Below are 72089 nucleotides of genomic sequence, written 5' to 3' on the forward strand. Positions count from 1 at the left end.
TAAAGTTCTAGATGCAGTTGTGGGCTTGTAGTAAATATTTAATTTTGGCACAGTCCCTAGTACATAGTTGGAGCTCTGTGAAAGTCATTAAATAAATGTATTCATTCACTGGATCCAGAAACATGAAAAGCAATCATGTATTAGACCATACCATAAGCAGTAAATGTAATTTCTGAAAGGTCTATCTCCTGGGACCCAGGATTTCTACAGGCTTTTTTTTATGGTGGAGTTTATGTGCATAAAACATAGCATGGGACATTAGAAAGTGATTACCTGGACTGGGTGTTTGAGAACTTGGGTTCTAGTCTCTCTTTAGTGTAACTACCTAGAGAGGGTGCCCCTCTTCCTTGGACCATAATTTCATAAACTTCATAAAGAATTTGAAATCAGTGGGATCACTGATCCTGTGATTAATCCCATAGATCCTCTGATCCTTGATTTGCTTTACCTAGTCCCTTGTATTAGTTCGCCATAACAAAGTACCACACCCTCTTTTCAGCTCTGCCCCTTTAAAGATGTAAAATCTTGAATAAGTAATTTCCCTTTTCTGGGCCTCAAAATTCTCACCTAGGCAATGGCCAAGTTGAACCAGATTGTCTTTTAAGTCCATTCCAACTCTGACATGTGGAAAGAGGAAACTAAATGTACACAGGTTCCAAGGAAGTGGTAGTTGAAACAAAGGAGTCATGAAACCACAGTGGGATCAAGGGTGAGACGAACTCGCGGTGCTCATACAGAACTATGAGTTCTCTCAGTGATTCTATATTGATAATACGATTCTGTTAATAAAATAGTATTGAAAACGCTAAGTTTCAGGTGAATCTTTTAAAGACTTTAAAACATTTATGAGTATACTAAAATAGACTCTTTCCAAATTACTGAAGGAAAAAAAAAAAAAAAACCATTATCCTCCCTTTTTCCCCTTGTAAAATAGTTTCCTATTACCTGCAGGCAAATTTAACCTCTGTTTTTTTTTTTTTTTTAATACACACACCATGGCTAAAAATAAATACTTGACTTTAAAGAAAATGTGGTTTTTAAAAGAAAGTACAACAAAATGCCAAGAACACTCCTATAGCCAACTTCATGCTTTGCCTGATTCAGGAAAAAGCTAGTAGGAAACAGGTGTCACTAATCACCATGCAATCTAGGATCTCCAGTTGGAGGTAGAGAGAACCTCAACCAGCTGCTTTCTCCTCTGATTAAAAATTCCTTCATATTAAAGTCCTAACCTTTTGCTCTTATACTCACACACGTTTTGTACCTTTTTTTTTTTTTCCTTCGTGGGCTTGGGGAAATGAATGGATTAGCAGCATCTTACCTCTGAGTCAGTAAGTTAATTAAAGAGTGTGTATATAAAATGGAATAATGAATTATTTAACTGATAACAAACATGATATAAAATTCCATTTATTGAATAGTCAATTCAATTTTATTAGTTTTAGAATTACATAAATTATTTTTAACACAATGAAAATTATTTAGTATTTGCAGATTTATTTTTTATGTGGTCTGTTTGTTGTTCTTACAACTTTTTTTTAGTACTTAATGGAATGTTTTAAATATCTGATTTAAGAATAGTGCAGTTTGATTAAGAGGGAAATTATACAGCTTCTGAATCAGGAAGACATAAAAGGCTGAATCGTTCCAGCATTTTATCTCCCCTTTTTTCTCTAACCTGGAATAGTCTCTAATCTTTTTTAAAGCATCCTTTTTCAAAGGTAATTAATTACATCAGATCACTGTATAAGTAGGGAGTAATAAATAGCATCAGACAAACCTTCCAAGCCCTTATTTGGCACACCTCTTCTAGAAAAAAAAAAATTTCGTAGGGTATATAAAATTACTTAATTCAAACCTTAGAGAAAAAGGTACTTCTGAGCAGAGTTCAGGTTAGTCTCAGCTCTCTTTCATTCACCAATTCAATTTTATCAACATTTATAACTTCCTGTGTATAGGGTGACCATACATTCCAGTTAGCCCAGGACAGTCCCAGTTAAAGTTTGCAGTCCCATCATCTGTCTGGTGTTTACTCCTTTTCGGTCTCAAAAGGGTCCTGCTTTAGAAAATAAAATATATAGTGTCTTTACCACTGTGCATATGCCATATAACCATTCCAGAAGTTAATTGCCCTAGCTAACGTTAAAATGAGGAAATTCCCTACCATTTCTTTCAAAATTAAATATTATATGCTGTCTTTTTTCTCAGAACTAGATTTTATTATATTATTGTGTAATTGTATAGTTACTGTGTAATTATGTATGACATTGTTATTCCTTTTCTTTACCTAAAGGAGTCTTAAGAGGTTTACAGATATGCTAAGATACGCTGTGATCCCCTGAAAGTGCAAATGTTATTTTATTCAAGTTGTGACTTTGTATAATGCAATAAGGCATCAGCATGGTAAAAAGAACACGGTATTTAAAATAGAGCCTGAGTCATAATCTTCGGCAAATTTAACTTCTTTAAGTTTCCATTTCCTCTTCTATAATTTGAGGATAATAACACTCTTTGGAAAGATGGCTGTAAGAATTGAGACATTGTGTATCAGGTGCCCAAGAGTGTCCTGTGCATAGGCAGTGTAGAAAATATGGGAGCAATTATAATTATAATTTTGTATTGGATAACCTCAGTGGACCCTTATGGGTATCAATGGAGTAAAACAGTTTCTTTTTCCTCTTCAGAGAAATCTCCCCAAACTAAGTAGTTTGGTAGAGTTCAACACAAGTTGAACTTCATAATGTGGTTGACTGTATTTGATTCCAGAGATTAGTATACAGTTCAGATGTTTAAAAAAAAATATGAACTTTTAAGCCTTTAGAGAATTAAAACTAAAGCTGGAACAGAAAACCTAATTATCCTTTAAATTAATTTTGTTTAATTGCTTTTGCTTATGGTGAATTTGAGAAGGTTTAGAATGAACAATAAATTGGGAGAATAAGATCATACTATGAATTTTTTTTAAAAAGTTCTTTGGTTTTTCATGTACAAAGTGTCTGTCCTCAACAACATAAAAAAGGTCTCAATATCTAAGAAAAAATTATTCACTTAGTTAAATACATAATCCAGTATACCTTTGTATGAATCAAATATTTATCCAACAAAATAAGTAATCATATGCTCTTGAATTACCTCTGTTTATTCTCTACAATGAGAAGTCCAGCTTTTACTTGTTCCTTTAACATGAGCAAACTGTTTTGAGGGGCAATTTAAGTTGAAAATGTGGTCCAGATTTACATGGACAGTCCCCAATAACTGCAAACAAACATCTCTTGGTCACATACACATTCAATAATATGTCTCAAACTTGAAATGAGGTTTACCATGGAGGAGTATTTTCTCAATTTTTAATTAGAAAGTGTGACTTCAAATCCTAGTCCCACCTGTGATTTTAAGAAGTTACTACTTCACTATACTTCAACATTCTCAATATTCTGTTTTCTATGCTTATGTTTAAGGTACCTAAATGGCCAAATGTTCTGCACCCAGGTGAAAGAGATGCAAAAGGTGGCCCTGGTTTCCAGAACCACCTACGACATTATATCTTTTTCAATTCCCTTTCAATAATGACGAAGTATGGTATGTCCCTAACCTATCTCCCGCATATATTTTAAATTACATTGTTCATGATGCCCTCTTTAAATCCTTGAAAGTAGCAAAGTAGGATACAAACTGGAAATTAATGAAACTGAGTAAATTCACTATTCAATGTTAGCATTTATATAGCAGTTAACTTTCTTAGTCTTTCTTAAACAAAGGCAGTAACATGTAAAAATTATCCTCCGTTGAAGACAATTGAAAATGCTATCATTAATGCATGAATATTCTTAACATCAATCATGCACTAAAAGGTTTTGTCATACCTGTTGATTTTAAGTTATTACAAAGTAGACAAGTTGAAAGCATTTGTCTAATGATGCCAAGTACCCATTCTACCTACTTCACCGGGATGTTGTGAGACTCAAAGTGCAATAATGTATGCAAAATCGCTTTACGTGGTACAGTGATATATGTACAGCTTTTCACTCAATTAATATTTGCATTGAATGTCTACCATGTGCCAACCAATGTCGTAGGCACTTGATAGCAGGCCATTCTAACTATTCGTAGTTAGACTACTTCTAACTCTCCATTATTTAATTGCACTCTTTATAAATTAACTATACATATGACTTTTACCCCTTTTTCATGACCCGTTCAATCACCACTGCTTTTGAATTTGTTTTCCCGTCTTTGTATGTTCCTTCGTGGGTTTTCTTCCCCTTCAAAACTTATTTCAATGAACTCACGTAAATAAATGCAAAAGGTCTATACTTCACCCTTCAGGGTTATCCTTAACCTACAGTGTCCTTTACCCATTATCTATGCTTCCCAAATTTTAACACCCATAGGAATCACCCGGGAATCTGGTTAAAAGGTGGATTCTGATTTGTTGGGACCTGAGATGCTGCATTTCTCACAAGCTCCCAAGTGATGTGTATGCTGCTGCTCTGCAAAACACACTCAGGGGAGCAAGCTTCTGTTCTACTGACTGAGCCTGTGCATCGAAGCCCCAGTTGCTCCTGTTAAATTATTGTCCTGCATCCCACTTACTTTCCACAGGCATTCTCCTTACAAATAATTAAATCTTTGGGCTGTAAACAATACCCTGCATATTTATCCTAACTTTAACACATTCCATGTGCAGAAAATTTTAAGCACAAAGGATCTTTGTTTTGTACCTGATCGAGGAAACTCTCAGTCACTTCAATTAGCCAGCTCACATACAGTAAAAATCACAGGAGCCAACTGATGTGAGGACCATGTGTTTTGTCCCTGGAGAATTAAAATGTAGAATCTGTTCTCCTTGTTGCTTGCTCTGTCTTGATTAGTGTACGTAAATGCAAATACTAGGTGATTTGAACATAACCCAACACATACCATGGCAAAGTTAAATTAAGTCAACACCTGATTTCTATCCAGTTTCATTTATGCTTCATGTAGGCTTTTCTATGGTTTGTTTAAATATGCTTCCTCCTCGTTCCAAAGTTGGTTGTAACCTCATGCAGTTTTCACTACTTTGAAATATTTTAATCACGCTGTTTCCATTGTTTGAAAGTATCCCCAAAGGAATCTAATAATGCTAACCCACTTTTCAGTTGTTTGAGTTACATTATTAATATTAAATGAGCATCTATATCTTTTATATATAAACTCCTGACCATGATAGAAGAGACTTCTGTTTCTGGTTCTTTCTTAATTTCCCAGACTCATCTTCTTTAATGACCGCATTTTTGTCTTACACCAAAGCCGTATCAAATTTAACTTGAATTTTCTGTTCATACTTTTTGGCTTCTCAAATGTATGTGTATCTGGAATGCCATGTCTGTGCGCAGGGAGAGGTCTGGCCATCTTGTTGGTCAAGGATCTCTCCAGATGCTCCTCTAATCCCAGTCTTCTGCAACAGTTTCTTTAACTTCCTGAGCAATAAAGCCCTTGCAGAGCCCAAACTGTGCATAGTTCTGTTGTAGCAACTTAACAACCTTATTTTTAATTCATGTTTACTTTTCTTCCTTTCCTGACTTGAGGGCATTTTGCTTCAATAGTTGTATTTCTAGTACCTACATTTCAAGTCTTAGCAGCTGTACTAGGTTGCATTTTGTTGATTTTCTGTTGAATCATATGCTGCTAAATTTTAAATGTATGAAATATTACACTTTTCTTATTTTCAGGTCCACTGTACTTCTACCATGAGAATTATGTATCTGGCCATTTATAGAGATATGGGAAATGATAACTTTTCATTAAGTTTCTCAGTAGGAATGACAGAATAGGACAGTGCACAGCAGGCCCAAACCAGAATATGGTAGGTTGTTAAAATGATCACACATTCTTTGTCCTTCCTGCCACTGATATCTGGGATTTTTGTCACTTCCCTTTGAATCTGAGTGGGATTGTGAATGCTCTGACCAATAAAGTATGGTAGCAATGATGCTGGGTGCTTCCAAGCTAGTCCATAAAAAGTCATGTAACTTCCCCCTGGTTTTCTTGATGTGTTCACTCTGAGGGGAGCCATACACCATGTTACAAGTCTAAGTAGCCTGAGACCCTCACACTGGAGAGGCCATTCTGCTTCTGTGGACGGATCCAGGTGAAATCCTAGCCAAGAGCCATCATCACTGCTGTCCATCAGTGGGCCATCTCAGATGTCCTATTCAGGTCATATTTCCAGTGACTGAGCCTTGTTCCAACTGACATCTGATTACAACTACAGAAGAGGCTGTAAGGGCAAACCACCTAGCCAAGTTCTCCTTTAATTCCTACATTGCAAACTGGGGAGCAAAATAAAATTGTTTTAAGTCACTCACTTTTGGGGTAGTTTGTTACACAGCACTAGTCACCAGAACCAGTCGTCTTCCCAAACGGGACTTTGGTCCCAACTCTATACTTTCAGGAAAGTTTTTCTTTCTCTTTAGGTCTCATTTAATCTCTTTGTAGCTATCAACAGTAATAACGTGTATTTTCAAGATACCTTTATCTACATTGTCATATTTCTAAATGCACAGATGGAATGGCTACCATTATCATCTCTACAACGTGATCTGAAGTCTCAAGGGTGGCTTTTGCCACATAAGAACTTGAACCTAAGACTTACTCCAAGTTCTTCGTCAGCCAAGGAAACTGTGACCTGCACATTTGCATATACCCCAACCTCTGCCGCACTTCACCTGTAAATGAGAATTACTGGCTCAATGAATGACCTCTAACATCAGATGTAGTTCTATTTTTCCAAGATTCTATAATATTCTAATAATAATCTTTTTTTTTTTTCATTTTAACCTATGAACTCAGAGGAGATGGTAACAATGTGAGCATTGAGGCTAGCAGCTTTTTAAACTGGAGTGTTGCTGTGAAGTATAGGGAAGAAAACAGCAGAAAAGAAATTTAAGCAATGATTTACTTGAGAAATGAAAAAATGAGCAATGATTCTGATGGGAACACCCACTGAAAAGGTGAACATAGGAAAGCCGTAGCATTTTCTCTGGTTGTTATTTTTATAATGGGAAATATGACATGCATTCCTCTACTTTGGACAATGTGCTTCCCCAAAACCCTGAATTGTCATGATTTTACTAATATCCCCAATAGATCTTTTCCTTAAAAATAAAGTGGGGGTGGAGGTGCAGTAATTTCTAAATAGGCAAAGCTCTCATTGGGATAAATGGATAATGGAACAATAGCTAACGATTTACCATAAATCACTGTTAATATTTGCCATCGCTCTCTAGTGTGTAATTGAATACTCTGAGGACATATATAGGACTAGGGAACTATTTAGGCCATGTATCTTGACTCTGATATTGACTTGCAGAGTGACAATAGGAGAGCAACTGAGCATACATAGCTTGAGAAATAGAAGGGTTTCTACAAGGTGAAAATTATTCACATTTCCCATTGTTCACAGAATTTATAAGGAGATGAATCAATGCATAGAAATAAAGCTAAGTTACCTATGAATGATAAATATAGGACAATAAATTATATTAACCTAACCTTAAAACAAAAGTGCTTAAAGACACCTAAAGTAGTTGGCATCATTAGACTTTTGCTTTCAGCTTATCTTCTTTGTATTAACTCTTATCAATCAACAAGTATGACAAAAACCTTTTAGTAAGTGATTGAAGTTCAGAATATTCATGCATTAAAGATGATATTTTCAATTATCTTCTAAGAATGGATGGCTTTTACACTTTACTGCCTTTGTTATTTAAAAAAAACAAAATATTTAACTCCTACATAAAAACTTATTAAGGTTTGTAGATTAGTGCAGTTAGCCAGTCGGGATCTATAAAATAATTAGCTAGCAATTAATTGATTTAATCATACATCTTCATGTTCCAAGACTGATTTAAAGTAGGCATTATGACATTGTAATTTATGGTATATCAGCGACATAGATTCATAAAATGCTAAACATCCATAATTAAGGATATAAAAGTGGCATTAAAAATTTGCTGTAAGTTTTACAAAGAATAAACAAATCCTCTGTCTCTCTTTTGTGTGCTAATTTGGACCGTTTTAGTTCAGAGAAATCTTCATAAAGAAAAGTGCACGCAAAGTTGATTTTTAAAAAAATTTAGGTATAACACAGGTAATTTTTGTTTTTCTGAATTAAGTTTTTCATTGTTCTACTTTATTTTATTTTTTTTAAGATTTTATTTATTTATTTGACAGACAGAGATCACAAGTAGGCAGAGAGGCAGGCAGAGAGAGAGAGGAGGAAGCAGGCTCCCCACCAAGCAGAGAGCCCGATGCAGGGCTCGGTCCCAGGACCCTGAGACCGTGACCTGAGCTGAAGGCAGAGGCTTTAACCCACTGAGCCACCCAGGCGCCCCTGTTCTACTTTTAAAGCAACGTATCATATTGGCATGTATATATGATAAGTATAGAAAAAGCACATCACATAGATATTTTAGCCTCCGATTCAACATATATGTATGTCCACTCATATATACAAAATGCCAGTGAATTGTTCACATTATCAAAGAACATTAATTACCTTGTAATTATGAATGTGGAATCTACTTTTATGGATTTTCACTGAACATAGGCAAAAGGGACAGTATATTTTGGGAGCAAGTAAATAAATACCTCTTTAATTTGGCATATTAATATAATTTTTGTGTGTGTGTGAGTAAAGCAATAGAAGTTTATTAAGTGAAGATACAGAAAAAGCTCCCAAGAGTGAGAGGGGTCCTGACAGGGTTGTCTAATTTGGCATATTAGTATAACATTAAATTTGCTTTTATCTCAATGGAACTGATATAGTGGGCATTGATAACTTCTTTGACCTCACCAACACTTACTTCTTGAGTTTTTGATTTTAGCTATCTGGCAGGTGTGAGTTGATATCTCATTGTGGTTTTGATTTGCATCCCCCTGATGAGTGATGTAGAGCCTCTTTTCACATCTCTGTTGGCCATCTATATGTCTACTTTAGGGAAATATCTGTTCATATCTTTTGCCCATTTTTTAATAGGAATACTTGTTTTTTTTGGTGTTGAGTTGTATAAGTCCTTTATATGTTATAGATGCTTACCCTTTATCAAATATGTCATTTGCAAATATCTTCTCCCATTTAGCAGGTTAACTTTTAGTTTTGTTGATTGTTTCCTTTGCTGGTTAGAAGCTTTTTATTTTGATGCAGTCCCAATAGTTCAGTTTATTTTATTTATAGTTGCTTTTGTTTCCCTTACCTCAGGAGATATATTTAGAAAGATGTTGATTTAATCAGTGTCGGAGAAATTATTGCCCCTGCTCTCTTCTAGGATTTTTATGGTTCCAGGTTTCACGTACAGGTTCTTACTCCATTTTGAGTTTATTTTTGTGTAAGGTGTGAGAAAGCGGTCCAGTTTCTTTCTTTTCATGTAGTTGTCCAGTTTTCCTAACACTATTTGCTGAAGAGACTGTGTTTTTCCCATTGTATATTCTTGCATCCTTTCTTGAAGATTAACTGACCATATAATTGTAGGGGTTTTTTTCCCCTCAGCTTTCTATTTCGATCCATTGATTTTTTTTTTTTTTTTAAGATTTTATTCAGTTTGACAGACAGAGATCACAGGTAGGCAGAGAGGCAGGCAGAGAGAGAGGAAGGGAAGCAGGCTCGCGGCTGGGTAGAGAGCCCGATGTGGGACTCGATCCCAGGACCCTGGGATCATGACCTGAGCTGAAGGCAGAGGCTTTAACCCACTGAGCCACCCAGGCGCCCCATTGATTTTTTAAAAAATCTATTTATGTGCAAGTACTATTATGGTTTGATTACTTCCGCTTTGTAACATAACTTGAAGTCTGGAATTGTGATACCTCCAGTTTTGTTTTCCTTTTTCAAGATTGCTTTGGCTATTCAGGGTGTTTTGTGATTCCACACACATTTTAGGATTGTTTGTTCTAGTTCTCTGAAAAATGTTGTTGGTATTCTCATAGAGACTGCATTCAATCTGTAGATTCCTGGGGCACCTCGGTTGTTCAGTCGTTTAAGCATTCAACTCTTGATTTCAGCTCAGGTTATGATCTCAGGGTTATGAGATGGAGCCTGCTTGAGATACTCTCTCCTTCTTTTTCTCCATTAAAAAAAAAATATTTGGGGCACCTGGGTGGCTCAGTGGGTTAGAGCCTCTGCCTTCGGCTCAGGTCATGATCCCAGGGTCCTGGGATCGAGCCCCGCATCGGGCTCTCTGCTCGGTGGGGAGCCTGCTTCCCCCTCTCTCTCTGCCTGCTTCTCTGCCTACTTGTGATCTCTGTCTGTCAAATAAATAAATTAAATTAAAAAAAGATTTAAAAATCTGCAGATTGCTTTGGGTAATACGGGCATTTTAACAATTTTTTCCATTTTTTGTGTGTTCTCTTCAGTTTCTTTCATTGGTGTCTTCTAGTTTTCAAAATACAGGTCTTTCACCTCTTTGGTTAAGTTTATTCCTAGGTATTTTATTATTTTTGGTGCAATTTTAAATGGGACTGTTTTCTTAATTTCTCTTTGTGCTGCTTCATTATTAGTATACAGAAATGCAGTGGATTCCTGTAGTTGGATTTTTGTATCCTATGACCTTTTTGAATTCATTTATCAGTCCTAGTCGTTTTGTTGGTGGACTCTTTTAAATTTTCTATGTATAGTATCATGTCATCTGCAAATATTGAGGATTTTACTTCTTCCTCACCAATCTGGATGCCTTTTATTCCTTTATCTTGTCTGATTGCTGTGACTAGGATTCTAGTACTATGTTGAATAAAAGTGGTAAGTGTGGACATCATTGTCTTATTCCTGACCTGATATTTTTTTCCCATTGAGTAGGATGTTACCTGTAGGTTTTTATTATGTTGAGGTAAGTTTCCTCTAAATCTGTTTTGTTGAAGGTTTTGTTTTGTTGTTGTTGTTGTTTTTTTTATCATGAATGGATCTAGTACTTGGTCAATGCTTTTTCTGCATCTGTTGGTATGATCATGTTTCTTATCCTTTCTCTTATTGATGTGATATATCACATTGATTGATTTACGAATATTGAACCACACTTGCATCCTGGAATAAATCCCACTTAATTGTGGTGAAGGATTTTTTAAAGGTGTTATTGGATTCTGTTTGCTAATGTTTGGCAAGGATTTTTCCTTCTATGTTCACCAGAGATACTGGCCTGTAGTTCTCTCTCTTTCTCTTTTTGGTGTCTTCATCTGGTTTTAGTATAGGGTAATTTGATCTCAAACAATGAATTTGGAAGTTTTCCTTCATCTTCTATTTTTTTGAAATAGTTCAAGAATAATAGGTTTTAACTATTATCTAAATATTATTTAAATATTAAAATTAAATAAAATTATTTAAATGTTTATTTAAATTTAATTTAATTTAAATAAATATTATTTAAATATTAAAATTAAATAAAAATTATTTAAATGTTTAGTAGAACTCACCTGTGAAGTTGCCTAGCCCCAGACTTTCTGTTTGTTGGGAGTTTTTTTGGTTATGGATTCAATTTAATTTTTGGTAATTGGCCTGCTCAATTTTTTTTATTTCTTCCTGCTTCAGGTTTGATAGGTTTTATGTTTCTAGGAATTTATCAATTCCTTTAGGTTGTCCAATTTGTTGCCATATAATTTTTCATAATATTCTTACAGTCATTTGTATTTCAGTGGCGTCAATTGTTATTTCTTCTCTTTCATTTCTGTTTTATTTTTTATTTGAGTCCCATCTCTATCTCTCTTTTTGTTTCTGTTGTTGTTGTTATTTGTGGTGCTGGTGATGAATAATCTGGCTAGAAGTTTATCAATTTCATTCATCTTTTCAAAGAACCACCTCCTGGTCATTGATCTGTTCCCTTGTTTTTTAGTTTTTATATCATTTGTTTCTGCTCTAATCTTTATTATTTCCTTCTTTCTGCCAGTGTGGGGCTTTGTTTGTTCTTTTTCTAGCTCCTGTAAGTGTAAGTTTAGGGTATTTGAGACTTTTCTTGCTTCCTGAGGTAGACCTGTATTGCTATAAACTTCTTTCTTAGAAGAACCATTATTGCTGCATCCCAGATTTTGAAACATGGTGTTTTCATTTTCATTTCTTTTCATTTAATTTTTGATTTATTTTTTAAAATTTCTTCATTGATCCATTCATTGTTTAGTAGCATGTTATTTAAGCTCCATGTATATTTGCTCTTCCCAGATTTTTTCTTGTGGTTGATTTCTAGTTTCATAGTTTTGTGGTCAGAAAAGATGTATTATATGACTTCAATTTTTTAAAATATGTTGAGGCTTGTTTTATAGGCTATATGAGATCTATTGTGAAGAATGTCCCATGTGCACTTGAAAAGAATCTTTATTTTCCTGTTTTAGGATGGAATATTCTGAATATGTCTGTGAAATCCTTCTGGTCCAGTTTGCCATTAAAAACCACTGTTTCCTTATTGATGTTCTATTTGGATAATATTTCCATTGATATAAGTGGGGTGTTAAAGTCCCCCCCACTATTATTGTACTACTATCAATTAGTTCCTTTTTGTTTGTAATTAACTGTTTTATGTATTTGGGTGCTCCCATGTTGTGTGCATAAATATTTGCAATTGTTACATCTTCTTGTTGGATTTTCCACTTTATTATTATATAATGTCCTTTGTCTCTTGTTACAGTCTTTATTTTAGTCTATTTTGTCCAATGTAAGTATTGCTACCCTGGCTTTCATTTGACATCAATTTGTGTGATAACTGTTTCCTTCTCCCCTCACTTTCAATCTGCATGTCTCTTTAGGTGTAAAATGAAACTCTTGTAGGTGGCATATAGCTGGGTCTTGTTTTTAATCCATTTGGTCACACTATGTCTTTTAACTGGAGCATTTACTCTATTTAAATTCAAAGACGTTTTTGGCAGATATATATTTATTTTGTTACTTGATTTGTGGTTGTTTTTGTAGTTTTTTCTCTGATCCTTTCTTTTCTTGCTCACTTCCATGGGTTGCTAACTTTCCTTAGTGATATACTTGAGTTCCTATCTCCTTATTCTTTGCATACCTGCTATTGTTTTTTATATATGGTTACCATTAGGTTTGTATATACCATCTTCTGCATAGAGCAGTCTATATTAAGTAGATGGCCATTTGTATTTGAACCCATTTTTGTTTCCCTGCTCCTACATATTTTTAGGCATATGGTATCATATTTTGTCCTTTTATTGTGTGAACACCTTGACTGATTTTTACAGACATATTTATTTTTACCGCTTTTGTGTTTCCTACTTTTCATACTCTTGTGTATGGTCTTTCCTTTCCACTCAGTCTCCTTTAGTATTTCTTAATAGGGGCTGGTGTAGTGGTCATGAACTCCTTTAATTTTTGTTTGTCTGAGAAAATCTTAAATCTCCTTCTATCTTGAATGACAGCCTTGCTGGATAGAGGATTCTAGGCTACAGATTTTTTTTTTTTTTCCTTTCAGCACTTTGGACGTATCTGCCACTTTCTTCTGGCCTGTAAAGTTTCTGCTGAAAATTTTGCTGATAGAGTTATAGGGTTGCCCTTGTATGTAACCATATGCCCTTGACTATATCTTTTCCCTGCTGCTTTTAAATTCTTTCTTCATCCCTACTTTTTACCATTTTATTTACTATGTGTCTTAATGTGGACTTCCTTGGATTCATTTTGCTGGAGGATCTCTGTGCCTCCTGGATCTGGATATCTGTTTCCTTCCCCAGAGTGGGTAAGTTTTCACCTACTTTTCATCAGATAACTTTTCTGTCCTTTTCTCCCTCTTCTTCTTCTGGGATTTGTATAATGAGAGTGTTATTACACTTGATGGAGTCACTGAGTTCCCTACGTCATTCTCATTTTCCATAATTTTTTTTTTTCTCTCACTTGCTCAGCTTGATCATTTCCTACTACCCTGTCTTCTAGGTTGCTAATTCATTCCTTTGCTTCTTCTAGTCTGTTATTCATTCCATCGAGTGTATTTTTAATCTCATTTATTATGTTCTTCACATTTGATTGGTTCTCTTTTTATCTCTTTGTTAATGGTCCCACTGATGTCCTCCACTATTTTCCCAAGTCCAGTAAGTATCTTTATGATCATTACTTTAAATTCCCTATCAAGCATATTACTTATACCTGTTTCACTTAGGTCTCTTGCTGTAATTTTGTCCCGTTCTTTGATCTGGGTCATATTCCTCTGTCTCCGTCTAACTCATCTGTGTCTGTTTCTGTGTATTAGGAAAGTCAGCTACTTCTGCTCTTGAAAGTAATGCCCTTATGAAAAAGAGGCCCTATAGTACCCCACAGTACAATGTCCCCTATTCCCCAGAACCTGGCATTTCAGGGGTTGTCTCCTATGTGTGTTGATTGTGCCCTGCTATCCAGTCCTGACTGCTTTTCCCTTCAGTCCAGTTGTCTGCAGATGCTCTCTTTGCCTGATATAGGCAGTGTTTGTTCCCAGACTGGGGTGGGCAAGCAGTTTTAACAAGGTGTGGGCAAGTGTGCTTCCAAAATGAGACCTGTAGTTGCTGCTACAGGGACAGGGCTGCACAGGTGGGGTGCACAGTTTTAACAGTGTATGTCTTAGGCTTCTACAGGGTCCACCGCCACTGCCACCACTGAGAGCAAGGCCCTGCAAAGCACACTGGTCAGGAGATGAGGTGTTGGCAAGGGTTTTGCTGGTTTTCAAGTGGGGGAGAACCACAGAACTTGGATTGAGGCCAATGTGACTGAAAAGGCAGATCTGTCAAAGTGCTGGGGGTGGGCCTTGGTGTAAGGTAAGTTAAGGAGTGAGTGTTAGCTCTGTGCTGGTTCCTGCAGGTGGCTGTGTGTTAATGTTGCTCCATGTGCTGGGTGCAGTGCTCTCTCTTAAAGGGTGGAGACTTAGCTTCCTATTGCCTTCTCCCAGAACCCAGCTGGCTGATTCTTAAAATTCCAAGATTTAAGTCTCTTTGGTTGTAAGAACTCACAAAATCTGGCCCCTCTTGCTTTTAAAGCCAAATGCTAAGGGAATTTGTCTTCCTCATACAGGCTCCCCAGTGTGAAAGTCTGGTTTTCCCCCTTCTCTATGCCCAGGGCTCCCCCGGCTCCTCCCCCTCTACAGAAGGCTGTGGTCCATTTTCGCTATTCACTGCATCTCCAATCTTCCTACCCTCTTCAGTGTGGCCTCTTTACTGCTTTTAGTTGTGGAGTTTGTTATGCCAGTCTTTGGGTTGTTTTCTGTGTTATTTATACTGATGTGAGTGTTATCTAGTCATATTCTTGGGACAAAGTAAGCTTAGGGTCCTCTTGCTCTGTCATCTTCCCAGCCTCTGGGATCAAGAAAAGAGCTTTTTGGGCATCTGGGTGGCTCAGTGGGTTAAGCCTCTGCCTTCAACTCGGGTCATGGTCTCAGAGTCCTGGGACCGAGCCCCACATCGGGCATTCTACTCCGCAGGGGGCCTGCTTCCCCCTCCCCCTCTGCCTCCCTCTCTGCCTACTTGTGATCTCTCTCTCTCTCTGTCAAATAAATGAATAAAATCTTTAAAAAAAGAAAAGAAAAGAAAAGAGCTTTTTAACTGGGGTTTCAGAAACTCCAGTATTTAATAACAAGATAGAGGAGCATACTACTCTAGAACAGTACTTCTCAGCACTTAATACACTTTCAAATAATTTGGGAATCTTATTGAAATTCAGGTCATGACTCTGTAGGTCTAGAGTTGAACCTGGGATTATGCATTTCTAACTAACTCTCAGTTGCTGCTTGATGATGATGGTGATGATCATGATGATGATGATGATGATGACTGTGATGGTGACGATGATACTCCATGAACCACATTTTGAGCAGTACCAACATACAGGTACTTTGGTTTGTCTAGTTGGTCAGTTGTACAACTTAGGATTCTAGCTATGATCTACATTGATATAGTGATCTACATTGGACTATACTGTCGCTATTCCAAAATAGATTGTTTATCTGTAAATCATAATTCAGAACAAAGCCCACATAAAACTACAGTGTAAGACAAGAAGACAGTGGGCATTTCTTTTTAACTAGCAATCATTTGCAGTTATATTTCAAGTATACTTTTGATATATACTTTGTATTCTTCAAAATGTGATGTTTCCAAAGAGCTCTCCATCTGTAATTCCTTTCTTGCCTCTTGCCATAGAGCCCAGACCCTACTAAAATTCATTCCTGATGTTTCAGTGCACAGCAGATTGGTAAATTATTCTCCCTTACTGTCCATTACAAGCACAAGTTCTTGCTTTAGAAAAGATCTGTTTTATAACTTACTATGGTTGTTCACCTCTCCCATGGTTTGGGTTAGTGTCCTAGCTCTTATTGTTCTCTCCATTCCTGTCATCTCTCTTAAGTGACCGTTTTCCATTTTTAAATAAATTTTGGAAGCTTCCATGGGAGAATATCGCCATTCACAAATATATGTTTTTCACTTAATGTCAGCATTCTCTTTTATTCACAACTAATTTTAATAAAACATTATCTGATATTATATAAATATACCCATTTTTTAAATGATGATCGATCATGCAACATTATACTTCCTTGTTTTGGACTAAATATTATTCTGAAAAAATAACTAAATCAGGCATAACTCTAAAATAAAATTTTCACAGACTTTGTCAATTTGCAGGTTTTTAACAAGTGGGTGTAACATTTGAATCTTTTGGGATTATATGGTTAAAGTATAAAGCCACATGTCTAACTTTGTGTTCCTATTTTCCCTCTTCTCCTTTCCCTCCTTATCTTTTCATCATTTCTCATTCAAAATACTCTATTTATTTAATGTACAGATGAAAACACAGTCTTTCATCATGGTGTTGCCCTTTTTCCTAGATGATGATGATTAATCAATTACAAATTTATGAAAAAGAAACACCTGGCACACTTCCATAAACAAATAGGTTTCCTGTGGTTTTAAGAACAGCTGAGGGTATTTCAAAGGGTCAGGGGGCTCTGTGAGCAAAGCTCTCTTCACAGTTTGACTTCCCACATGCCTGTTTCTCATAAATATGCACCCTTACACCCAACATACATGTATTTATTTATTTATTTAGCAGGCACATGTTGCAAAGGCCACAGAGGAACAAAGAATACAAGGAAGAGAGGGGAAATATTAACTTTAAAACACATGAGTATTAAAAAATCATCCTTCTAAAAATATAGATATTTTTTAAATAGCCATATGTCTAAACCAAAGAAACTAAAAATAGAAACTATATGAGTAAGAGCTATATGGCTCGGTACCACCCACTGGGGTGATTTTGTCTTACAAGTTAATGGCAGCAGTTGTCATTGGATATAAGGCATCGATAAAAGAAGCATGCTTCGACACTTCCTTCAGCTGTTCTTCCAGACCTACTTTCTTGCCCTTGACTACACGCCTATGGAGAATTCTACTGGTATGTTTTCACATTCAAGGGGGAAAATATTAAGCTTATTATACTGTGATATTTTCTGTTTTTTGATATTTCCTATGCTTTTTTATCCTCACTTTTCTTAAATGCAGATTTCTTGTAAAAGGCAAGGTTCGTGAGGTTTACAAACCAGTCTTCCAAGACTTTGTGTTCAGTACAGTGACTACCACTTATGTGTCCAAACTGAGATATGCTGCTCATGTAAAACATAGGCAGCTTTTAAGGACTTCAGATACAAAAAAGAGTAGAAATATGCCATTGATAATTTGTTTAGGTTGATTATATTTGAAATGAAAATATTTTTAATATATTGGATTAAATAAGGTATATTTTTAAAAGTGTTCAAATCATTTGTTTCATTTTGCTCTTTTTAATATGGCTACCAGAAAATTTTCAACTACATATGTGGCTCACATGATATTTCTTTTAGAGAGCACAGCTCTAAGGTGTTTCCCCCCCCCTTATTTCTTTTATTCTGTAACATACAATATCATTTTCTCCCTTGAAATCTTTGTTCCCAATTAATCTGAATGCTAAAGTAACTCAACATGGAACCTTAAAAAAAAAACTCAAAATAATAGTTTCCCCAGACTATATATTTGAGTCAGATTCAAAGTTAACACCTACTTTTTGTTTTAAATACTTTAGTATCATGAAGTGTTCAAATATAAAGAAGTGGGTTTTTTTTTCTTTCCTTACCTTAAATATTAATCAATATTGTGCAAAATAACTATATACTTTCTATAAATTTTTAAAAATTTGTTTGAAAATAAGTATAAAATTGAGGGGGAAAAGTGCTATAAAAATAAAAATACTAAAGAGAAAAACTTAAAAGGTATTTCCTACTTATAGTTGAGTATTGTTTTACTCATAAAATGGTTAGTATAACACTAATTCTTACTCTTACTTTAAAAATATTTTTTAATGCTGATTTAAAAATTGCAGAATGGAAATGTTGAAGATATTCATAGACATTGCATATTGCCCCTAAAATATTAACACATTCCCTTAACCATAGTAGAAAGAAGAGCTTTTCCAGTGTTATTTAGTAAACAGAAATCAGCGTAAGGCAAGTCCGTTCTGGGCCTTCTCCAGGGGTCCTGGTGTTTGATACAGCAAAACTGCTTTACATAATGTGGGCTTTGTTTATGAGATAGACTTATTCCATGATTTCAGGTTATATTTTTATGAGTTCTTTCTATTTAATTTAAATTATTTTTCTACAGGATCTATATTAGCCATATCTAGGGACTAAGGTAAAGTGCTTTCTCAAGATTATATTTTACTAGTCACTGGACAATGATGAACAATAAAGAAAACTCATATTGTATATATATGTATATACACGTAAGTACACACATATTAAAAACACTTGGTAGGTAAATATTTTCATAATTAATGTAGTCCCCTGCCTCACATTATAACTTATATTTCTCTAAGTTATTTTGGGGGATCCAAGTTGAGCAAGTAGAACTTGATTTTTCTATTTACTCTAATTTTTTAAAGACTTAGCTTAGTTGACGTTGTTATTAGTGGGACATATTGAATTAGCGGGGAAGTGAAGATAGCACAAAGTGGTGCATGCATTACAATTTACTACCTTTTAAGGGGTGCTGTAATCATCATGTCATAGTGATTTGCCAGAGTGGACTATCACTGAATCATGTGAATGATTTGTACCAGTTCCAGAGAATTCAATTGGTTTCCATTTTCATTAGTGGGAATCTATGTCCTTAACAGTCAATGATTTATATTTATGTCAACAACTGAGACAAAGAAATCTGAATTAATGCAGTAATGGGATGAAGTCGAAATTTTTCTGTTTGCACACTCCATTTCACAATAGTTTTTTGAAGACCTTTGGAATAGGCTGAAAATCTGAAGGACTGTGATGATGAGAGCCTGCAATTCTGATAAAAGTCATAATAAATACTATGACCAACAGAAGTGAAGGCAAAGAGAGAATTCAAAGAAAACATAAATGTGAGAAGCTACACATAAACTTGATAAACGTGCATTGTCGTCATATAATGAGAAATGGAATCTGATGAATGAAATGTCATGGTCAAATCCTTTTAATCAATAATAAAATGCAACATTATTCATACCATGATTATATCTGCCTTGAAGGTTTCTTTTATTGTGATGCATGTTTTATTCTTTTTAAAAAAAATTTTAAGTCTGATTAGATTATTAGACTATTAAATTTATTCTGCCTTTTTTTTTTTAAATGAAATTGTGATTTCATAAGTAACCTGTTCTTGAAATCTTCCAAGCTCAGGTCAGTCAACTGTATTAGACGAGTAAGTTTTATTCTTTCTTCACATACATTAGCTTTTGCCTGCACCTAATGATGATGTTTTCATATGTATATGCTTACCTTTCTGCTTTGGTCTTGACTGCGTCTTCATCAGCAAAAGACATTCTTGAGTCACTATTCAGATCTTATCATCTGATGAGCTTCAAATTTGAGGTTTTTCTCTTTTCAAGATGAATTTTTCAAAATCTTGTAGCACAGTGAACTTTCATATATAAATACACACACACACACACCTACGCACCCCTATATATGTGTCTAGCTATCTATAGTTGTATTCTCACATATATGTCACATATAGTCTTAGTATATCATACATAGTCTTAATTGAATACTTTTTGAATACTGAGATCATATTTAGACCCTCTGTTTAAATAGCAGTATTTAAAAAGCATTCAGAAAAGAATGGGGTGAAAAGGCTTACAAAATAACCAGGGGGAGAATATAAACATACTGAATTTATTTTGTCTTCAAACAAATCAAAGATGGGGAAGCATAACAACAGGAGTAATGAATTACAAATTGAGTCATTGAAACTGAAATTTGTTCCACTGGTTATTTTGTATGGTAAGTATGAACCAATGGGGATTACTTTTTCTAGTTTGGTATATAGATGTGCTCCTTTTTAAGAGACAAGTGACTGATATAGTTTTTCTTTCCATGGCCCTCCAAGGCATCGAATACGTGAGAAAGCTGTAAACTTGTTCAGATGCTAAAACATAAACACTATTTAGATTATTGTATCTTCTTTGAAATGAATGAATCTTCATCCAATAAATATGTTATATAGCTTATGATATAATTTTGGAATTCATGAGACAACTTTGTATTTCCAGTGCAGTTATGAATAATCAATTTAAAATACTGTTAAATTTAATGCTCTAATTCACAAGGTCTGATTCCTTGGTCCTGGAGTAACAATGAAATTATTATCTCTTCGGTGTTTGACTGCAAAAACAATTTTAGAATCACAGAATATCAGAGGTGAAAGAAAGATTCCATCTGATACACCCTTTCTTATTTTTTTGAAAGGTCGAGTTGTATAGGAATAATTTTATTTCTTGATTTAATTCATAGCATATCTTAGCTTAAATCTGTTTCTGGGCAAGTCACAGTTTTAAAAAATAGACCTGATATATACCATGATTTGTATTAATTTCTTTAAATTGGCGCTTGTGTCCCCCCTCTAACAGACAGGCTATAAAATTGCCAGGCACCTTCGGTTAACAGGAATAAGGGGAGAGAGAAGGAAAGTCAAGGCCAATGGCAAATAGAAAGTAGGTTTTATTTTTGGTTATGAAGACAAGGTGTAATTATTATGATTTGAAAGAGACGTCCTATATTCTCAACAGACAGTATTTCTGGTGGCTTGAATTCCATACTTTTGCATTCAACGAGAAATTTAAAAATTTTGGAAATTAGAATATTTTTTTTCTCTGAGAGGTAGTAATTGGAAATTTAAATATTTCTTTCATTATGAGTTAAAAATTTTCTGAAATAATTGACAGAAAATTTTTGATGCAAAATTTGGCATAAAGACTCAGAATACAAAGGATGTGATTTATCCAAAGGAGTTTGGGGATGAATTGGATTCACTGGGGTCTTTCTTCATGATCAAGATCCAATTTATGGAACAAGTGGAATTGATATAAAAAGTATCTAGAATAAAAACACAGGGGATCCAGAGTTTTCTTAGAACAGTTTTTTTTTTCCCTAAAAGTACTCTAAAATATTTTCTCTAAATTGAAAACAAAATTTAAATTTTATGGTTATTAGATTAGGAAACAAATTTTCCCACTTCATGTAACTATGTATATGATTCTGTTTGATACCTAGTACTTAACCCAGCATATATGAAAAGAGAACAAGTTTTATGGTTTTATCTGGTTTATTACTCTTCTGCAAGGTGTATATATATATATATATATATATCTGTTCATAAAGACTGCAAGAAACATCATTTGTTTTTGAACTCTTCAGAACAAGTGCCCACTAATTTGCAGAATATGACGTATAAATTAAGATAAGCCTATAGCTGTGAATTTTAAAGAAGCTATTGTTGTTGAATTTATTTTATCCAGAATTTTAAGTAACTGACAAAAAATGGCGGACAGAAGAAAATGTGAAATGAAATCTAAAAATTAATTTGTTATATAGTTCAGTCTTTTGTTGTTTATTTTCAGTAACTTATTGTACTTAGCAATGAATAAGTTGGTTTTATGACAGTTGCACAGAAAATACTAAATATAGAAATTATGAATATCCTAGGTTTTTTTTCTTTAGAATCAATTGAACCTAATTTCATCCATAGCATTAACATCTTTTCAGAAAGGAGTATCGATGAAAATATTGATCTCTTGACAAAATCCATTTCATGGAGTATGTTGATGCTATTTAATTGTTCAGTCATATTAACTAGGCCTTCAAATTATTTTATGTAGCTTAAGAATTTAAGCCTAAGTGAAATATAAAATTGAAACAGGATTTTTAGTTATCACTATTGTGTATTAATGGAAAAATGTATTTATTTCCATACACCTAGAAAACAGGGATGCAGTACATATGCTCTATTTGTGCATTTAAGCATGTCTTATATGCAGCTCTTCTCTACTGTCCCAGTCCACAGCATTATTGCCTTTTCTGAACTTTTGCCCTCCATCTCTGTGTAATTCATGAAATCCAATGTAATACTTAGTGTGAACTCTTCTATACATAGCTTCCCCCTCTATCCATAAGAATACCTCGGGCTTATCAGAACACACATTTCAAGATTGTGACCAAAGCTATGAATATCTCCCCAAAAGAAAAGCATAGATGGGCACAGGCAAAAATGTTCAAAATTTTGGACTATGCAGTAATAAATTATCTTGAATAAACTCACAACTGAAGCATAATAATTATAACTAACTAATTTTATATTTTATATTAGTGTTAGCCCCCACTACGAATGTAGTGAGTTTTCGAGTAATGCTTGATGATGAGTGATTGATTAATAAAAAGTAAGCCAATGGCACCAAAAAAAGCAAAACAACAAAAACAACAAAACAAAACAAAACAAAAAAACACATGTAAAGCACTTGTGTTGGTATCTGTATTTTAAAAATCCTAGGACACCTGGATGGCTCAATCAGCTGAGCCACTGACTCTGGATTTCAGCTCAAGGCATGATCTTAGGGTTTTGAGGTCTAGCCCCTTAGGCTCCACACTAAGGGAGGAGTGTGCTTAATATTCTCTCTCTGCCCCTCCCCCCATACCTGTGTGCACATGCGCTCTCTCCTTCTCTCTTAAAAAAAAAAAAAAAAGTCCTTAAGTGAGAACTAAAATTTATCTATTATAGAAATATCAATGTGATTATTTCACATAAACAGCTATTGGTGTTCTGTTTTGTTTTTGTTTCTTTAAGGTTTATTTATTTGAGAGAGAGTGCGGGGGTGGGGGCAGGGAGAGGTAGAGGGAGAGAGATGATCTCAAGCGGATTCCCTACTGAACTCAGAGCTCGACTTGGGGCTCCATCTCATGACCCTGAGATCATGTGCTGAGCAGAAACCAATTCAGCTGCTTAAGCAACTGAGCCACCTAGGCGCCCCAAGATGTGTTGGTTTCGATCTTCAAGCCAAGTAAAAAGGAAGTTGGTATCAATCATGAAAAAATAGAACAAACAAAGGAAACATTCTTGCTACTTACTAGAAAGAGTCCTGGGTGCTTCCACCCTTTGGGAGCTGATGAAGATCTGCCATTTCACTCTGTCATGGTTCATTTCCCACATGACTCAGTTATCTATCTGCCATCACGTAGTGATGATGATTCTTTGCACACCGTGGGTTTATGATAAGCATTATTTACCAACCAAAAGAGGGGTTATAAAACCACATAATGAATTATTAATGTGTGGCATCTTTAAACGAGCATATATAGCAGAGGTGTAAATCTCAAGGGGGATAATAATATTAAATTTGGCTGCACTGCTGCTTCCAACATTCCCAGTAACCCTAGTGAGATTTTCATTTTCAATGGCATATTATAATATTACCATAAAATTATAGCACATAGGGCAGACTCCTAACTGCCTTTTCCCAGCTGCCTTTTTTCTGTGGGTTTAAGTATTCTGTTGATGTATTTATTACAAGGTAACTGTTTTGCAGTTAACTCATGTTCTGAATATCCTGTTAAAATTGAGTAACTTACTCAATGCTAGAGTAGTTAGAGAGCTACCCTAGCATTCCTTCAGTTCTGCAGCATAATCCTTAATTTGAAATGAAGTTTGATTGTTTTAACTACAAAACATAAAGGAGCCTGCACTACATCAAGATCTTTAATGGAAACTAATGGAATTTTTGGCATAAAATAGTAGAATTAATTAGATCCAGCAATGCACACTGTTTAACTGCTAGACTGCCATTTTACACTGATTTGAAGTCATACATACTTAACAAAAGACATTGGGTTGATTGCACAAAGGAGTTGAACACTCTTTTCACATTCACTGTGTAAGTTATTATCCACTGTGAAAAGATTATTGACTTTTCTAAAGGAGATATTATGGAGAGAAATGATTGCTACCAGGATGACTGGTAGAATTATGTATGAGATAAGTAATAACTCTAATTTCTCATCTGCTGAATAAATGACTTTAATTTTAAAATACTAGTTAGTATATATGAGATTTCTGCTGAATTGAGCAGAATTAGCAAAGCTGGTTTTGAAATGTAATGGACACTGAACGGGAAACATAAAACAGAACCTTTTATGTACACCTTTGCTTGTTCGATAGTTCTATATCCTAAATTGTTAGTGATGTTTTGTATATTTAATTTCTTCATAAAGGTTGATCTGAAAAGAATTGCATGTACATGCCTACCCTGGATTTGTACTAATAGGATGTAGAAGATACTCAGGCTTCTGGTTCTTATATAAAGATTGAGCATACATATTGATAATTGATGGCAGTTTAGTTGGTCTGCAGACAAAGATCAATTATATCTAATTAAGTGTAAGACTCTAAAAGGTTCTTGTGTGTTTCTCTATAGTGTTTCTTTCCCACTATTGTGATTTTTTGTAGCAGTGTGCTTCAACCTTGCCTGATCTCTATAAATACCTGAAAAACTTGTTATAAGATACAACTGTGCATTGTAACCAATAACCAATCAGTTACTTCTTTGAAAGTCCGTCAATGGTTGGTCACCACATACCTGTTATTCAATATGCACACAGACAGCGACACATGCATTCGTGTTGACTCCTTAACTCCCAGTGATAACCTGTTTGCAAAAGTGGATAACTGAGAGAGGGAATTGACTGACAAAGATGAAATTACAGCAGGGGAATGAAAAGTGGTAACACTAGAAGTAAAACAAACTAAATATAAATGAAATAGTTCACCTGGAAATGGTGTCACTGTCACCTTTCAAAAGATTCCAGATATGCAGCTAGAGGAACAGAGAAGGGGAACTTACCAACATAAATTAGGGACACTGTTGGGACAAAGAGGCTGAAGATATCCCAGAGGAAGTGCTCTGACAAAATACCCGACATAAAGGAATTCTCAGAGAAATTTCACGACATTGGAAGTGTGGAAGTTAAAATGTTGGAAGCTGATCCGAACTTAGAAAAAAGTGTGATAATTCACCAAGGCAGAGCAAAGATGCTCACTGCATACCATATCATATGTTATATGATGAGAAGGCAACTACTGTTCAAACCACTCTTTATACATTTTTAAAAAAAGATTTTACTTATTTATTTGAGAGAAAGACAGACAGACAGAGTTAGTGAGAGAGAGCACCAGCAGGGAGGAGAGGGAGAACCAGGCTCCCCGCTGAGCTGGGAGCCTGAGGTAGGGCTCTATCTCAGGACTCCAGGATCATGACCTGAGCCAAAGGCAGATGCTTAACTGATTGAGCCACCAGGTGCCCCCACTCTCGATACTTTTTTTAACAAAGAAATAGTATACTTCCATTAACAATGTTTCCAATATTTTAAATCAGTGTTTTAAATAAAAAATACTGCTACTATTTTTATTTCTCTGTACATTAATAACTGAGAATAAGAAAATTTTTAATGTTTTGACTGTAATTATGAAGTCACAGAAATATCATTTTTTCCCATTGATTTTACAGTTGCTTTGCATGATTTCTGCTTGCACTGTCATTTTTATGGTCCTGCACTAACATGCAAAGCGAAGATTGCCTGTATCTGGTTAGGAATAGTTCATTAACTAAATGGATGAATGAATGGTAAAATATCTCGGAGAGACTTCTAACAGTCGTATCTTTAAGTACTTCTCAAATCATGTTACAGTCAGCCGTCTAGTTCAAGTCCAGGCTAGCATTCCATAAAAGATGAACAAAGTTCCCATTTACCTCTTTCATGTCATTTCTCTGCTCCTGTCACAAGGTCCTCCTTGCAACTCCTCACAGACATTGTGTCTCTTTGTTCCTTGGCCCCTCTGCTTCGGCTTACTCCTCCTCACTTTCAGACATCAGCTGAGGTCTCTGACTCAGTGAAGCCCTCTAGACATTTCTATGTGGACCTCTTCTCTTTTACAGCATCCCGTAGAAGTTGTATTTATACTTCCATTTACAACAGTTACTATAGTTACAACTTTACATTTAGGAAAAGAATGATTTCTCTTTTTTTTTTGAAGACTGTATTCATTTTATTTAGAGAGTGAGCGCAAGCAAGGAGAGGGGCAGGAGAGAGAGAAAAAAAATCTCAAGCAGACTCCCCATTGAGTGCAGAGCCTGACTCGGGGCTCAATCTCACAACCCTTAGATCATGATCTGAGCCAAAATCAAGAGTCCATTGCTTGACAGACTAAGCCACCCAGGCACCCCAGTAGAAGAGTTATTTCACTGATGCCTGTCTTTGTCACTCTGTTATAATTTCCTTCATGACAGATTTCATTTCTGATGCACAAAGTAGATGTTCACTAAGTATTTGTTGATTTGAAAAAGTGAACGAATATGGAGGCAACGTTGTCTTCCTCCAAAATGCTTTTCTTTTTTATCCTAAGTAACTAATAATTCTAAGAGGTACTTGTAGCTTAGAAATGAACCTCATGAGTTACAGTGTGGACATGTTACATAAGAATTATTTATACTCAAATAATGGTCATTATTTCTTTGGTCAAGATTGAACAGTACTTGTTACTGATCAAGATTTCTCTTACTAGCTTTTGTAATGGCTGGATTTAGATAACTAAGTGCAGGGCCGATAGACATATTAGTGAATAAGAGGAGACAGAAGACTAGAAAAAAAATTCAGGAAACATTAAAAAGGGCTGTACACCTAAAAAGCAAGAGACTAGTATTTGTTTCTCCGAATTTTCAAGAACTATATTTGAAATTTCACACATTGTTTCTTTTTAACATTTATCCTGCTAGATAGTTATTTTTCCCAATTTACTTTTGTAGGAAATAGGATTTAGAGAGTTAAATTTGTGCAAGGTGCCTTGTGTAGGATTTGGACCCAAGTCTGTTCGGCTCCATATTACATGCCCTTCCTATCATTCCAAGCTGAGTCCTAAAGAGAAGACCCCAGAGATCCCGGTGTTAGCCTGTGACACTGTGGGGAAATTTTCTTCATTAGCTCATGTTCTTTTTCCGTCCTTTTTATTCTTGGCTGATTTTAGCTTCAATCCCTTTTAAAGCACCCAGCTCTTCCTTTTGTCTTCCATTACTATTTTAGACTCAACAGGAAATTACAACTGAGGTTCAGGTTTGGCAGAGCATTGTATAATAAATAGCCCATATTTTAATTGTTTATGTGCTGGGAATCCTCAGGATCTGAAAATCAATCAGCTGGAGGCTTCACTGAACTAGGGCTATCTTGTTAAGCTGTTAAGAAAGCTTGGCCCAAGTTCCTCTGTGAGCATGTCCTCCTAATGCACAGTTTTATGCTAATAGCTCATCTAATAATACATGCACCAAGGATGGATATATTTTATTTGTCAAATCATACATTGCTGGTGTTCTTCTTATAATTGGCATAGCAATGGATGGTTTGATGCTACTTCTTTTTAAAAAGAAATGAAAATTAAATTAAATTAGCACTAAATCAATATTTATTTCATATTGCATATTGTCCTAGAAATTGAAATAACTTACACTCAGAGCCAACTACTTGAGAGAGAAAGAAAAATTACATTTTTGGCTATGTCTATCTGCACATGACATTACACATATTGTTATAAACTGCAGTCCCTTCCGCTCCCACCCAATTTCAAGACTGACAACTGAGCCAAACCCACTTGCCTAGTGATTAAAACTAGCGTAGGATTTTCCATCAAAACTCCCTTACACACACACACACACACACACACACACAATTCCTGGACTTCGGATACCGATCTGAAGTTAACAAAATGTGTAACTGTTTCTTGATTTCTTTTTCTGCCACAATAGTAGTCATTCTATTAGTGCCTACCTCAAGGGACTGTAGCAACAATGAATGGAGATGATGTATATGAGAGCTTAGCATAGAGTCTAAGATTGGAGAAGTGCTCAGTAAACTTTAGTATTATTTATTACGATGATGCTGATATTTTTTTTCCTTGGTATTTTTTCTACACCTTAATATCCAAATTAATACGGTTCTGTTACAAGTAGCTTCATACTTAATTTTTGTCCTAAGTTTTTATTCTCCTTAAACTCGGGTTTAGAGAGGGCACAGAGGAGGAAGCTATTCCATTGAATTCCAGTCAGTGAGTCCTAATTAACTTCCTGCTCCCAAATTTACTTGTTTAACCTGTATGTATGTATGTATGTGTCAACCTATATCAGAGCTTCATGGCCTATGTCTTATCGGTAGAACTTAACTCTTTCCACTTATTCATAAATTTCCGGGAAATGATGATTTTGAGATTTTAGCCTCCTGTATTCTCACATCCAATATACACTTTTCCAGTTTGTCTCTCTCATCAATCAATGACAGAGATATATTTTACCCCTATTTGACCTAGGAGAATACCAAATTGTTTTAAAGTTTTAAATGATACCCTCGGCCAGTAGCTTAAAAACTTTTTCCTGTAAAGGGCCAGATTGTAATTATTTAGGCTTCACGGGCCATATGGTCTCTGTCATAATTATTCCACCGTACCCTTCTAGCATGAAAGCAGACACGAACAACAGGTAATTAAACTGATAGAGCAGTATCCTAATAAAATGTTACATATGGACGCTAACATCAGAATTTTGTGTACATTTCACATGTTACAAAATACCATTCCTGTCTGGATTTTTTCAAACATTTTAAATGTAAACAAAATAAACAACAACAACAAAAACATTTTTAGCTTTTGGGCCACACAAAGACAGATGGCTGGCTGGATTTGGCCTGTGGACCATAGTTGACCAAACCCTACCATATCATTCTCCGTTATTTTCACCAGAGGGTAATATTTACATTTGTTTCATCAACTACCAAAACCTCACATAGAGATTGCACAAAATCCCCACATGATAAAGGGCATGTGACTTTCTGAAATCAAACTGCAAAATTATCTTTTGATATCCACAAATGTGTTAAATCTATTACATTCAATATATATCCAAAAATGAGAGATGGCGTACACACTGCCACTCTCTCAGGCATGACAAAACTGGTTACTCACCTAGGAGTCAGGGGAGAGTAAGCCAGAGATTAGGCTGACATGTGAAATCAATATATTTGAAAAGTCCAAAAATGTCCAAAAAAATTAAAAATCAACCCCAAAGTATTTAGGTCTGTTACAGGTGCAAAATAACAAAACAAAACAAAAAAATTAGCATATGTTTTCTTGTACGTGTTATTAGCAAGGTATTTTCACAGGCCATCTCTCCTTCGCTTTCTGCAATGACCTATTATGACCTATTATGCTACCAGTGCGGGAACATAACTGAGCACCCAGGTAGCAATTCTTAATTGCAATAAAAAGAAATCAAATGTTGACAACAGCTTACAACAACTCTGGGAAATTATCAGTCTTCTGTTTTAAATTGGTCCAAATAGGGGACATATTTCAAAGAATGGGATTTTCTTTTATCTCAGCAACTTACCCTCCTTATTTCTTAAAGATTCCAATTCTATTATCAGTAAAACAGAAGGGAAGGAATGACAAAGCGAAGTGTTAGTAAAAAGAAAGAACTCATATCTATTGAGTGCCTAGATTATGTCAAGCACATGATAATATGAATAATAAATACAGACTCGGGGCAAAAATATTTGGGAGAAAAGGAAAAGATAATTTCACCTCCACCTGACACAACACATACTCCTATAAATTCCATCCCTCCCTGTCCCTACCTGAAATGGTGTGGAGTGCAAACTCAGCACACCCTACTTAGCCCTTACTCTACCAAAATATGATTTAAAGTCCTTTTTATCTCTCTTAACAAACCTATTATAATCATTTACTAGGGGGAAACTGAATGTCAGAGAAGTTAACTTGTTGAAGTCCATGCACCTCATAAAGGGTCAGAGACAGGACCTGGACTAGAACAGACACCCCTACCTTCCAATTATAGATGTTGCCAATTTAGTATTAATTTTTATGATAAGAAATTAGGCTACACAATTACTTTCTAGCAGTTTGACATGGAAGAGTTTTTTTGCATTAAAACCATTTTATATATGGTTTTATAATAATCATACATTAGACAGAGCACGTTTATATAGTGAAATATTTCTTAGTATTCTTTATCTGAGCTTGAAGAGAAAACATCTATTGTTGGAGACACAAAAATGTCCACTAATATTTCAATAGGAGGGCCTTTGATATAGCGCAGTTCAGTAAGTCTTTTTCCTCTAGCAAGCTGGGGGACCTAAGAGAAAGTTTAACAGTGATAATCAAAAGAACCTGAGAGTTGAACACTGATCCTATTATAGCAAATGATTAGTACAGGTGGACCTTTCTCCATGTTCAATGACTGTTGGTAATCCTTAAATAATCAGGCAGCTGCTAGATAGCAAGAAAATGTCAAGTCGAGCACCTGGGTGTTAAACATTTATACAGGCTTGTAGGCCACTTTTGATCTATCTGCCCCAAATGCCAAATGTCAGTGGCTTCACATGGGTTAGGAGGAAAGCACCTCATTAGAGCATGGCTAGAGTTTGCTTTGCGTCAAAGGGACAAAGAATCCCATACCCTCAGATGCAGGGCGGCTATTTCCCTGTGCACTGAGCTTGCCAGGATTTTCCAATAGCCTTGGTCCTCTATTGTCTATATGTCTATAAATGACTCTTTCCCTTTCTCTCTTTGAAAAAACAGCATTGCGATGCCTTTGTTTTCCTAAGCAGAACAATACAAATGACTGTTTAATGGCCTAGGATGCCATTGTATAAAGAAGGAGACTGCACTGGCAACTCCAAATTACACTTGAAGTTCTTCAAGGAGTTAATGACTGTGGCTACTTGCCGTATGGAGGGGTAATCATCACAAGATAAGGGAGCATCCTGGCTCCCAGGATGTTGTGCAGACAGAGGCATGCTGTCTTATTGCCTTCCCTAACCTTCCGCGTGGTTCTGTTCCCCTTGCTATTGTACTGCAGATGCAGTAATTAGTTTGTGCAGGGCTTGGGGGAAACGGGTTCACAGGCGAACTCATTTTCTTTTTTTCCAGGGAAGCTGCCCAAGTTCATAAGCTGTGGTGAGTGCCTCACTAAAATCAATGTAGAGTTTATAAGTGAAAAAGGACAAAGAGCATAACACAAAATGAAACTTGATTTTTCCATCCAATTTAGGGCACAGCAAATTTGATTTAAGAAATAGAATGTCAAGAAAAAGGAATGTCGTGTATTAAGTCAAGGGCTCAGGAAAAAAAAAATACAGCAAGTCCACAAGGAACCTTTTGATTCTATCATAGCTCTGCATGTTATACACACTGCCAGCTACACAAATTGAAAAGAACTTAGAACACAGTCTGCATGGTAAATATTTCCTCATTTGGCCACATATAAACTATTGATAGTTATATTTTATATGATTATAATGAAGTTCAAACTAAGACTGATCTTTATTTTATTTTATATTTATTGATATTTATATATTTTATTTTATAAAGACTAATCTTTATTTTAAAGCAACTGGCGATAATCTGTGGTTTAAAAAAATAATTGGTAAACATATTCACCTAGAATTTGGGGTTGACCTTCAGCGTCATAAAGTATGCGCCCACTCTGAAGATTAATATCACTTGTTTAATCAAAGATGAAGAAAGGTGACTCCTAAAGAGATGGTTTCCCACCAACCTCCAAGGTATCCGGGGGCTGTTCTTGGAAACTAGGACTTCCAAGCGAGATGAGACATCATATCCAAACTTGAACCTTCAAGGCAATAATAGGAATTTGCCATTAAGGCAAAGGACTTGATGAGTGAATTGCCAAGCACATTGTCAGAAATCTTAACAACGTGCAATTCCAAACACTACTGCCATGACATTGCCTTCCTAGTGGTGCTAATTTAACCACATTCATTTTTAATATTTGAATGAAGTGTCTCTAAAAGCCATCAAAAAATGAATTTGCAGCAAATGCCTCCTCACTTACTTGCCTCTACTCTGAATCCCTTTGCCCTCACTACACTGGAGATTACCAATTTTGATGGCGTCATCTCTGACCAGAGTATGAGTTAAGAGAGCTGGGGCCTTGGTAAACTGGCTTGTTGTGTATTTTGTATGTTTATAAAGAGCTTCTTAGTCAACCTTTTCTCTAGCCAATCTGATTATTTCCTACATGTAAACTAAAACATAATCATTGATGGAGTATCCCTGAAGCCCCCTCCTTGCCCCTTCCATCATTGTATAGCCCCAAAAGTCCACACCAGCATGACTTCTAAACCACAGATTAGGTGCGCATTCTTCTGTATTTTATATAATGGAATCATACACTCCGTCGTCTTTCATAGTTGGCTTCCTTCATTCAATGTAGTATATGAGAGATTCAGCCACGTTATTGCATATTATTATTAATTTATTCTCATTGCTGTATCGGTTTTCAGTATACAAATATACTTTACTTATCCAATTTTCTCTTTTGATATAGTTCATATTTCTTCTTCCTTTTCACTGTTGTAGATCATACGGTCATCGATCATACTGCTGTGAGAATTTATTAATTAAAATTTTATGTAAGAATTTTCGATTGGCCTTTCAGCAGTCCACTTTAATCCTTTGTCAGTCTGAGCTCCTTTACAACTGAGGCAAGTGGGAGAACAGTGAAAAATTGTAGGAATTTGGTGAGAACGTATTTTACTTTATATACAATCTGGGAACTTTCACTTTGGAATTTAACATCAATAATAGCTTCGATTCCAAGCAAGCTAGTCAAAGTGGACCTTAATGTCATAATTTTAAAGTATATTCTAAATTTAGAGACAGTTGCATTTTGCACTTTAGTAATAATGTCCCTTCTGTTAGTTTTGTTAAGTGGGAATAATAACAGCTATTTAACTTTCATAAGATTCCTAACTTTAAAGGAAAATCCTATAAATATACTATATGTAAAGGTAATATATCAAGAGCTTTGAAATCTGGAATAAGGTTGTAGGTGGGTTATTATCATTAAAATGGTTTTCTATATCTGAACAATCTATATTATTCATTTCTATATATCATGTTCTGATTGTGTTTTAAGCCATTTTTTGACCCTACAGCAAATGGGTTTCATTAAAATTTATTATAGCTTTATTAAATATGAGTAGCAATATAAAATATATCCAGACTAAATCACTTGCGGCATTTCCTTTGCCAATCTATTTAAAATAAAAGTAACATCCTTGTGCTAACCTACTGAAGTATTTTCACTGGGATTTTTATTCTGACTAGCTAATCATTTTCGGTAAAGCTAATCATTCTTTTCAATACACAATTTCCTTATGTGTAAAGTAGAAATGACTACCTTATAGAATTATTTGTAAGCATTTTTCTAATAGTCCAGTACAAAAATATTAGAAGAAATGATTTTTCTGAGTTTATGACATTTTAATTATCGTAGGAATCCACTTAATAAATCTACCATACTTAGTATCTGACCTTTCAGGTTATTTGGGCTCATGGAGGAGGGTCTTAAAACCACTATAAGGTACCACTTTCTGAATATTTTTTTTAACCTAAAAAAAAAAAAAAAAAAAAAAAAAAACTTTTCTTGGGAGGATGAGTGCCAGTGGTAAAATAAATACCCTTATACCCTTAGTAGTGATGTGGACTCTACGTCCCTTACCTTGTAAATATTTAGCCATATGCCACATGGATGAAGGACAAGAACAAATGATATGTGAGCCCCTGGAGAAACAGAACTTGGAACTCTATGATTTATGGAAAGTTATCTGGAGAGCTGTTTTCTTTATTGTCTCTAGAGAATAAACTTCAAGACCATGGATAATTGCTTAAATTTAGAGCTCTTTTGATCGCATTTACATAGGTACAACAGAAATAAAGACATTAAGTATTCCACCAAAGACAGTTTTGATAAAACCTTGGAAGATACAGCTAATGCAGTAATAAATACTAGTAATATTTAATTTGTCACCCACTTGATAAAAGAGAGACCGTAGTAATAACTGGGTCATTCACTTTCCTGCTTATTCTTGAGGCATTCAGGGAAGACCATCTGCTTTCATCTGATTAACTTGAACATATCTCCTGGAAGAAAAGAGATTCCCCCAGACAGTGAAATATCTGTTTCTTTCCATCTAATGCAAAAGAAGGAGAAGCAGAAGGAATAGGGGAAGGAAAGAGGGAAAGTGGGGGAAGAAAATACATACACACAAAACAAACAAAACCCCTTAGCTTTCTGTACTCTTCTTAAATTATTATAGCAGTTTTGCTTAGCTTTCTAGGTTTACTTAATTGGTAATTTTCATGTGTATAATAAATTACACATCTGTGCAGAATCAAATATTGTAGTTTATGTCTTTAAACTTATTTAACAGTCTCAACTCCAACCTGGACACCTAAAACAAATTTTACAAATGCTTTTAACAACTTGCGAGAAAACTTTCAAAGAGTTGGGAGACCATGGTGAGCAGAGAAGTTGGAGTCACTTTTAGCTAAGTCATAACGAGCATGGTCCTTGATATTGACGCATGACAAGTTTAAGAGAGCTAAGACACAAAGCTATAGGAAAATTCTGCTTTTGCTTGAAATGCAGATTTTCTGTTGCAGCTTCTATGGGTGGGCAAGCAGTTTGATGAACTAACATTTATGGGGTGCATTCTACACATAAGGAAATGTCCTCGTTACTTTACTCTTTTCACAAATATTTACTGATCTCCTATCTTGTGTGGATACAGAGGCGAAGGAGCATGGTGGTCACATTCTCTGGGGAGACAGTAAAAGCAAACAAATGAGAGAGTGACGCGTGCCACAGCTGTGCTGGCTAATGTGACATGGCACTCTGTGGGGTGCTCGAGGGAAGCTTCTCCAAGGGGACCATTTGCACTTAGAACCAACTCTCCCGAGCAATTCACTGGCATGAAGATCTGAAGGGAGAGAAGCGGTTCTTGGCAGAGGGAACTGCAAGCATAAAGGGCCTCTAGGTGTGTTTATGGTACAGAAAGAAAGCCAGTGATTTATAGCAGCCTGTTACCTAACAATGATAAGTGCACAGACTGAGAGCTGATGTCATTAATAACAGAATCCTTAGATTAATAAGAGTAATGGCTAATATTTATTGGTGACTTTGTGCTTTGAGGTCAATCTTTTGGCACAGACTCCATCGAAAGACATACAACCCTTGGATTTGAACCCTGGTTCTGTCAATTATTAGCTTTGCCATTACTGTCAAATGTCTTAATCTCTCTTCATCTTTTCTTACCTCTCTTTAGAATGGGAATACTAAGAGTGCCGACCTCCTGTGGTTGATCTGAATATTAAATAACACAATGTCACCTAATATTTACTGAGTACTTAGCCAGGAGCCCGTGTCTTAAGATGAATTCACTTTTAACCTTGCCAGAATGAAAACTGCGGAGTCTAACGTCAGAGCATATGCTGTTTTTAACAAGCACACTATGGAACATTTATATGAATTCTTTCTATGTGCTCACTAGCAAAGCATTGAAGAAGGAAAAAAAAAACCCAAAACATTAGAACAGGATAAGACCTCATTCACTCCAATGAAGAGAAAGGAGGATAAATATTGCACTGTGCTTACAGTCCTTCTTGGAATAATCCCCAAATACTGTGAGCATTTTGAGAGCTGTGGCCTATTCATTTACAAAGTTCCGTATCATAGTACCTGACACATAGTAGGCTCATAATAAACAATGGTTGAACGAGTATATAAACCTTAGGATTTCTGCAGGTGATTTTTTTTTTTTTTTAGCAGCGTTCTTTCTTCTTTTCTTCTCTTGAGTCTGTCAATATAAATGTCTTTTCTTTGCCCTTTCATTTTTGCTGTTTCTGCTCCGCTTCACTCTTGATTATTTTTTTTCCAACTACATGTCTCACTGAACACCTTCTACAGCTGGGGATATCTACTTTTCTCTTTAAAGCTTTTGGTTTTACCCCTTCCCTTGAGTGCTTTCTTTGTATCGTTTAAAATATATTGTGCCACCAAGATATTTTGAAAAGAGAATGAAGAATCTTTCCTTTTGACCACTGCTTTTACTTTGATTTCTTTATTTCCTTCTGTATATGTGCAGATTATTTTTTTAAAAAAGATTTTATTTATTTATTTGACAGAGAGATAGAGAGCACAAGAAGGCAGAGTGGCAGGCAGAGGGAGAGGGAGAAGCAGACTCCCCGCTGAATGGGGAGTCCGATGTGGGGCTCGATCCCAGAACCCTGGGATCATGACCTGAGCTGAAGGCAGCCGCTTAACCGACTGAGCCACCCAGGCACCCTGTAAATGTGTGTGTGTGTATGTATGTGTATATATATATATATACATATATATATTTAATAGCTATTAAGATATTAATTTTTAGCTATTATTGTAGCATGGATCAGTAATATGTAAAGCTCTAGTCTTTCTTGCTCCTGAAGCTTGATAATTATGCTGTCCTACTTCTGTATCTGTGTGTGTGCGTGTGTGTGTGTGTGTGTGTGTGCATGAACATGCACGTGTGTGTAAAGTGTATTCCAGACTGTTGGCATTGATGTCTAAATAAGTATCCTTCATGTCTTACAGACTGCATCTAAATATTTGGCCTGTGGCTCATTTTCTGTTTTCTGCAATCCTGTCTGTTTCCTAAGACACAGTAGAAAGTCTGCCCTCACAGACACCTCTTTTGGTATGCTGGAATATGTAAGAAGGTTAAATCATTTTTTCCCCCTTCATATTTCTTTAGAGGTGGTGGAGCGTTACACATCTAATAATTGAATCTTTCCTTAATTCACTTCTTCATCGAACGTCTTCAAACTTGGATCTTGCACATCTCCAAACATAGCCATGGTATCCTAAATTAAAGTCCCCCTCTGTATTTCTTTTTCATTTACAGACCAAAGAAAGTGCCCCTGTCCCTCCCTTGATGTGAAATCAATTTCCTTCTTTGTATTGAGGCTTGTTTCTCTTGTACTAAGATTACATCTCATCCTCTTCCTCTAGCTGTCTGTGTTCTTAATGCATTACATGGTTCTGCTTGAAGGTCTGCTTTCTCTATATCTGGGTGATTTTAATTAGTCTTTTGAAGTTTCTTTTGAAATCCTCTTCTCTTGCCCTTTTGATTATTTACTGTCTACAATTTTCCTTATCAGAGTCTCTATGTTAATTATTTCTATATTATTATTTCTTCTGGAGTTTTAATTCCAGTTCTCAGGGTATGGGTCTGGTATATGTATGTGTGCATGTGTGCACACACATATGTGTGTTGTAGGTACACACACACACACACACACACAGACAAATGTATTTTCCCCCTTTTAAAATTCTTTTCTACTTTCCTCTTGAATACCCAGTTGAACAGAAATAAGTTCCTATTCTTAAATTAGTACTCAAGATATCTCCATGAGTAAACAAATGTTCTCCAAATAATAAGATAACTTCCGATGTCACAGAGGTCTATAAAATAGGTATAGTTTAGGAAATCCTATCTGGTTAAGTTTTTGATAAGATGATTCCTTGGGTTTTGCTTGGAAAGCTGAATAGGAGTGTGTCAGAAAACATGAATAAAAAGGGAACATTTTAGAAATAGTGACTTTAGGGGCACCTGGGTAGCTCAGTCAGTTAAGTGTCTGCCTTTGGCTCAGGTAATGATCCCAAGGTCCTGGGATTGAGTCCCTCACCAGGCTCCTTGTTCAAGGGCCGGGGCGGGGGGTCTGCTTCTCCCTCTCCTTCTGCTGCTCCCCCTGCTTCTGTGTGCTCTTACCCTCTCTCTTTGTCTCAAATAAAAAAAGAAAAAAGAAAAGAAATAGTGACTTTAAAAGTAGCTGCAACTTCTGAGAAGTTGCACCTCAACGTCTCAGGGATGCCGACCAAAATGGTTGGCATATTTACCATTTAAAACTACACAGTAGGAAAAACAGATAAATAAATAAGACTACATAGTAGATTTCCCAGAAACATTTAATGGGGAAGAACTTTAGTCTACAATAAAGTTGTGGTTAAGTTACCACATCTGGTACTCAAATGATGCACATCTGGTACTCAAATGGTAAATTTGCTTGTGATCTACTTCTCTGAGTTAGTATGTATATATAATGACATTTGCTTCACCTACTGTATTTATTATATATCTTTATATATTAGTCTATATATTACCATATTATACATACATATATGATTTATAACACACACACACACACACACATACACACACATGTATATAAAGGTGGGGGAGGTTTCTTTTCATTTGTATTTATTTGAGAGAGAGAGAAAGAGAGTGAGAGCACAGGGGGAGGGGTAGAGGGAGAGGGAGAGACACAATCTAAAGCAGGCTTCACACCCAACACGGAGCCCAGTGCCGGGTTCTATCTCACCCTGAGATCATGACCTGAACTGAAATCAAGAGTCTGATGTTCAATGTGAGATTTCCCCTAACTGCTTTATGTGGTAAGTTTTTAATTTGTGCATGCGAGAAGAAGACATATTAGCTCTCTTATCTCAGTATGACACTTTGGACCAAATTATAAGTTGTGCAGTCACACTTAGAACTGAATAGTCACTGACTCGAGATTTGAGGACAAGTTTTTAGGATGGATTCATGAGAAATTAGACACAATATACTGAAACGGCATTTCTCTACATTAACAAATTGGGGAAGAAGTTCAGGAATAGAAGGTATAACACAGGGAGTGTAGTCAATGATTCTTTAATAGCCTTGTATGGGACGGATGGTAGCTACACTTGTGGTGAGCACGTAATGTGTAGAGTTGAATCGCTATGTTGTACACTTGGCACTAAGATTAACATTGTATGTCAACATACTCAAATTTAAAAAACTGGGAAGGAAGGTTTTTAAACTTCTAGTTATGAAGGAATCACATTGATTTATTTTAATTGTTGCAATTTTAAAAGGTTAGTCTCATATATGATGTATGTGAAATAATTGTCTATGCTGTCATTTACTTCTACTGTGGAATGATACATCCAAGTTCATTTTTGTAAATGATGATTTATTGAATTATACTTTCCCTCGGATGTCAGGAATAGATCCTTCATGTTAGCCTGAACTTGCAGGGTTTTGCTTGTAATTAAAGCTGCAGTTCAGGCCCCTGCAACAAGTCAGTTATCAGTTTCAGTACTTTTATTTCCTACTGTGTTCATCCATGAAAATAACATATGTAAACATCCTTCTTAAAATGCCTATTTTCCATTTAATGAAAAATTTCAGGCTTCTTCACTTATTGACAGGCTGTTATGTGAAAGACTCCCTACAGATATGTTCACTGATAAGAACACCTCCTAATGGATTTTATTTGCCACCTACTCCAAAACTTAATAACTAATTAAAAATTGAAAATGCCTTCATCATCTTTTGGTTCTAACTATTAGTCCCTGATACTAATTTACAAGAGAAATAGAATGAGTTCTCTGTGTGTTTATACTCTTCTCAATAACATGACAATGAAAAGTGTTACTAACGAACAGGTGGTGTACTTTCAGTCCTATTGTAAATCAGTGTGCATGATGTTTTTTAAAATATCTGATATGGTTTAGAGTAATATAATGGATAAGCACCAATTACATGTACTCTGAGAGGTTTTTCCTGTTTTACAACAATCTAATCTACAAAAAACATTTAAGTAACTGAGCAGATAAATTATGATCAGGTTCTGATCATTTGTATTAGAAAGGAATGTGTAGAAAGTCTGGTTAGGGAAGGTAGAGCCAATGTGGCCAGGTATGGTCATTATATCGCCAGTGATTAGGGAATGAATAACTTAGTGGAAAGAGTGGGAAATTAAAATGGAAGTAATGGTACAGGGGAGCAGCTGTGTTTTGGAAAAAGAGCACTAATCTCAGTCACATTTCCCAGGTGGGATCCTGGCTGTCCCAGTGATTACATTGTGAGAGTAGACATTCTATGCCCTCTAGAGAACATCCTGTTTAGAGAAAGTAAAACATTCATTCAATGAATTAATGACTGAATGAAATGCTTTATTAGTTTCCCGTGGTGCTTAATAAGTGATCACATGCTTAACTTAAAACATCTGTTATCTCCATTTTATCATCCCATTTTTACTTATCATTGTTTCTGTTCTTCAAAAAACAATTAGGGAGGAGGTGTTCTTTTTATTTATAATTATTTGAAAGAGAGAGAGAGCACATGGGGAGGATGGACAGACGGAAAGGGAGAGACAGAATCCTAAGCAGGCTTTACACCGAGCATGGAGCCCCAATGCGGGTCTTTATCTCATGACGCTGAGATCATGACCTGAACTGAAATTGAAAGTCCTATGCTCAACCAACTGAGCCACATGGGTGCCCCAGAGGTGTTCTTTATAAATCACCTTATATCCTTTTTTTTTTTTTAAATGTAAGAATATGGTGAAGAATGAAGAAAAATAAGAAAAAACAATTCAATTAAGCAAAGCATTATTGCAGAATGGAAGTAATAAAATCTAGAATCATGGAGTATATATTGGAAATGGGAAGGGAAAGTTATATTTGGGGGCTATTACTATGCAAGGATCATAATAAAGTGAATTATCAGTACTTTAGGAGCGGCAGGATTTAGCGTTCAAAATATCAGGCGATTTTTAAAATGACTTCAAGAGGCTAGGTAAATGGAAGAATAAAAAGATGTGAATCATGAACACTACAGACTCATAAAGAACAAAAAGGGTGGAGGAAAAAATGACTATTAATTTTAATCATTATGTAACAAAGGAGAGTAAAGAAACAGAAAAAGTTCTATCATTCTTGTTTTAGAGATGAGAAAGGTAATCAACAACTCTGACAAAGATCACAGAATCAGGGCACGTTCAGGACCCCAAATCAACTTTTTTGATTACTCATAGTCTAGAATGACTTTCTATCAGACCACGGTGACCTTCCAGTATTGAATTTTGGGTGAAGGAAGAATATCAGACATAAAAAATAATAGATACAAAGATAACACATATGACATTTGGGGAGGTAGCTGCACTCGAGGAAAATATTTCGGTATTACCGTGAAGATATAAAGCATTTATCAGATGAGATCTCCAAGAGAAGAATAAAGAGAGAAAGATAACCAGCTACAAGATAAGTCTTAGGCCATGTTCCTATTTTGGAGGTAGAAAGAGGAAGAATAAATACTTTTCACAGACACAGTTTACAGGGGTTAAAGACTATTAAATATGATCATTTAGCTGAGTATTCAACATGCAGTTTTTAGATATAGTGCTTCATGCAGTGTTACCCAGGAATGGTGAAAGATATACCTGAGGACAAAAAATAATCTAATAAGCCTTAAAAATTCACTTGTAAGTGTACTAAGGGATGAGCATTCTGAAATTAAGAAAGGTATTAAGAGACAAAGCATTACTATTTGGGGAGGACAGAGAAATTTCTTCTAAGACTAAACTATTTAATGACAGTTTGTGAGATGAGGATAATTTGGTTGTTTATTAATAAGATGCAAGTTACTTCCCTAATGAACCATTTTAATCAGTGATCTATCAGTTAATCAGTGTTAATCAGCGTTTCATTACTAAATAAGGACTTCATGATGAGGTGGACAAACTCATAGTGTTGCATGACAAATAAGCAGACATATTTTTCAAAAAGATTTTCATTATCTTCAAGTCTATAATACTCAAAGTTTGAGAAAAGACTATATTTAGGCAAGCAGAACTCAGTGGCTTCATGAGAGGAGTCTAGCATTTGTGATCAGATGTTTCTGAGATGTAAATAGTCATTGGTAAACATGCAGCTCTTCAAGTATAAGAACCTGGAAAAAATGCTTGTATTGTTTATTTTAGGTTAAAAAAAAAAAACCCAGAGACACTGAGAAATTTTTCTTTTGTGTGCTCTTGCTCCATTCTCTTACCAATGAAACAATATTACTTATGTATGATCTTAAAACTGATGAAATTCTAGAATGTTGAGATGAAATCAAACAGCTCATAAAAAGTAGTCCCACAACCATTCTCTTTGCTTGTCAGAGCATATCTGGAAGATTGGATTCGGTATTGAGGGTCATGTTGTAAATGCTGTAGCTCATCCAGATTCTTTGCAATCAGCTCAGCCAAATCTACCAGTTTTGGTGAATTGTCACCCTCTATAGACACTTTCAGCTCCCAACCCAGGCTTTTCAGACCTGGAAAACCAAATGCCAATCTTTTTCACATCAAGAACTAAGAGGCAGGTTGTGCTGGACTTTCAAGATTTTATCTCAGTATTTGTTCTCCAGATTGCTTGCCTGGCTTTTTGTGGTTACTGGTCCTTTTTTGTCATTGTTGTTCAGGAATCTGGGTAGTATTCAAGGCTTTTTTTCCTAAACTAATTTATTTTATGTTAACTGATCTAATCATTATTTACTTTTTTATTGTGTATTTTACCTACACAATTTTTATTGAGGTATAATTGACATATAATATATTAATTTCAGGTGTGCAAGATAATGATTCAGTATTTGTATATCTTGCAAGATGATCATCACAGTAATTCTAGTTAACACCAAATATTTTTTCTTATGGTGAAAACTTTGAAGATCTACTGTCTTAACAACATTCAAATATGGAAAATAATATAGTCACTATGCTGTACATTACATCCCCATGATTTATCTATTTTACAACTGGAAGTTTGTACCTTTTGACCCCTTACCCATTTCATCCAACCTCCCCCCTCTCTGCCTCTGGCATCCACTAGTCTGTTCTCTGTATGTTTGACCTCTTTCTGTTGTTTGGTTGTTTTGTGTTTTTTCTTTGGGTTTTTTTTTTTTTTTTTTTTTAGATTCCATATAAAAGTGAGGTCATATGGTGTTTGCCTTTCTCTGTCTGACTTATTTCACATTTCTTCAAGGTCCATCCATGTTGTTACAAATGGCAAGATGTCCTCTTTTTTTTTTTTTAAGATTTTTTTATTTATCTATTTGACAGACAGAGATCACAAGCAGGCAGAGAGGCAGGCGGAGAGAGAGAGGGGGAAAGCAGGCTCCCCGCTCAGCAGAGAGCCCGATGCGGGGCTCGATCCCAGGACCCTGGGATCATGACCTGAGCAGAAGGCAGAGACTTTAACCCACTGAGCCACCCAGGCGCCCCAAGATGTCCTCTTTTTTAATGGCTCAATAATTTGTTATTACAACATATATATATATATAATATATACAATATATTATCCACACACATACATACATATGTACACACCATGTATTTTTTATTCATTCATCCACTGATAGACACTTAGATTGTTTCCTTATCTTGGATATTATAAATATGCTGCAATGAACATGGGGCTGCATATATCTTTTTTGAGTTAGCATTTTCATTTTCTTCAAATAAATATCAAAAAGTGAAATTGCTAGATCATATGGTAGCTTTATTTTAAACTTTGTGAGGAATCTCCATACTGTTTTCTGTAGGAGCTGCACCAACTTATACTCCCACCCACCCATGCACAAAAGGGTTCATTTTTTTCTATATCCTCATCAACACTTCTATTTCTTGTCTTCTGATAATAACCACCTAACAGGTAGAAGGTGATACCTTATTGGAATTTTGACTTGCATTTTCCTGATGATTAGTGATGTTGAACATCTTTCCATGTGCATGTTGCCCATTTATATATCTTCTTGGGAAAAATGCCTATTAAGATCTTTTGGTCACTTTTTAATCAGATTGTTTTTTTGTGTGTGTGTTGAGTTGTATGAGTTCATTATATCTTTTGGATATTAACCCTTTATCAGATATATGATTCGCAAATATTTTCTCCCATTCAGTAGTTTGCCTTTTCATTTCATTGATGGTTTCCTTTGCTCTGCAGAAGGTTTTTAGTTTGATGCAGTCTCACTTTTTTTTTTTTTTTTTTAAGATTGATTGACTGTTTTGAGAGGGAGAGAGAGAGAAAGAGAAAGAACCAGACTCCCGCTGAGCATGTGTGGCTTGATCTCACAAGCCTGAGATTATGACCTGAGCTCAAATCAAGAGTCAGACACTTAACTGACTGAGCCACCCAGGTACCTGCAGTCTCACCTGTTATATTTTTTCATTTGTTTTCTTTGTTTTTGGTGTCAGTTCCAAAAAATCTTCACTAAGACCAATGTCAAGGAGCTGACCATTTATGTTTTTTCCTAGGATTTTCATGATTTCAGCTCTACATTATTTATTATACTGAAATCAATATATTACAGATTAAAATTTTTTAAAAATCATATGAATTTTTAAGACAAAAGATCTCTCAAAGAAAAAAATGTTTTCAGTAGATCATTCTATGCCCCAAATTCATAGGTGTGTGAACATTTGGCCCTTAGTTATTGGAAGAATTTATAGATATGAAAGGGGATTTGGGGAAGCTTGGAGTAAATGAGAAGGCTTTGTCTTGAATTTCAAAAAGAACACTGAAAGAAAGAAAGAAACAAAGGAGGAAAGAAAGAAATAGCAGGCAAGAACAAATCATCTGTGGTCTTCTTCTATCTTTATGTAGGATAGAATAAATTATTTATGATGAAACCTTTTGTTTCTCTCAGAAAATATTCAATTGCCCTTAAAAACAAAATACTTGTTTTCATTATAATTAAAATAAGACAGTAGAGCTTTCTAAAATATATTCATAAAATATCAATAGATAACCAGTCAACACTTTTTGAACATAAGAAATTAAACTATAAAACATGTAGAGCAAAAATTACTTTTGTGGGAAGAAAGTTTCCCACAAAAATGAATTGTGGCATGATAGTGATCAGAAATCCAATTAAATGTAATATGTTCCCCACTATAAAAGTATCCTAAACATAGAAATGATATATAAATTATATTTATATGATAATAAATATATAAAAATATTTCTATGCTAGGATACTTATATGTGTTTATATAATATAATACAAACATAAAATATATAATATAATACAAATCAAAAAGACAACTTGGATAGGAGACTCCTCAAACAGCAGAATAAATAAGTACATCTCATTGTTTATACTGGCACACTTACTAGGCAAACTTAAGAACTTGGAAGAATATTAAAACAATTCCTATCAGGAAATTCAAATTAGCATAGCACACAGTCTCTTTTAAGTATTGTCATAGCTCATTAAGAAAATTGTGCCTGCAGCCCATCTCTCCAAGTACATATACATATGCAAGGCCCAAATAATTATATTTTAAGATATTTCCCATGTTTAAATAACATTACTTTTTTGAGAGTTTAACATTGATTGATCTTTAGCCAAAAACCTGAAGTTAAAATACGATGAAAATTTACTAATCTGTAAGAAATAAAAACCTGAGACTTAGGACATATTTAGGTTGATTTTGTCTATCTTTTTTTGTGAAACATTTTTTAAACCTCATTTAAGAATAATTTTCTGTACAAACTAGAGTAATTGCCTCCATTGTTAAAACATTATGGTTTTGCTTTAAGAAAACTTAAAAATACTGGATAGTGACAAGTGATGCCTTAGTTTGTAATTAGTTTGTTCATGATAAGTGATGTTGTAAAGTAACCATTTCTAAACTTGTGAAAGGCACCTAAGTATCCTAAATATACCCAAATCAGTGATATATTAAAATAGCCCAATATCTATGTTCATTTTGGCTGATCAGGTAGCTCTCAGGAGAAATTCACCATTATACATATAAGTGTATTTCTCAGAGTCCCTATCTTTGGCCTACTCTATATAAGATACAATTGAAGATGAAAATTAAGGAATCTGGTGTGTTCTTGATGAAAAGTTTGTTTGTACTAGTTAAAGAACAGTGAAATATAATATTAACACATTTAAGAGCTAAATGAGAAACCAGAAAATTATAATATATTAATCTTCTAATAAAGCATTTTAAAATGATCACGGAATAGCAATATGGGCAAAATATAAGAGAGCCATTCCCAAAAGAAATACAAATTCTTTATAAGCAAAAATGATATTCCATTTCATTAGTAATCAGGAAAATCAACATAAAGTGGCATTATATTTTCTCAAACTAGATTGGCAAACAAAGTATCCGTCTAATAAGTTGTTGAGAAAATGAACATTCTCGTGCCATGTGGATAAGGATGTAAATTCATTTAAATAAACAGATATTGTGTGTCCAACACTGGGCAATGCATATATTAAAGCAAAGGTTAGATGATCACGGCAATGGAGACAATTATGAATTCTGTTTGTGTTCAGAGACAGTGCAGCGAAAGAGGAAAAAGTGGAAGACAAGGCTTGAATCAAAAGAGCCTGAGGGATCTGTCCCATTCCTTCTCTCCGTTTCTTTTTCATCTCCACCACCCAAAAAAAGAACAAAACCTCAACAGCCAAGTCATCATTCAGAGGAAATATAGGACATGTCAATTTATTCATCGTATTGGAAACGTGTGTTTCTGGAATGAGTAAAAATTAACCTCTTTGATTAATAGGAAGCAAATTACCTTAGTTTGGGCAAAATAAGTGTATTCTTTTTTTTTTTAAAGATTTTATTTATTTATTTGACAGACAGAGATCACAAGTAGGCAGAGAGGCAGGCAGAGAGTGAGAGGGGAAAGCAGGCTCCCTGCTGAGCAGAGAGCCCGATGCGGGGCTCGATCCCAGGACCCTGGGATCATGACATGAGCCGAAGGCAGAGGATTTAACCCACTGAGCCACCCAGGCGCCCCATAAGTGTATTCTTTTAGGTAAATTAGCTGGAGCAATATTTCCCATCAATCAATTAAATATTATACAGAACATGAACTTAGCATATCTTAATATATTTTATGATATGTTCCTAAGAGTGGGTCCAGGAACCATGTAATTCAAGAAATGAAAAAGAAACGTTCTATATTCCACCTGTTAGATCTCTTTATAATAGACTTATTTCACAATGGGCCAAAAGCGATAATGGAAAAAAAAATGGAAAAAAATTCTGGAAAAAAATATAGAACTTTGTAACAAAGGAGTTTCCTATTTTCTGAATCAGACCAGTATGCAGAAATGATAAACAAAAAACGTCATTTGCTGAGAATCTGCCAGCTGAGGATTCTGATAAGAGAACACACATGTCTCTACTCCAGAAGTTTGTAGTTGTGCCTTTTTTTCATTTAGGATTTTCAAACGTGCATTGTTAGTCTGGTGGCTCTGAAAGTAGGAGCAGAAAATTGGGCGGCTTATTAAATTCCACTCATATGATAAGGTAGTCAATCTACTGATCTTAATAATTTTTACTGCTTGTTCTTTATGCTAAAGAAAACCAGCACCTAATTTTTTATAAAAGATCCAGGAAGAATTTTTTTACGCAAATGTCTTAACAACCAGCAGAGAATAAGATAACAAGTATCACCTCTTCTCTAGTAGGTATTTTCAAAGTCATCAACACCTGCTTCTTTGGAATTTATGTAAGTTATGATATAGATTCATGGAGCTCATTAAATAAAACTATTTTAAATGTAAATTTGCATAAATATTTAAATATTTTCAGCCTTGTCCCAGTCAATAGCAATAAGTGATTTCCAGTAAAATTGAAAATTCATTAATGCAATCAACAATGAGTAAGTTACAACTTCTATTAAAAATATTGGCACGTGATGTGATGAGCACTGGGGGTTATATGCAACTGATGAATTATTGAACAGTACATCTGAAACTAACGATGTACTATATGTTGACTAATTGAATTTAAATTAAAAAAAAATATTGCCAGTAATTCATGATAATCCCAAATGGTGGATATAACCATTCTCTTCAGCTTTCTAAAATTGTAGTCACATAGTACCCTTTTCTTCTACTTCTTTTTCCATCTTTTTCTTCTTCTTCTATTTTAAACAGACTTATTCTGTAAGGGCTAGGGAAAATGGCCTATCTTCTGGGTAGTTAAATTACATGTCAAACATTTCAGAGTTTAGAAAGCAGCTAATGAGAGTGTAATATTAAAATGTCAAACATGTACATACCATTTTCTTCCTCTTCCTGACTCTGAAACCCTCTGGTAACAACTATAATGATCTGTTTAGGCTTCGGTCCATTGTTCCCTTTCCTCACTCATATTTAGTAATTACTTTCTCCTCAAGGCTGCACTTTTCTTGAGGAAAGTAAATTTCCAAAGCGGTGTTCAGTTTTGAATTAAATCCTACTCCGATGACAGCAAAGACGTATTAGGGGAGTGAATCCGACAGCTTGTAGCTTTCTCCATTTATTTCTATCTCCACAAAGTGCTCACAAAATATTCAAGTATATTTTTCTGTTTTGAGAGGGATTTTTCCTTAGAAAGCTTTCTGACTAACTGCCTGCGTATAACACCAGGGAGGATTTTAAACTGCTTGATATGTGTTATCCTTTTTGCTGCTCAGACAGGGATTGAGATGGGAAAAGGCAAAGATTTCTGCCCCCAAGTGCTGAGTAATTGAAAACAAAGCCCCTTTGTGGTGGCAGGACAGGGCTCCTTGAAGACTAAATGCGGAGTGGGAATTTTGTTATTAGTGGCACTCCAGAGAAGACTGTAATGTGTTTATAAGAACATGTTTTTTCCCAATACTAGTTGATGGTCAAAGTGAATTTACAGTAAGACATTCTAGTGCCTTTCAGTATTCAATAGAATTAGTGCAGAATCATCATCAGGAAATGTTCCATGAGTAAGTGTCATCATGGAATGGGAAGAAGTACATGATTAAGAATCCAACGGTGACCATAATTGCCATGCTACTGTTTTTAAGTGCGAGGTCAGTCTGATACAAGAGATAGTTATGATATTAACAACACTGTTAATATGACGTTTGTCATGCTCAAGTACATGTGGTTTGTTTCAGTGTCAACCATTAGCCTATTAAAAATAATTCAGAGCTATTGTCAACACTTGGAGTCTCTAGGCACATAAACAAAGGATGGGTAGAAGATTCAAATGTCTGCTCTGTGGTCCATTCCCATTGTGCTGGTGCAAATTGTGGTATTGTAGATTGTGTACTCCAAAGATAAGTATGTTTGTATTTGTCAAGATATCATTGGGATAATCGTATTCTTTGTGCTAAAACAAAGAGCTGTGACTTCAAACAAGAGGAAGGAAATTATTAAGAAGTGTTACAGGGAAATAGTCCAGTACTTACTCCTCAAAATCAAACTCTCCATATCAGATTTTCTCTCTTAAAGCCCATCATAAAATGTAACTGCTTTTCCTGGTCTCAGTTATTCATTCATTCTTTTAACAAACAATTTTGAGTGCTTGTTATGGGCAAGGCACGGAGATTTACAGTGAAATTAGATAAACACAGCTTTATAGATAAACAAATATCAATGAATTATACCAAACATAAGTGGAGAATGCTGTGAGAGTATAACAAGGCACTTAACTAGGTCAGGGGGTCAGGGAGGATGTCCCTGTGCAAATGATATTTAACTTGAGATATGAAGAATGAGCAAGAGTTAGGGAAGGGAAGTGGGGAATAGGGGTTAGGTAGGTTAAGTCATGAGAAAGTCTGTTGTCTCTTTGGACACCTTCTTCTAGACAAATATTGTCTCTCTGATCCTTTGTTGAACTGAACCTTCTGTTAAGCTACTGGGCTTTATCTGGAAGTTGTGCTTCTTGATATCAGTGCTGTCCCATAGGGTGTTCAACCCTCTGGAAGCCTCTTTCCTCATTCCAAGCCCCCAAAAAATCACTAAAAAAAAGTGTAGCTTGAAGAAAAGAAAGAAGAGAATCATGATGATCTCTAGGAGACTAAAATTAATAAAATATGACTGTCTTTTGTTGAGGGCCACTCATGTTGGAATTTTGGAGATTCTTTTTAAACTTCTGGGCTAGTAGAAAATGTTCTCTGTTGAAAAACTGATACTACCTATTAATTAACCGATCATTTGCTTTATGACTAAGCATCTAGTATACAAAAAAAAAAGGCAAAGGGTTTAATCCAGTATGCCTCTTTTTCCAGTTTAAACTATATTTGAAGCAATACCAAGTGTTCTGCTATTATCTTTATTCTGTAGCCTCAGCTCACATCTGTGTCTGTGTTGTGTGAATCTATGTTGGGAGAATGAGGAAAAATACTGGCTTTGGTTCAATACAAGTTTTTAAACAAGTCAATCTCCATTCTGTCTATCTGATGACTCTATTTTCCTGTATGTTCTAATCAAAGACATAACTCACTTTCACTCAAACAAAACGCCCCGCCAGGTAAATCATGAGTGACAGTCTGACTTGAGTTCAATCCTGGTTCAATATAGCCTCACTAACATGTCAGTTATTAGAGAAGTCCTGTTGATCGATTTGTCCATGTATACATTATTCTGATTCACAGTGATTTTAAGCATCAGACTCTGAAGTACAATTATATTCCATCTAAATCAACATCTCTAGCATTCTCAATCATCCACACACATAAACAGGCCCATTCCTTCTCAGAAGAGGGAATTTTATTTGTAAGATATTCTGTGACATGACATTAGTTTTGATAGGAAATAATTTCTACACCTGAGTCAATATGAAAAATAAGACACTTTTATGTCCACAAAAGTCCATTACATACAGGGCAGTGTAAGCTTATTCTTTTTCTCTTATCACTTGAATTATAAAATTAAAATAAAGCACATAATCTTATTTTATTATGATTATATTTAATTTATGGTCATCGTGGTAGGGTCATAATGAAGAGGAAAAATATTATTGTTATATATTCAATTTTCTTTTAAAAATCTAAAAATGGAAAAATTCAGCTGTGGCCAAATGAACACAAAAGGATGATTGTTTGGCCTGAACTTGTTTGTATCAGGAAATCCCAGTGGGTAGGTAACAGACAAAATTCACTGCACTGATGTACTTTGAATGTAGGATTTCTTGAATTGAAGCATGAGTCTGAAAATATGCAGTTATTATTTAAAATATGTAATGTAGTGTGGATTATTGTGTATCTGTTCATTATGAACCCTTGCCACCAACTAGATCTATTGGAAAGTATGCCATAAACTTTCTTACTGTCCAAGAATGGTTTTAATTAAAAGTATAACTAAAATCATAACAGAATATGTTGGTAAGAGTATAAAAAACAGTAAATGATATTTGACTTATAAGAATGAACACCTGGGGGGCATCTGGGTGGCTCAGCCATTAAGCATCTGCCTCAACTTAGGTCATGATCACAGGGTCCTGGAATCGAGCCCCTAATTGGGCTCCCTGCACAGCAGGAAGCCTGTTTCTCCCTCTCACACTCCCCTTGTGTTGCCTCTGTTGCTGTGTCTCTCTCTGTCAAATAAATAAATAAAATCTTTAAAAAAAAAAAAAAAAGAATGAACAACTGGGAGGATGCCTGGGTGGTTAAGGGTCCAACTAGATTTTGGCTCAGGTTATGATATCCCCATCCTGAGATCAAGCCCCACTTTGGGCTCTGCACTCAATGCGGAGTCTGCTTGTCCCTCTCCACCTCCCTTCTCCAACTGCTCTCTCTCTCAAATAAATAAACCAAATCTTAAAAAAAAAAAAGAAAAAAAGAACACCTGGAACCTGGTGAAAATTTAAATTCTTAGGTTCACTGAAATCATTCGATTGTTGGTGTAAAGGTACAAATTATATTAACTTAGTCTGTTATAATTTTTAAAATTCAGGAATTATTCCTCTGTGTAATGTCAAAACAACCTAAATAACAAACATCACTGTGTAGTTAAGTGTAATATGCTTTCTATATATTGGTATTATTTTGTTTTGTCCTTAGATGTGGGACAGAACACATACCCAGAATAAAAGCGATTGTTTCTTTTTAATGATTTAGCTAAACAAATGTCTTTTATCGTTTCATCAAGCCTATGGATTTTATATTTCCTTTACATAGCTCAACAGTGCAAATATTGGGTTTGTAGATAAGAATTTAATTAGCATTTCAAAGAGGTCAAATTAATTCCCTCCCAGACAATAGCTGTTATTTCAGACTACAAAGTAAAACTCAATCCTACAGCACAAAACAATTTTTAAACCTTAACAGTAATTTTGCATAGAAAAACAGCACTGACTCTTTAAACTGGATAGTTTTTTAACTAAAGTCCTTAATTTTTGAAAAATATTTTTTTATCTTCTCCAAAAGGTTTTTATGAGGGATTTTGAAGTTAATATCTGTACAGTACTTAGGACCTTCCCTGGTGTATAATGAATGCTCTACCAACGTAAGATATAATAAATATCTAAATTCAAAAGAATCATTAATGTTTATAGTGTTATTGCTTGTATGGTTCCAAGATCACTGGAGAAAGCCAGTGGCATATCAAGGAGCAAGGACACTAGGAATGTTCTGCCCTCAGTGCCTTCCATGTTAGGTGCACAGAGAAGTTTAAACAGTAATAAAACTGACCAAAAGTAGTCAACTTTTAACTATAATTATGTACTGGCCATTCTAAACAATCTCAGTGATAAAATACTCTCATCCTCCAGGGTCAACCACTGGTATGTGGTTTGGTATGTGACATTGGTATGTGACCGCAGAAAATAATAGAAAGGCAAATACATTTTGAATTCTTGAATGATAAAACTCAAGTTTTATGTTTCCAAACCAGACATCAAAAGGACTTAAAATCAATATATGGTGGCATTAATCAGGTAAAATATTTTTCAGTCCTATTTGAATTGCACATGGCCTGCCATCATAAGACTATGTATCTGTAAAGTCAAATGAATAAAGCAGCATTCATTGGATTCAGCAGAGTCAGGGATCAGTGGATGTTCTTTTTCAAAAGAACCCTCCTAAGTACTTATTTAATATCTGTCTTTCTCATTAGATTATAAGATTCACAAGGGCAAGGACACAGGTCTACTTCGTTTAATAAACTCCTGCTTCTCAGATATGGTGCATATTCAATAATTTTTTTAAATTTCACAATTTTTTTGATGTCACTAATTACCAGTGAAGGTTAAAAATATTTCTTGTTTATGTAGTCCTACAATAGTCATAAAGTATCATTTTCTTAGTACAATACCAAGAGAACTTCTGAGTCCCAGGTTTTTTGTTTGTTTGTTTGTTTGTTTTTAATTAACAAATGATGTATTATTCGCCCCAAGGGTACAGGTCTGTGTCATCAGGCTTACACATTTCACAGTACTCACCACCATACCACATATCGTTGCCATTGTCTGTAACCCAGCCACCCTATCTCTCCCTCCCCACCCCCCAACAACCCTCAGTTTGTTTTGTGAGATTAAAAGTCTCTTCTGGTTTGTCTTCCTCCTGATCCCATCTTGTTTCATTTTTTCCCTCCCTACCCTCCGCAGCTACCCTCCCCCGCCCTGGATCTCAAATTCTTCATATCAGAGAGATCATATGATAATTGTCTTTCTCTGATTGACTTATTTTGCTTACCATAATACCCCCTAGTTCCATCCACGTCATCGCAAATGGCAAGATTTTGTGGGGTTTTCTTTATGGCTGCATAGTATTCCTCTGTGTGTGTGTGTGTGTGTGTGTGTGTGTGTGTGTGTGTATCACCTCTTCTTTATCCATTCATCTGTTGATGGACATCTAGGTTCTTTCAATAGTTTAGCTATTATGGACATTGCTGCTGTAAACACTAGGGCACACGTGCCCCTTTTGATCCCTACATTTGTATCTTTAGGGTAAATACCCAGTAGTCTGATTGCTGGGTCATAGGGTAACTCTATTTTCAACTTTTTGAGGAAACTGCATACTGTTTTCCAGAGTGGCTGCACCAGCTTGAATTCCTACCAAGTGTGTAGGAGGGTTCCCCTCTCTCCACATCCTCACCAACATCTGTCATTTCCTGACTGGTTAATTTTAGTCATTCTCACTGGTGTGAGGCGGTATCTCCCTGTGCTTTTGATTTATATTTCCCTGATGCTGAGTGATGTTGAGCACTTTTTCATGAGTCTGTTGCCCATTTGGATGTCTTCTTCACCAAAATGTCTGCTCATGTCTTCTCCCCAGTTCTTGATTGGATTATTTGTTCTTTGGGTGTTGAGTTTGATGAGTTCTTTAAAGGTTTTGGATACTAGCCCTTTATCTGATATGTCATTTGGAAATATCTTCTCACATTCTATCATTTGGCTTTTAGTTTTGTTTACTGTTTCCTTTGCTGTGCAAAAACTTTTGATCTTGATAAAGTCCCAATAGTTCATTATTGCCCTTGCTTCCCTTGCCTTTGGCAATATTTTTAGGAAGAAGTTGCTATGCCTGAGGTCAAAGAGGTTGCTGCTTGTGTTCTCAAGGATTTTGATGGATTCCTGTCTCACATTGAGATCTTTCATCCATTTTGAGTCTATTTTTGTGTGTAGTCCAGTTTCATTCTTCTGCATGTGGCTGTCCAATTTTCCCAACATCATTTGTTGAAGAGACTGTCTTTTTTCCATTGAACATTCTTTCCTGCTTTGTCAAGGATTAGTTGACCATAGAGTTGAAGGTCCATTTCTGGGCTCTCTATTCTGTTCCATTGATCTCTGTGTCTGTTTTTGTGCCAGTATCATACTGCCTTGATTACAGCTGTGTAGTAGAGCTTGAAGTCTGGAATTGTGATGCTACCGACTTTGGCTTTCTTTTTCAACATTCCTCTGGCTATTTGGGGTCTTTTCTGGTTCCATATAAATTTTAGGATTATTTGTTCCATTTCTTTGAAAAAAATGGATGGTATTTTGATAGGGGTTGCATTAAATCTGTAGATTGGTTTAGGTAGCATAGACATTTTCACAATATTTGTTCTTCCAATCCATGAGCATGGAATGTTTTTTCATTTCTTTGTGTCTTCCTCAATTTCTTTCATGAGTACTTTATAGTTTTTTGAGTATCGATTCTTTGCCTCTTTGGTTAGGTTTATTCCTAGGTATCTTATGGTTTTGGGTGCAGTTGTAAATGGCATTGACTCCTTAATTTCTCTTTCTTCTGTCTTGTTGTTGGTCTATAGAAATGCAACTGATTTCTGTGCATTGATTTTATATCCTGACACTTTACTGAATTCCTGTATGAGTTCTAGAAGTTTTGGAGTGGAGTCTTTTGGGTTTTCCACATAAAGTATCATATCATCTGCAAAGAGTGAGAGTTTGACTTCTTTGTCAATTCGGATGCTTTTCATTTCTTTTGTTGTCTGATTGCTGAGTCTAGGACTTCTAGTACTATGTTGAATAGCAGTAGTGATAGTGAACATCCCTGCTGTGTTCCTGACCTTAGGGGAAAAGCTCTCAGTTTTTCCCCCATTGTGAATGATATTCTCTGTCGGTTTTTCACAGATAGCTTTGATGATATTGAGGTATGTATCCTCTGTCCATTCACTGTGAAGAGTTTTGATCAAGAAAGGATGCTGTACTTTGTCAAATGCCTTTTCAGCATCTATTGAGAATATCGTATGGTTCTTGTTCTTTCTTTTATTAATGTATTGTATCACATCGATTGATTTGTGGATGTTGAACCAACCTCACAGCCCAGGAATAAATCCCACTTGGTCGTGGTGAATAATCCTTTTAATGTACTGTTGGATCTCATTGGCTAGTATTTTGGTGAGGATTTTTGCATCCTTGTTCATCAAGGATATTGGTCTGCAATTCTTTTTGATGGGGTCTTTGTCTGGTTTCAGGATCAGGGTAATGCTGGCCTCATAAAGTTAGTTTGGCAGTTTTCCTTCCATTTCTATTTTTTGGAACAGTTTCAGGAGAATAGGTATTAATTCTTCTTTAAATATTTCATAGAATTCCCCTGGGAAGCTGTCTGGCCCTGGGCTCTTGTTTGTTGGGAGATTTTGGATGACTGCTTCAATCTCCTTACTGGTTACAGGTCTGTTCAGGTTTTCTATTTCTTCCTGGTTCAGTTTTGGTAGTTTATATGTCTCTAGGAGTGCATCCATTTCTTCCAGATTGTCAGATTTGCTGGTGTATAGCTGCTCATAATATGTTCTTATAATTGTTTGTATTTCTTTGGTGCTGGCTGTGATCTCTCCTCTTTCATTTATGATTTTATTAATCTGAGTCCTTTCTCTTTTCTTTTTGATAAGTCTGGCCAGGGGTTTATCAATCTTATTAATTCTTTCAAAGAACCAGCTTCTCATTTCATCGATTTGATCTACTGTTCTTTTGGTTTCTATTTCATTGATTTCTGCTCTTTATTATTTCCCTTCTCCTGCTGGGTTTAGGGTTTCTTTGCTGTTCTTCCTCCAACTCTTTTAGGTGTAGGCTTAGGTTATGTACTTGAGACATTTCTTGTTTCTTGAGAAAGGCTTGTATTACTATATACTTTCCTCTCAGGACTGCCTTTGCTGTGTCCCAAAGATTTTGAACAGTTATGTTTTCATTTTCATTTGTTTCCATGAATTTTTTAATTCTTCTTTAATTTCCCAGTTGACCCATGCATTCTTTATTAGGATGCTCTTTAGCCTCCCTGTATTTGCGTTCTTTCCAACTTTCCTCTTATGATTGAGTTCTAGTTTCTGAGCATTGTGGTCTGAAAATATTCAGGGAATGATCCCAATATTTTGGTACCAAATGAGACCTGATTTGTGATATAGGATGTGGTCTATTCTGGAGAATGTTCCATGTGCCCTAGAGAAGAATGTGTATTCTGTTGCATTGGGATGGAATGTTCTGAATATAGCTGTGATGTCTATCTGGTCCAGTGTGTCATTTAAAGCCTTTATTTCCTTGTTGATCTTTTGCTTAGATGATCTGTCCATTTCAGTGAAGTGGGTGTTAAAGTCCCCTACTATTATTGTATTATTGTTGATGTGATTCTTTGATTTTGTTATTAATTTGCTTATATAATTGGCTGCTCCAATGTTAAGGATATAGATATTTAAAATTGTTAGATCTTCTTGTTTGACAGACCCTTTAAGTATGATATAGTGTCCTTCTTCATCTCTTATTACAGCCTTTGGCTTAAAATCTAATTTATCTGATAGAAGGATTGCCACCCCAGCTTTCTTTGGATGTCCATTAGCATGGTAAATTGTTTTCCATTCCCTCAATTTAAATCTGGAGGTGTCTTTGGTTCTAAAATGAGTTTCTTGTAGACAGCATATCAGTGGATTTTTTTTTAATCCATTCTGATACCCTGTGTCTTTTGATTGGGGCATTTAGCCCATTTACATTCAGGGTAACTATTGAAAGATATGAATTTAGTGCCATTGTATTGCCTGTAAGGTGACTGTTACCGTATATTGTCTTGTTTTTTTTCTGGCCTGTTACTTTTAGTCTCTCTTTGCTTAGAGGACTCCTTTCAATATTTCCTTTAGGGCTGGTTTGGTATTTGCAAATTCTTTTGATTTTTGTTTGTCCTGGAAGCTTTTTATCTCTCCTATTTTCAATGGCAGTCTAGCTGGATATAGTATGCTTGGCTGCTTATTTTTCTCATTTAGTGCTCTGCATATATCGTGCCAGTCCTTTCTGGCCTGCCAGGTCTCTGTGGATAGGTCTGCTGCCAATCTAACATTTCTATGGTTGTATGTTACAGACCTCTTGTCACCAGCTGTTTTCGGGATTTTCTTTTTGTCACTGAGATTTGTAAGTTTTACTATTGGATGATGGGGTATTGGACCTATTTTTATTGATTTTGAGGGGGATTCTCTGTGGCTCCTGGATTTTGATGCTTGTTCCCTTTACCAAATTAAGGAAATTCTGTGCTATAATTTGCTCCAATATACTTTTTGCCTCCTCTCTCTTTCTTCTTCTTCTGGGATCCCAATTATTCTAATATTGTTTCATCTTAAGGTCTCACTTATCTATCAAATTCTCTCCTCCTGATCCAGTAGTTGTTTGTCTCTCTTTTGCTCAGCTTCTTTATTCTCCATCATTCGGTCTTCTATATCACTAATTCTCTCTTCTGCCTCATTTATCCTAGCAGTAAAAGCCTCCATTTTTTATTGCTTTTTAAATTTCTACTTGGTTAGATTTTAGTTCTTTTATTTCTCCAGAAAGGGATTTCATTTCTTCAGAAAGGGATTCTCTAGGATCTTCCGTGCTCTTTTCGAGCCCAGCTAGCACCTTGATAATCATCATTCTGAACTTTAGTTCTGACATATTACTAATGTCTGTATTGATTAGGTCCCTATCCATTGGTACTGCCTCTTGTTCTTTTTTTTTTGTGGTGAGTTTTTCCACCTTGTCATTTTATCCAGATAAGAATAGATGAATGAGAGAAAATATACTAAAAGGGAAGCAGCAACCCCAGAAAAATATACACTAACTGACTCAGAAGAGACCTGAAACTGGGGGGAGAAGAAGGGGGAAAAAAGGAAAAAAAAAATATATATATATATACACATATATGTATTAGCCTGGTGAGTAGAACAGAGCCACACACTTGATTTTGGGCATACTTTGGTCTGCTAGAAGAAACTACCTTCCAAAATTTAAAGAGAGAAAAACATATATATACAAAAATAAAGGTAAACATAATGAAGGGATGGAATATGACTGTAAAGATGAAAATTTAAAAAAGATTCTAAAAAAGGAACGATAAGAAGTTGGTTGAAAAAAGAAAAAAGAGGAAAGAATGTGATCAGGCCGGAAACTAGAACAAAGCTGTGCACTATATTTAAGGTATATGTTGATCTATTAGAAGAAACTGTATCCCAAAATTTTAAAGAAAAAAACCTATATGTATACAAAAAAATAAGGTTAAGTACAATGAAAAGATAAAATACGACTATAAGAATGAAAATTTTAAAAGATTTTTAAAAAGATATTGGTAAGATAAAATAGTTTAAAAACATTAAAATAGGAAAGAGGAAAAAGTTTTAAAAATAGAATAAGAAAAAAATAAAATTAAAAAAAAATTAACTTTGAAAGACTAAAGTATCATGGGAAAAAAGCCATGAATTCTATGTTGCTTTCTCCTAGCTCTGGAGTTCCACAGTTCTCATTGATTTGTGAACTTGGTCTTGGCTGGATATTCTTGCTGATCTTCTGGGGGAGGGGCCTGTTACAGTGATTCTCAAATGTCTTTGCCTGAGGCCAGGCTAAACAATCTACTCAGTTTTGCTCTCAGTAGCTTTTGTTCCCTGAAAGCTTTCCATACACCTTTGGAGGACAGGAATGAAAATGGTGGCCTCCCAATCTCTGGTGCCATAGGAGCCTAGAGCTCAGGGCCCCTCTCCTCAATGTGCCCTCAGAGAAAAGCACTCAATCCCTCCTCTCTCCCTGGTCTCTGGCAACACTCCGTGCTCACCCAGCCTGTGACCAAGTGTGCCTATCTCTGGTGCATGGCCCCAAAGCCAGCTGATTCCTGGAGCATGCACCTGTGCCACTCCTCCCAGAGGAGTCTCCCTGGTCTGCTGCTTGTTGGGTGCCTACCTAAAGTGTAGTAGCCCAACTGTGCCTTAGATCACAGTTTAAGGTAACCCTGAGCTGAGAGTCCACTCCTGGACTCTGTCTCTGCAGCTGGCTTCCCCCCCTTCAACACCTGGAAGCTCTGCCACACTCAGACATCCCTGGTCTTTCTGTGACCCTGCGGGTCCTGAGACCACACTGTCCCTGTGAGGAATCCACCCCTTGCCTAGCCTCTGGAGTGACGTCCCTCAGGGGAGCAGACTTCTAAAAGTTCTGATTTTGTGCTCTGCTGCTCTCTCACTTGCCGGGAGCCATCCCCTCCCGCCGTGGTCTATGGTCCCGTTTGTTGCCCTGGATTCACTTTTCTGCCTGTCCTACCTCCTGAAAGTGATCAATTTTCTGTTCCTAGAACTGCTGCTCTTCTTCTCTTCTGTCTCCTATTGAGTTTGCAGGTGTTTGGAATGGTTGGATGACTATCTAGCTGAACTCCTGAGACCTGATGATATTAAGGTTTCCTACTTCTCCACCATCTTGCTCCTCCTCCCGAGTCCCAGTTTTTAATTCATGTGGAATGAATTAAACACATGGAATACAAAATAGGAGTTAACACCACCACCAATAATAATAAGACCTAATATTCATTGAGGACTTAACATTTCTGGACAGCATTCCATGTGCTTTATATGTCTAGCCTCATTCAGTCATCACCTATTATCCCCAACTTCCAGAAAGTAAATCCTCTTCGTGAATGACATTTTCTTCTTTTTTTAAAAGATTTTCTTTATTTATTTGACAGAGAAAGACACAGCAAAAGAGGGAACAGAAGCAGAGGGAGTGGGAGAGGGAGAAACAGTCTTCCTGCTGAGCAGGGAGCCCAATGTGGAGCTCAATCCCAGGACCCTGGGATCTAACCTGAGCCAAAGGCAGACACTTAACAACCGAGCCACCCAGGCGCACCATGAATGATCATTTTCAATGATGAAATATTACAAATAATGTAATAGAACAGAATAATATGCTATGCAAAAGTGAAAAGTGGTAGAATACAGGTTAAAGAAATAAGAAATGAGTATGGGTTAAAAGGTCAACAGAAAGAACTTCTACAGTACTCATGGACTCTTACAGGATTAAGAAGTTAGAATGTAGATTTCCTGTCTTTTTTTTTTTTTTACTTCAGTTCTTTTTCTTTTCTTTTTATATTTCTTTGTCTTTCCTTTATTTTCCCCCAGAGAGGCAGTAATATTATTTCTTAGAACAAATAGAGGCAAAGAGAGGTATTTTTTCTTATGATTCTGTGCCACTTCTATAAAACTATGGGGAATGGCGGTTAAATGAGAATTGTAGCTTCAAGAACTTGGACAAGTTACCTACCGTTTCAGTTGTGCCTGTCTCAACTTTTTTTATCCATAAACTGGAAAGAAAAATAAATACATATCATATGTGCATCAATCCATTGCAAATTATTAGGCTTACTGGTTAATATTACCCTATCTTTTGTTAGCAGAAACTCTTCAGATGGGTTTCTTTTGACATATTGCTAGTTAAATGTGGTGGTTTCCTTGCTTTCTGGCGTGATAATAAGTTTCAGGCTCATCTTTTATATTTCTTGACCAATACAGGGAACCCATTTCTCCATGGAACCCTGGTTCCTTTGAGTGGAGATTTAGATTAAAACAGCAAGCTTTTTAATATTTCCTTTGTTTAGGCGATAGGGTTGGACTTTATGAAAGTTACAAAGTTGTCCTATTTTCAAGTACTTTGTAATCTATTTGATGAGATTAAAATTAGGGGCACCTGGGTGACTCAGACGTTGAGTGTCTGCCTTTGGCTCAGGTCTTGATCCTGGGGTCCTGGAATTGAGCCCCCCATTGGGCTCCCTGTTCAGTGGAGAGCCTGTTTCTCTCTCTTTGTCTGCTGCTCCCCTTGGTTGTGCACATTCTCTCTCTCTCTCTGTCAAATAAATAAATAAGTAAAATCTTTTTAAAAATGAGACTTAAAAAATAAATTAAACACAAGAAAGATTGTATCATGAAAAATGAATATTTTAGGTATTTTGGAGAGCAGAGATTTCATTTGAGAATTGATTTTTGACTTTGTGATTTGTTCAGAAAATAATTGCACTCGTGCTTAGAAATGGAGGTTTCTTCCAATTAGTCTGGTCAAAAAAAAAAAAAAAGATAGAGAGAAAGAGAATTATGGATGAGCTAAGATAATTCTTGAGGGATGGGAGGTACTAGACATGGAAACAATAGACCGAATAAAAATATTTCAACCATCTGTACAGCAAAGAAGACAAAGACCATGTTCTACGGATTAGAAATAATGTTTTTTGGATTGAATGCTTTTGGATATGGAAATAGTGGAATAATAGTTTGATATATATGAACAACCATAACTAGATAATAACATCTAGGTTGGGTAGAGGTATGAGACAAAAGAACACTAGAGACTCTCCCTGGCAGTTATATTAATTCAACTAAACATAAACTGCTATAACATATAGACTCCAATTATGGTGACTTAACTATAAAAGTCTACTTCCTTCTATGAAGTGGGTTTGAGGTAAGCAGTCTAAGTTTATAGGGCACCTCTGCTTTTCACAGTTGTTCAAGAATTAGGTTCCTTCTAAATGGTTCCTCCACCATCGTTTAGAACAATGTTGTCATCTGCATGGTCACAGCTGAGTCACTCCACTTCTTTATGTCCTCTGACCAGAAAGGAGAAAGAATATAACAAAGGCATACATGATCTGTCAGGTCTCAGAGAAGGATATGGCAAGTGTCACTTATATTCTTTCTCTGTTGCTGAGAACTTGGTCCTATAATCACACATAAGTAAGGCAGCAAGCCAATAGAGACAGCTGGGCAGTTCCTAGCCTGGCTAGAATTCTGTGAGTATTAAAGAAGACAAGGGAGGGGCACGTGGGTGGTTCAGTCAACTAAGCATCTGCCTTCGGCTCAGGTCATGATCTCAGGGTCCTGGGATCGAGCCCCAGGTCAGGCTGTCTGCTCAGTGAGGAGTCTGCTTCTCCCTCTGCCCCACCTCCCTCACTTGTGCGCTTTCGCTCTCTCTCTCTTTCTCTCTCAAATAAATAAATAAATAATATATTTTTTTTAAAAATAGAGGACAAGGGCAGATTTTAGTGAAGAGTTTATAGTCTCTGCCATATTTGTCTATTCTCTTTCATACCTTCCCGGTCTATATGTTTTCCATTTTTTCCAAACTTTATTACTTTTAGCTTCCCATTTATTTCCTTGGTTAAAATATTTTATTATCCACCCTGTCCTGAATATTTTAACTGAGTGTATCAGTTAAGATTTAGTCAAGAGACAGAAGCCACTCAAGTAGTCTGAATGTGGAAAGTTTAATACTAATATGATAAAATAGTAGCAGGGTATTAAGCAACAACTAAGGGGTGAAGAGAGAGAAGTTCAAAAAATTCTGAAATAGCAGATATGGAAAGCAGCTACTACCTCGAGGTAGAGATAGAGTACCCAAAGAAGCAAACTTAGAAAAGCCCCACTACTGACCTCCTACTCCATCCCCCAATGCTGAGAGTCAGAGTTTGTTGGAAAGGGTATGGCAGTGACCGCTGGATGGCAGAGTTAGTTGAGGAGATACAGAGGGGCTGCAGCTAGCATGAAACTGTCTGTGAGGCTCCCACGGAAACTTACTGGGAAAGATGCCTGCTTGCAAGCTCACAAAACTTACTAGTAAGCTTCCCTGGAGGGTGCTGACAAAGCTTGCAGGATGTGAGTCCCACTGGATGTCCTCGACTCCACCAGTAGTCATGTGCCACGAATTATAAATTGTATGGGAAGCAAGTAGAGAACCCCTTCCTCCTATAGTGTCCCCCCAACACCTTCTACCAAAAAAGGCTGAACATCCTGCCAGCTGGAAAAGAAGATGCTTCAAGGATCCAGCCTCAGGATCATGAAACAGGGCCAAGAAATGTGGATTTGAAGTGGAAAGACACTAAGCTGATAGGGGTGCCATGGAATTTTGTAGAAGGTGCTTGTCTTAACACAAAAAAGTTCCTCTTTGTAGAACTGAATAGGATGAAAAAATGTTGTAGTTTTCCTCTCAATATAAACAAACAAAAACAGTCCCCCCAAATAAGGTGGCTTTTAATTCATGGATTATCTTCAATCTGAGAATTTGCCCTCTTACCTCCTCGAGTGCTATAATGGACCTCAACAAGTTCCTTACCCCTACGTAGAGCAGCCATGAAGGAAAGTGTTGTCAATGGGCTAAACAATAAAAGAAGTCCATCTTCTTAATGGTCTTAGCTTAAAAAAAAACCTATAGTTTATATTATCCCCTATTTTCACACAAGACAGGGTCTGTTTCATAGGATTGCTTGTGACCATCCCTTCGATGACCCTGTCATTATCAGTGCGAGTAGTGAGAAAACGAAAACCAAAGCTGCAGATGTGTTCCTAGAGCCATCTGGCTCCTTTGGAAGGTAATTTACTTACCTAAAAATAATCACATGCATATGGACACCTCCCCCCTTACCGTAACATATTCCTAAAACTGTTAACATTCATCCCATTGAGTTTACGAAAAAAGCATTTCTCCTGTGCATACTGTTCTTTTGTTAATATTCATATGTGGTATCTAAGGAAAAGAAGCAACACTCACACATCCTAGGAAGCAGAAAAAAAATCTGTTGATTAGTTTTTTTTTTTTTTTAAATCAAAAGCATTCTTTTAGGCACATTCAATCAGTGGGTTTGTGTTTTTTCTCTTAAGTAGCTGTAATAGTGCAACATTTTGAAGTAGCAATTTAGAGTTTGATTCCAAACTAATTTTTCATATGCAGAGTTCTGAAAGGTAGATTTCCAATAGGCTGTGATCATCTTTGAAAATGTCTGGTCGTGTATAGCCCTGCCAGTGTTGAACATTTGAATTCTTCAAGCATGGCGTTCCAATCTGCCATCTAGAAAGAATAACGTTAAGGCACAGCGTAGGCTCTCATACATCATCCTTCTGTTGTTTGGCTGAGTAACAATAAAGACAGTATAAGGTTGTGGGTGTTGTTCAACTGCCTTAGTGATATGATTGTGGTAGCCATATTGGCCCAGAATTTCTCTTCAGCAATTAGTGGATGAGTTAACTTATTATCATATAACATCTTTATACTCTGAAATGCTAGTGGTGAATACAGAGGTGATGTCTGTGCATATTGGCCAAGTGGTCTTCAGCTAATGGTGTGCTGGAATGGTATCACCCCATAATAAGGTGAACATGCTTTACAGGACTAGATGTATGGAGGACCACCCATGCGTAAGGTTCTGTCCTCATATGGGCTCATCCTGGAATCTCTTAAGATTGAAGATATAGGACATATAAATACCGAACCCATTGCCTGTATTCCAGAACATAAGCTAGTTCTCTGTTAGTAAAATTGGTTTAAAAAGGAAACTACTGATTTTATGCTGGTATCCGTAATTTTACCTGACATACGCGTACCCTAAATTATAATGATGCTCTTTTACATTTTTAACTTGTCAAAGTGTTTTTAAATAGCCTCAAAGTAAGAGCAAAGTAGAGAAACAGCTGTCCCTTGTTATTTTGTTTCCTGAATACAAATAGTCTTAAATTGCTGTAAATGGAAAGGTTGGAATGAATTCAAACGCTGCTTGTTTAAATACACTCCGCCTGATGTTTGTGTGTTGGAACCTTTGGAGAGGGCAGCGCTAGAAAACGCTCCACATTAACTTGTCGCATGTAACAATATACGGTTATGGCTTCTCTGTCATTTGTTAGGTAGAGTTGCCTCGATTATCATTTGGAAACGTTCGTGACAGTAAATCACCAGAGATTTGAACGAAGACATCCGAACAGCAGCATTAACTCCTGAAACATGTAGTGGTAATCTGTATTTTAACTCCTCTTAAGAAAACAAGAGCCCTTTTAGACTTACACAGTTAACTGAGCTCAGGGGGGTATTCCTGAGATGTGAGGAAAGGAATGAATGGATACATGTAGTCTTTGCTCTTTCTGGCTTCTGGTCATTTGCCATTTGTGAAGTTGGTCTATATGTAAAGGCCAAAAGAAGGTGATTCGTCTGTTTTTCCTCCAAAACCCATTAGTTTAAGGTAAGCCCTAGTCCCAGGATGTTCTGTATAAATAGAGCTTTATCCAGCAGTTTTATTGACTGTGTGGAATTGGAAAGATTGTTTAACAAATTCTTTCCTCTCGATTTGAGTAAACAGCAGTACAGAATGTTAAGGAAAATTGACCAAGGTCACATTTAGTGGCACAGTCTTAAATGAGTTTTTGGTGTTCAGACTCACCCTCCAGTATTTTTATCATAAAATCATTTTCACAGTTCAGTTTAAGGAGTCTCTCTAGCTGGTGTTCTCCTCGACGGAATAAGAACAGAGCACGTCATTCAGCCACTTCCTCCATATTCATTATTACATAATTGCCTAATATTGCAGACTATTTTCCTATTGGTCTTACCCACAAACTCAGTGGCTCATAACAGGGAAGCTTATGGAAAATGTCCTTATGCTCGGCCTTGGAAGTTAAAACTGCTGTGATGTGACTACCTCACAGATTCTTGAAAGATGGTAAAGTGACAGTACCAGCCAAGGAAAAGGGAAAAAAAAAAAAAAGACTAAGGACCATTAAGATATTAGACTTATTTGTTGGAGAAAATAATAATAAACTGTGAGATGAAGATCTTAAAAGAGTTGTAGATAAAAGAACCAACTGTTCTCTATCCCCACCACAGCTCTAGACTAGGAAATAAGGTAAAGTGTTGTCATTAGATGTGGTCACAACTGATTTAACATAACACCTTGGGGGGTGCCTGACTGGCTCAGTCAGTTAAGCATCTGCTTTCAGCTTGAGCCCTGATCCCAGAGTCCTGGGATAGAGCCCTACATCACGCTCCCTGCACAGCAGAGAGCCTGCTTCTCCCTCTGCTTCTCCCTCCCCCTGCCATGCTCTCTCTCTCTGTCTCTCTCTCTCTCTCTCTGAAATAAAAAATAAAATCTTAAAAAAAAAAAAAAGCAACATCCTGAATGCAATATCAAGAGACCTGAATTCACATCTTGGCCTGGTTTTGTGCCTTAGGATAAACTGATGCCCCTTTTTTGAGTCTCAATTTCTACTTCACTGTGTGGCCAAGAGGGATAAATGAAATAATAAAGTCTCCATGTTGCACAATGCCAGCACATGGTAGGTGTTCAGTAAATTATTCTTATTTTTTAATTTTATTTATATATTATCATTTGTACCTTATAACATGTATATTGTATCAATATATTATTTTGATTAGTTATTTAAGTTAATACTATTTGATTCCTATTACTTTCCCATCTAAACACTATATATATGTGTATAATTGGATATTAATTTTATATATAAAACTGCATATATAATTATATAGAAAATAATATATATTCTATACATATAATATATCATATATACTTATATTTATAATTGCATAATTCTTTTTTACTTATTCTTAGCACTCACTTAATGTTCAATGTACAGTGTGGAAGGAGAGTGAACAATACAACTTATTAGTACACTAAAATGAGTAGAGACATAAGAAGGTGTGTAATACTGAAAGGTGTGAGCTATGTTTGAAAATTAACTTGTTAATTAGGTCCTTAGAGGTACTCCCATTATTAGGTGAGAATTTCCTAGGCTTTTTAAAATATCATCAAATATTCACTTTTACAATAAAAATCCATGTTTGTAGGACATCTGTTTCCGCAATCACCTTGATATGCTTATTATCCCTCATCACCTGTGTTGTTCCTGGCCCTTATATAGTCCAACAGCTTTTGAATAAAATTCACATGCCATTCTTGTCAAAATACAGAACTTTGGTTACCTCTTCTCACAAAGAAGCAAATCATCTTTTCCCTTTTTCAAGATACTGCCTTGAGTCCCTCCCTTGCACCTTTTTCTAGTCAACCTGTCATCTTTTTTTTTAATCTTATGATTTATTTTTTTTTAAGATTTTATTTATTTATTTGACAGAGAGTGAGAGAGATCACAAGTAGGCAGAGAGGCAGGCAGAGAGAGAGAGGAGGAAGCAGGCTCCCTGCCAAGCAGAGAGCCCGATGCGGGGCTCGATCCCAGGATCCTGGGATCATGACCTGAGCCGAAGGCAGAGGCTTTAACCCACTGAGCCACTCAGGTGCCCCTAGTCAACCTGTCATCTTAAAGTGTTTCCCTACATGCATCTCCTAGTTCAGCATCCTCCCTGTCTCCTCTTAGCCCACAGAAAGCCCGAGTTCTTTCAATCCAATTAAAGACCCTCCCTTAATCCCGCCTCCCCTAAATCACTTTCCCTTTTGAGTTCTTCCCATAACCTCCAAAACTCATTTTGTCTACATCTGCACTTTCCGCTTCCTCAGCTTTCCTGGGTATCCTGTTCTCATCTTCTTTTCTCCCGGTTCAGTACTGAAAATGTCCTCTCAAAAACGCTACTTATGGCTAAACCCAGTCCTGTCTTTTCAGACTTTTTATCTTAGTTGATGTCCTGGCAGCATTTCATGACATGACTTCGTTTCTTCTAAAAACTCCTCCTTTGCATGACTCTCCCTGTACGTTATCCTTGTTTTCCACCTCCATCAATTCCTGTGTTGGTTTCTTCTCAAATTCTTTTCCCTTCTCCAGCTTTTAGATGCTGTGTTTCCTGTGGCAACATCCTCAGTTATCTTCATTTTCATGTATAATGAGGAGCTTTCACAGATATTATGTCTTCAGTCCTGGCCTCTCTTTTCTGAAGTCCCAGCATAGATTTTCCAATGGTTTCCAGAACACAGTTTCCTGAACACCCACAACTCAATCTGTCTCCTTATTCATGTTCTTCCTTCGGTATTCACCATCTTGATTACTGCAAGAAATATTTGTGTATCTGTGGACCTTAGTCACTGTAATATTCATTTTTCCTCATCCTCACAACTGATAAGCCCCTATCAGTTTTGTCAGTCACCTCAGAAACATCTGTTACTTGCATTCCTTGGGCTCAGTTTTTGCTGATATTATTCTAATTCTTTGCAGAGTTCTCCCTTTTTATTTTTTTCTTTTCTAATCCAGCTTTCATAACTCCAACAGAATATCTTCTCCAAAGCAATATCTAATATTATCTCCTACTCAGAAAACATTTGTTTGTTCCTTATTGCTTACATAATAAAATACAATATTTTTAGCATTTTCCACAATCTGGACTTTGTCACATCCCACGTCCTTCAGGCAGTCCAAGAATTTTTTCAAAAATGTTCTCTCCTCCATGACTTTGCTTATGCTATTTCCCTTCCCTGCCTGTTTATTCTACTCATAGTTCCAAAATATAGATCAAAAGGCATACCCGTTAGAATTATCCCCATTATCTTATAGTCATTCTTCTTGCTAGCACTCAACACAGTGCACTTGGGTCTTCTTCAATAGATATTGACCACAATTACCACTGTTATGTACAAAAGAACACCTAGAGACATTGAATACATTTAGAAGCATCCTGGTCAAAAATATCCTGGTAGGTTAGTAAGAATTGGGGGTGGGGCATTTTATATTTTTAATCATAATCTCTCTCAATACTATTTGTATATGTAATAAAATGAATATTTTCAAATTAAAAATATGCATTTTATAATATGATAAGTCCAATGGTTTATTTAAAGAACTTTTAAAACACATTTGCTGATTTTAACAAATCTACAAGGCAGTCTTAGCACATAAACAATATGGATTATTGTGAAAAATCTACTAAAATATCTAAAGGTGTGAATTTGTATAGGCTATATTTTTAGGTATAACATTACATAATGTGTTTCTTCTAGAGAGAAAAAATGAGGCCTTGATTTTAAGTTCCTTTAAAAATATCTATAATATTAAATTCATCATCTTTTCCCCATGACTCAACTAGTTTTGGTGACCATTGCAGTCATTGACTCCTATTTTACATTTATAAATTTGTGTTATCTATCATTTCCATTTTCAGTCATTTTTTCCTTTCTTTAGCACACATATCTTTGTGAGATAAAAATTATTAATAGCTTCTCATTATTCTCTTAAAACATCACAAACAAAAACTATCATTGGGATGCTTTGTGTTATATTTCATGGAAATTCCAACATAAATTGTCTTAAGCTTTTTAGAAGACTTATTGGATCACGTACCTATAAAGGGAAGAATTTGTCTTAGCAAAATTAACTAAATTTTGTGCTGACTGGGTCAACACAGGACCAGCTTTATAGCCAGGCATGCTCACTGGCTCAGGCTAGGATTACTGGAATTTACTGGAATAGAAAAGAATACTTATTTGTTTAGACTAGTCAAAGCAATCCATGCAATGGAGGAAGAAAGAAGAAATCAATCCCTTTCAAATTACATGATTGCTATACATGAGGGGAAGGTTGAAATTAATAAAAATGAAGGTTGGGAAGACAAGTACAATGACCACAGTAAGATTAATTAATAACTTTGACTTCATTTAATGCTTTCACTCTGAAATGCTCTGCATAAGACTGAAAATATTTAACACAAGTCAATGAATTAATTAAGGTACTTTCATATTATACCCAAAGAAAGAAAAGACTTATTGAACTAATTTTCAATTTAATGTGTCTCTAAATAAGCATAGAATTTGAGGACTGTTGGATATTATGTCAGACTATTTCCTGCTCATTGTTAAAATCAATATGAAGTTATAGCACACTTATTAATGACAAGGATTGCAGAATTTATGTAAGCCTCAGTATTTGCCCTCAAGAAATTAACAACTTTGATTGTGGAGACAACACCTAAACACATAAAATGATTGAAAAATGAAACCATTTAATGCATCATAAAGTGCTATATAGAATGGTGATATAAGATAAATGCTCCCTTAAGAAAGGGAAGTGTCTTTGTTGACTAGATGTAATGGAGGTAGGCTTCTAGAAACTTTTGGGAATTGGTATGATCCTGGAAAGGTGGTACAATTTGGATAAGTAGAAAAAAGGCAGAAAAACCCATCTGAGGTAAAGAAAAGGTAAACAAGTAAAAATGATTACGGCAGGTGTTGACAGGTTATGAGTGCATGTAGAAGTGGAGAAGGATGGGATAGGGAGGTGGCAAAGAACAAGATGGCTGCCTAGAGATGGAAATTTTTGTTCAAAATTAATGTTAGAGGGCATTTTATACTTAAGGTGAGGATGGGTTATACCTAAAATGCTAGCACAAGGACAGATTTCAGAGGCATAAAACTTGGCTTCATCTGAGGGAAAACTTGATCAAAGCAGCAGTTTTTCGAAAATGTATCAGTCAGACTCATACAAATTTGGACAGTAAGAACAAAGAGATAGACTAAGGTTCAATTTTGGAGAGTCTTAAATCCAGTCTCTTAAATCCAGTGTGACAGGAAAGTGTGAACGCAAGTATCTTATCAAAAATCAGTTTCAGGGTCAAGAAGTGCAGAAATGGGTTAGGACTTTTCAAATTTTACAAGGTATGGGATCTTGAACAAGTAAATTTACCTCATGAGATTTTAGCTCCCACATTTATAACAAAATATGGTTTCAAATCTCTATTAGGTCTGAATATATAGTCTGAAGATGTTAGATATATCAACAAAATAATTCTCTTTATCATCTTTTACTCCTTGAGAAACAGGTGGCAAAGTGTGACAGGATCACACATGCAGCCCCCTCCTCCAAAGACAGACTAGTATGTAGTAATGCCACCGCTTATCAGATATTTCAGCAAAATTGTAACATTTTAAGAAAAATTAAGTTTGTGGCATAGAGTGTTCTGTCTGAGAATTATGAAGAACAAACCATTTAAAAGACTTAATGTTATGTGGAAACACAAGAGTGTTGAGAGAGTCAGCAGTTTTCATTTAGATCTTGATTGGTGTTGTATGGCTACATTAATAAAGATGTCAACTACACATTGACATGCTGGTGAGAATGTACTAAAAGTGAACTCACAACAGAAATTATCCTATCTCACTTAACTTGTATGCCCACATACTTAGGTACTGTCCTCTGTTCTTGCACACCTGCTTAGTTCTTCCCTTCTCCCTTATCTCCTCCTCTCCTTCTTCCTTCTCCTCATCTCACCCTTGTACACTTGTAAATGCACACACAGGCACACCCACTCTCAAAGAAAAACAAGTTTTAAGTCTAATTCTTCCAGTCAATTAAAATTAATTGAAAGTGCCCACTATGTCCTTGTGCTGGCTAGATTTAGTGTCCAAAGTTAATAGCACTGTTCCTATTGTCTTCTTAATAGTAGAACTATCCAAGTAGCCACTGTTCATTTTGTTACTGTACTCACCTAAATTATGAATTTAGTCCGCACTGCTTATTATATGACCTCCTCAATGAGAAGATTTGTATATGTATGCAAATACAGGCAATCTCTTCATTGTCTAAAGTGGTCCATTCTTCAAATTATTGAGATAATCCCATTTGTTAAATACAAATAACATTTTTCTGAGATTTGTGGTGGCTGTTTACAGAATTCTGATGGACCAAGAAGTGGAAAATAACTTTTAATATCTATTGGAAAAATTCAACTAAGTCTATACATTCACAATTTTATAAAAGCAGAAGAAATTATATCTTATATGTGATAAATAAGAAACCATTTTTACAGTGGTTGTCAGTATACATTGCAAACTTCTTAGTTCAAATGAATACTCAAGAAATATATTATTGAGTTGACCACAAAAA

The sequence above is a fragment of the Martes martes genome (assembly GCF_963455335.1).
Source record: "Martes martes genome assembly, chromosome: 1".
NCBI classification, from domain to species: domain Eukaryota; kingdom Metazoa; phylum Chordata; class Mammalia; order Carnivora; family Mustelidae; genus Martes; species Martes martes.